The 72,089-nt window shown below is 39.9% G+C and overlaps 2 protein-coding genes and 1 non-coding gene across 4 annotated transcripts; all 3 read left to right on the forward strand.

The window, feature by feature from the left end:
* Nucleotides 1–11,331: 11,331 nt before the first annotated feature.
* On the forward strand, nt 11,332–20,341 carry LSM8 (LSM8 homolog, U6 small nuclear RNA associated). Of its 2 annotated transcripts, XM_059711642.1 has the most exons (4): nt 11,332–11,483; nt 12,522–12,562; nt 15,714–15,841; nt 20,069–20,341. In XM_059711642.1, exons 1-4 carry the CDS (start codon nt 11,453–11,455, stop codon nt 20,157–20,159), a joined length of 291 nt encoding a protein of 96 aa, XP_059567625.1. In that variant the 5' UTR covers nt 11,332–11,452; the 3' UTR covers nt 20,160–20,341. The 2 variants fall into 2 exon arrangements, with proteins under 2 accessions (XP_059567625.1, XP_059567624.1); XM_059711641.1 differs by lacking the exon at nt 11,332–11,483 and having other exon boundaries at nt 12,441–12,562.
* Nucleotides 15,317–15,520, forward strand: LOC132211587 (small nucleolar RNA SNORA73 family). The gene has a single exon (XR_009447495.1). It is a non-coding gene; the product is annotated as a small nucleolar RNA SNORA73 family (small nucleolar RNA).
* A 23,768-nt stretch (nt 20,342–44,109) lies between the features above and the next one.
* On the forward strand, nt 44,110–56,555 carry ANKRD7 (ankyrin repeat domain 7). The gene is made up of 7 exons (XM_059656052.1): nt 44,110–44,419; nt 50,336–50,450; nt 50,611–50,784; nt 51,875–51,981; nt 53,034–53,171; nt 55,260–55,360; nt 56,548–56,555. Exons 1-7 carry the CDS (start codon nt 44,193–44,195, stop codon nt 56,553–56,555), a joined length of 870 nt encoding a protein of 289 aa, XP_059512035.1. The 5' UTR covers nt 44,110–44,192.
* Nucleotides 56,556–72,089: the final 15,534 nt, after the last annotated feature.

Genomic DNA, 72,089 nt, shown 5'->3' on the forward strand with positions numbered 1-72,089 from the left:
TCCATTACTCACAAATGTTAATACCTCTCTGCCTAAGAGCAGATACATTTCTTTCAGATGACTGCTTTTCCCTGCACTGAATGCACTACACTTACTGTTTAATTTTTGGAGCTCCTTGAGGACATCTAAGATCACCTGCATATAGAAGGTAACATTTGGTTCCTATTACAATTCCACTGGCACATGCTGAAGGGCAGTGTCAACATTCCCCAAATGTCAGTCATACCTGTATCACTTTCACAATTTTTACTATATCTGAGGACAACTCTTTTGCTATTTATTTTTCTTCAAATAAATTCACTTCTTTACCAAAATTATTTTTCAAGGATACTTTATCTTACTACCATTAATTAGCAACCCACTCTATACTTGACATAGTAAAAATAACCAGTAAGAATAAAAATATCCTTAAATAATTCACTGGTTTCACTACTTCTGTACATTTCCATGCTACCATTTATTCCCACAGCTGCTAAAATATGATATATTGTTTTCTATCTTATGTAAGGTCTAATATAGCCCATGCAATCCCTGCCTGTTACTAAAGATTGCAGTGTTATAATATCAGCACTGTTCTGATTCATCAATCCCTGACATGAATACAAGTTCAACCTTTGAAAGAAACAAATAAAAAAAAAAACACGATAGAAAATATGAGTTGTTTATGTAGAATGTTCCTTAGGATAATATCTCTAAAATGAGACAAATTCTCTGTGGAAATAATCTAGCCTGTCTTTCATGAAATTCTATAAGATTCTGCTGGTGCACTTAAATGTCTGTCATTAAACCATTTATTGCTGCATAGGTGGTTAGTTTTAAAACATTTTCTGAGACATAAAAAAGTATAGCTTTTCTGGACCTACAACAAAATGTTTATTTTGCACAGCTCATTCTATTCAATATGTGTAGCCCCCTAAGATGTAGTAAGATGTTAAATAATTATTAAGGAAAGCAGAAGAGTGGCAAATTATGGGGTTTGTAGGCAAAGGTACAAAGAGTAGAATTTCAGAGGCTATTTGAAAATATACAGGGAAGCTGATCAGGGTACAGACAACATAGTAGGAAAAGCCTTAGAAAAGCTTCTCTGATCTTTCAATTAGCAGGGGTCCTGGGTAATGCTCTTTGTCCAAAGAGCTTGTGAGCATAAATCCCTAGAAAAGATTTGTAGGACATCTCACTAAAAAATAACAATTGTAAATACTGTATGTCTTTAAGTCTTTATTTCCAAACTTAGATATAAAAATCACATTTTGACCAATGAAATGCTAGAGCTTTACTAAGAACTCCTATAAAGTTTCTTTTTTCTTCTGTAGTGGCTTTAGAACTTCAGATTACAATATAAGAAGAATGTGAGGTCCATTAATGCCACCATGAGCAGATCTAGCATGAAAATGAGTCTAGCACCTGGAGGAGGACAGAGTTTCAAGAATCAAAATGGAGTTGGTGTCCCTATGTCATCATGGACATATGAATCAAGACTTCCCAATAGCTTAAAATCAAACAGTCTATGGGCAATTCAGTTACATGAATCTATATTTACCTCCACATTTTTTTCTTTCTTAATCCATTTTGATTCAGGTTTTCTGTTACTTGTAACCAAAAGCTTCCCAGTCATTATAGGGAGATAATCTGAAACATCAGAGAAGTATTGGGTTCAGGAGGTCTGAGTTCTGAATTAGTACTACCAGTGAGTGTTTGTATGATCTTAAGCAAGTTCTTTAACCAAATCCTTTAATGCTTTTAACCATGAGTAAAAGAAGAGCAGTAGTTCTAGATGCTTCCACCAATTCTACTCCTCTTCCCAGGCACACAAAAGTGATTACATTTTCTAGTCTCATGTGCAGTTTGGTTAGGGAATCATGACTCAGTTCTAGACACTGGGATATAGAGCAAAGTGATAAAACCTACAGAAGGTGTAGCCTTCTAAAATATCTTATATGATTCCCAAGTTTTCTCTTTCCTTTCTGCAGCGACTACAAGGGTAAATATTAAGGATGACAGAATCCTAGCCTAGATCCCTGAGTCTTTATTAGAAGGGCATCATCCAAAGGAGCTGCTCAATCCACATGAGACTCTAGGTCAGCGGTTCTCAACCTGTGGGTCGCGACCCCTTTGGCGGTCGAACGACCCTTTCACAGGGGTCGCCTAAGACCATCCTGCATATCAGATATTTACATTACAATTCATAACAGTAGCAACATTACAGTTATGAAGTAGCAACGAAAATAATTTTATGGTTGGATCACAACATGAGGAACTGTATTTAAAGGGCCAGAAGGTTGGGAACCACTGCTCTAGGTGAATAAGAAATAAATTTTGTTTAATGACAGAGATTTGGGAGTTTTTTAGAGCACTTAACTATACACTAAGATTTGTTTTTCATTTCAAAAACTAAGTATAAATTAGGATGGAGGTACTAAACTATGCGTAATTTCAATTTAAATTATCAGTCACATAATATTGAATCAAGGCCATTTTGTCAATGCAATTGACAAACATTTTCTTTAATGTTTGTCTTTTCTTTTTTTTCAGGATAACTTGTAATGGTTGTCAAAGTAACTGGGCATCAGAAAAATACTACTACATGAAGAACCATATTTCTTGACCATTATCAATTCTACAAATAAATGTTCATTGGTGAAGCAGAAAGCCAGACACTGTGATGATCAGAAACACATTGGAAAGTTGTCAAGTTTTATAGATAGATTATGCAAATTAGGTTGAAAACTAGAGAAAGGGAATTTTGAATGAATGAGGTAGATTAGAGTGTGATGGTTCAGGGTGAAGGAGTATTGGCATCCTGTCGATGGGCCTGAACCTGGTCCTCAGCAGGTGAAAAGCCACAGCAGAGCCTTGAGGAGAAAATATGGCATGATTAATAGGGACAGGCCAAGAGGTGAAATGACTGAGATAGCAAGAATATTTTCTAGGTCAAGGTTGAGCAAACCATTCCAATGACCTAGGCAAGAGGCAGCATTCGATTCATAACTGATTATTAAACCAATCTGGAAACTTTAGATCAGTCTTCTAAATTGGATTTAGTTTGTCTTTCCTAACCAGTCCCAGATGTTTGCCTATCACTCTACCTCTTAGACACAAATAATCTACTATGTAGTGCTAAAACTAGATCCTCCCAATTTCTTTTTTTCTCTCCAAGATCCTGCACCCATTAAAACTTGAGCTAAGTGTACATAACTTATTCCTGTGTCTCCCAACCCAAACCCACAGGGAGAAAGACCTCCCTACTTCTACTTATTTTAGAAGTGATGTAATTACAGTATAAACTCAAGAGCAGCTCTGGATATATATACTCTGTAAAAATAGTAAACTTCTTAAGAAAACTATCTTATTTATTTGATACTCTTTATAAATAGCTATTTCTATATTTTTTGGCATGTCAAACTTTCATTAAAGATTTCTGAATAAGTAAACAAATTAATTCCACCACAACAATTATATTTATAGATGGGTTTTCTGTGTGGGTGAGCGCGCGCGTGTGTGTGTGTGTGTGTGTGTGTGTTTCTTTGGAAGGGTTTACAAGGGAACACAGATTTAAGATAAAGTTTTGTCAGCTGCTAGAATTCAGGTCAAACTGGAAATTTCTTACACGTTTACAATCATCTATTTGCATGGCATAGAAGGAGAATATGAAGAGAATTGTTTTCTTTACCCATGTCTATGGTCTTGTATCTAAACTCAGTACAGGAGGCCAGCAACAGACAGAAGCAAGAATTGTTTTCACAATGATTCTCTGAGACCTGGGTATACATGTAGTCCTTCTTCAGAATCCAGTAACAAGCTCTGACACAGACACAAGGAGGAAGCCTCATCACTTAAGATCTGAACACAATATAGCTTTACCTAAGAGAATAGACTACTATTTCGGCAAACTTGGAAGCCTAAGGCTCTAGAAGTTTTGGGAGACAGCCTCCTGCTCTCTCATTTCCCCACTCTTCCAGAAATATGTATACTGTCACTGCAGGCATGAGTCATGGTGCTGGCAGAAAGGGTACCCTGAAGAGAATTCTCAATGCTGCATGAGCAATAATGAAATCTGGAACAGAAGTAGTGAAAAGAGTCTTGGTGAGTTATTGTGAGACATCCCAGATGGACTCCCAGAAGTGACTTGGAAGACTCTAAATGGGGGGTGGAAATCCTGCATGAGGCAGATTAGGCATGAATCAGAGAAATCTGAGTTGTTATTATATAAGTGCCTTTGGGCCTTCAAGCTATGACAGACACTAGGCAAACTTGAATTACATCTACACTAATAAAAGACAAAGATGCTAACTGACCGTACCTTTGCTATGCCCAAGCCACACCCATCAGCCAATCAGAGCAACTATATGCAAGTTGGAGCTGGAGCAAGCAGGAGGCTTGGTTGCCCTGGCGATGGAGTAAGCCAAGCTTCCTGCCTGCCCTGGCCAGCTGTGGCCTCTGCAAAAGGCAACACAATTTTAATTATAGAAGTTAAATAAAACCCAGATACCTGCTTCCAGCCAGCCTCCACTGGGAGCTTGGGTGGCTGGGGGCTGTGGCCAGCCTGGAAACAGCCCTCAGCCCCTCACCCAGGCTGGCCAGGCACCCCAGTGGGGACCCCCACCCTGAAGGGGCTGTGGCCAGCCTGCAAACAGCCATCAGTCCCTCACCCAGGCAGGCCAGGCACCCCAGCGGGAACCCCTACCCTGAAGGGGGTGTGGCCAGTCTGAAAACGGCCCTCAGCCCCTCACCCAGGCTGGTCAGGCACCCCAGCGGGACCCCCACCCTGGTCCAGGACACCCTTCAGGGCAAACCAGCTGGCCCCCACCCATGCACCAGGCCTCTATCCTATATAATAAAAGGGTAATATGCAAATTGATCCTAACAGCAGAAAGACTGGGAATCACTGGTCACTATGACACACACTGACCACCAGGGGGCAGACTCTCAATGCAGGAACTGCCCCCTGGTGGTCAGGGCGCTCTCACATGGGAGGAGCTCTGCTCAGCCACAAGCCAGGCTGACGGCTGCCAGTGCAGCGGTGGTGGTGGGAGCCTCTTCCGCCTCCTCAGCAGCGCTAAGGATGTCTGACTGCAGCTAGGCCTGCTCCCTGCTGGCAAGTGGACATCCCCCAAGAACTCCCGGGCTGCCAGAGGGATGTCTGACTGCCAGGTTAGGCCCAATCCCCCGAGGAGCGGGCCTAAGCCAGCAGGTGGTCATCCCCCGAGGGGTCCCATTCTGCGAGAGGGCACAAGCCAGGCGGAGGGACCCTCCCGAGTGCACAAATTTTTGTGCACCGAGCCTCTAGTATATAATAAAGAACAGTTCAACAATAAAGTGTCCAAACAAATGTTTCAGATAATATAAGGGTTTGTTAATGTCACAAAAAAATTCTTCTATACAGTGAATAATTCTCTATAGGTCTTTTCTTACCCCTGCTCATATAACAAAAGAACTGCCTTAATTACAAGTGAATGTCTTAACTGTACACTTTGTTGACATGAAGTAGAAAATATCTTCGACAAAATTGGAATTACCTTCTGACCTTCCTAACATTTTCTCACTTCAAATATACCCAAAACTTAAAGGACTAGAAATTGAATTATTCACTGAAGTGAACACTATCAGAGCTTTACCCAGATACTCTAAGATTGTCTTCATGGTTTCTGTGCACCTCTCCTGGTTTCATTAGTTTTTGCTTCATGAGGCCAGGATCTGCTACTCTTTTCCAGAATATTGCCACCCTTAGCATCCTTAGACTACTTGGGCATTGCCCTCCCTCACCGAGAGCTGGAAGTTTGCCTCTTCCACTCCAGGTAACCCTTCCTAAGGATTTGCAAGGTGGGGGTTATAGAAGCCCAAGTCCCTTGCCTCAGATGAGGACAAAACTGTGCAGCATCCAATCACACATTGCATTCCTCTGAAATCTGAGTTGTTATTATATAAGTGCCTGCGGGGTCAGCCTGGGTAAGTGCTAGTCTGCAAATGCAGCATGGACTCCCTCTCCCCTCCTGCTTCTCTCAATTCCTTACTGATTTCTCTTGGGAACACTTCTGTAATAAATCACTGACATATAAATAAATCCTTGCTTCAAGGTGTGCTTCTGGAGACTCTGTCTTAAGACTGTCTTCTAAATAGAAAGGTATATAAAGAAATCCCAGGACTCAGAAAGGGAATATGACAAAGAGTCTCACAAAAAGATGGATTAACCTATTACCATGCCAACATGATTTTAAGGAAGACTGTAAAAACATTTTGCTTGAGTATTTGACTGCTACTAATATTGGAAATGCCAACATGAGTGACTTATTCTGTAAGCTCTGGGCCCTTGCAGGTTCACCATATCCTGTTACTCCAGGAAAGAGGCATGTATAGCTCAAACCTTCATCTCTACCACCAAAATCACCCAGGATTTTGAATGCTACTAGATCACCGTGTTGTTGGGGAGGAAGGTGAGTTCAGATTTGTCAAATGTTAACCTGAAGAATCCACTATGTTTAGGGGGATGCATAGATTATTGGTGGCATCTACTTATGGCCAGACACAGGCTGGTCAGAATGCTTTCACTTTGGTTTGCTTTTGAAGCAGAACGCAAGCAGGGCAAACGATATACATGAGATTAGAATATAGACTAGTGGCTGCAATAACTAGGAGGCACACCCAGAGTTGGAGGATCTCATCCCCCCACAGGGAGGAATCAGCAGGTCAGAACAGCTCTGAATTGTGGGTTCACTCTTTGCAATTGATACTATTTCAGACTTAATGAGGGAGTCCCCATAGTTTACCCTAACACCACTAAATAAATTCTTGCTGTGCCACAGTCAGATAACTGAGTCATTTCTGAGCTTCATTTATTGCTATGTCACTGAGCCTCACTGAAGTTTTAGTGCAACAACCTGGCTATGTTCTACCATAGACAAGTATTTTGGGTTTTTTTTAGTGAACAACCCATTTAAACCAACTTCGGTGGTAGCAGTTATTGCTTACCTAGAGTTATTTAAAGGGGCCTGTATAGACCTATGGAGGGGAGCAAAAATCTTATATCCTCCTTTGCATCATATAAAAGATGACCTAGTGATATTAGATGATGACAAGAATTGGGGTTAGGCTACAGATACCCTCAAACTCAAGTAAGATGCAGATCCCTTTGAAAGGAAGTATTCATGCGATCTTTGTTTGAATCTCCTCTAAAAACAGACCCTGGGACAAGAATCCAAATGCAAGTAGTTTAGGGAAAATCAGTAAAGGAGTAGAGAAGTGTTACAAGGAAAGGAAGATAATCTATTAGAGGTGCACTATTGAGTCAGCTACTATGTTGAAACACTGGAGATATCCCACCTGAATTATTCTACCAAGTTGAAGAAGGGCTCGGATATTTATAAACCTACCTTGCCACTCACTGAAGACCGCTCCCTAAGAGTGCCAATTCCCCAGCACTTCTAGCCTGCCACAAATAGATAGGCAGGGTTCCAGAAAAAAAGCTCAAACAGAGATGGCACATATCAATAACGGAAAGTCACTGAAGCACAATGAAGTAGTTTTGAGACAATTGCAAAATGTGTATTCTTATGCACCTGTTTACCTAGAAACTGAGTTACGGGGACATACAATTGGCCCAAGTAAAGAGTAATGACAACTTTGCATTTGAAGCATACCCAGGATGTACAGGGAACTTCAAGGCTCATGGTAGATTGACTTTCCAACAGTTCTCAGAGAATGCATGGTAACATAAATACTTAAATGGGAAAAATGAAGTCAGCTAAAAATCCAGCACCTTTTTATAATAAAAACTCTCAGCAAAATGGGAATAGAGGGGTTATTCCCTCAACATAATATAGGCCACATATGACAAACCTACAACCAACATCACACTCAATGGGCAAAAACTAAAAGCATTTCCCTTATGATAGGGATGTCTGCTTTTGCCACTCTTATTCAAAATAGTACTGGAAATCCTAGCCACAGTGATCAGAAAGAAGAAAACATAAAAGGCATCCAAAGTGGAAAGGAGGAAATAAAACTGTCATTATTTGCAGATGACATGATATTGCACATGTACAGAAAACCCTAAAAACTGCTAGATTTAATAAATAAATTTGGCAAAGTAGCAGGATACAAAATTAATACCCAGAAATCAATGGCATTTTTATACACCAATAAATAACCCTCAGAAAGAGAAAATAAAAAAACAATCTCACCACTCCAACAACAACAAAAATAAGATACCTGGGAATAAACTTAACCAAGGATGTAAAAGACCTGTATTTGGAAAGCTTTTAAGACATTGAAAAAGGAAATAGAGGAATACATAAAAAAAGTGGAAGCATATACCTTGTTCATCGATTGAAAGATTTAACATCATTAAAATGTCCATCCTACCAAGAGCAATCTACAGATTCAATACAATCCCTATTAAACCACCAATGCATATTTCACGGATCTAGAACAAATATTCCAAAATATATAAAGAAAAACAAAAACAACAACAAAAAACCAAATAACCTCAGCAATCTTGAGCAAGAAGAACAAAGTTGGAGGCATCACAATACCATATATCAAAGCCATTGTAATTAAAACAGCCTGGTACTGGCACAAGAATAGGACAGAACAGAGACATCAGAAATTGACCCATGCCATCATGCTCAATTAATATTTGACAAAGGCAGTAAGGGCACACAATGGAGTAAATGGTGTTGGGAAAATTGGACAGGTACATGAAAAAAAATGAAACTAGACCACCAACTTACACCATACACAAGAATACACTCAAAATGGATAAAAGGCTTAAATGTAAATCATGAAACCATAAAAATGCTAGAAGAAAAAATGGGCAGTAAAATCTCAGACATCTCACGTGGCAGTATTTTCACCAATACATCCCTTAGAACAGGAGAAACAAAGGAAAAAATAAACAATTAGGACTACGTCAAACTAAAAAGCTTCTGCATGGCAAAAGAAACCATCAACAAAATGAAAAGGGAAACTAATATTTTCCAATGATACATCTGATAAGGGATTAATGTCCAAAATGTTTAAAGAACTCATACATCTTAACATCAGGAAGGCAAACAATCCAATTATAAAATGGCCAAAGGACCTGAATAGACACTTCTCCAAAAAGGACATACAGATGACCAACAGACACATGAAAATATGCTCAATGTCACTAATCATCAGAAAGTTGCAAATTAAAACTACAATGAGGTATCACCTCTCCTCTACCAGAATGGCTACCATCAATAAATCAACAAGTGCTGGTGAGGATGTGGAGAAAAGGGAACCCTGCTGGTGGGAATGCTCACTGGCACAGCCACTGTGGAAAACAGTTTGGAGGTTCCTCAAAAAGAGGAACCATTTGACCTAGCAATCCCACTTCCGGGAATATACCCTAAGAATCTTGAAACACCAATCAGAAAGAATATATGCACCCCTAAGCTAATAGCAGCCCAATTTACAATAGCTAAGATCTGGAAACAGCATAAGTGCCCGTCAGTAGCTGAGTGGATAAAAAAATTCTGTGGTACATTTACACAATGGGATACTATGCAGCTGTGGCAGCATGGATGGAACTGGAGACTATTATGCTAACCGAAATATGCCAGTTAGAGAAAGACAAATATCACATGACCTCACCTATAAGCGGAAACTAAAGAACAGAATAAACTGACGAAAAAAATAAGTGCAGAGGTATGGATGCCTGGACAGAATTACAGATTTCACTTAGGGAGGGGCGGGGGGTAGAGATTAACCAAAGAACATATATGCATAATCCATGGACACAGATAATAGCAAGGGGAAGGCCAGGGGTGGGGAGAGCGTTAGGTGAGTGGGGGGGCATAATAGGATAAAATGGGAGACATCTGTAATACTGTAATACTGTCAACAATAAGGTAAACATTTTTTTGAAAAGAAAAAATGAAGTCAGCTGATGGGTTTGATAATGGGTATGGGTTTTGCCATAACTGATGTGTTAAATCTGTGGCTCCAAGATTTTACTGAAAATATACTTAAAGCACAAAAACAACTATGTGGCAGAAATTACATTCGTTGTAATTAGTAAAATCATGATACAAAATTTTAGAATTTTAAAGTAGGCTGGTATAAAGAGGGTTTAGTTAAAATTATTTTTAGTTTAAAAAATCTAGAAGCTAAATGAGCAAAAATAAAAATATTTTAAGATCACTGTAGCTCAGTAATGCTGCACTACCAGAACATTCCTAAGTCAAAATTCTTGGTTGCCAGCCTGAAGCCAGAGACAAACTTGAGCTGCTCTACGCAGAAAAGGAATTTATTAAAGGATGTTGAGTAGCCCACATAATTGTGAGGGAGGCCGGAGGACAAGATGCAGAAGTTAACACAGCCAGCCACACAGCATGTCCCAGGCACAGAGGGAAGCTGGGCCCCTGCGGACACCGGTGTCAAACAACAGAGGGAAGGAAGCTCGCAGGCTCCACGGCTGCTGGCTGGCCAGCCCCTGTGCCTGCAGCACCAGCGGCACCGATGGCCTGGCTCCCTTAGGAGCCTGCTCTCGCTGCAACTGCCCTAGCAGAGCGCCTGTCTTATTACATGTACTGTAAGTGTTCCTGGTTATAGGTGGTTTCGAACAGATCAGAGTACGCTTTAGTATATGAAATATTAAGCATTTGGGAGTGACCTGCAGACAATTTTGTGGGAACGCTGTGATGAAAACAGATGCTTCACTCTTCAGAAGAAAACTGCTGACACTGCAAGAGTTATTTCAACCCACAATTCTTCTTCAGTCAAGGAATCACAAGCCTAACTGAAATCAGAGATTTTGTAAAAAATAAAATAAAATAAAATTAAAAAAAGCCATAGCTCCTAAGGGAGTCTCACACACCTTTTCCAATCTGGCTTCAATTTCTTAAAATAAGTGAATAAAAAACGCCGCCAAGTTGGAGCACTTTTAGAGGTATTTGCAGAATACGCGAACCTGCTTTTTGTCGGTGTGTTTATCTCAGTCCCAGGCCATCCAGCTTCCAAAAGACTGTCGGCCCCTGTGGGGGAAGGCGGGACTCCAGCCCCCGGCGCCTACATTTCACAGAACAGCACTCATCTCATTCCGTTTTCCCTGTCTTCCCTCAACACTTTCCCCTAGTACCTTCTACCCACGCCTTTCCCTCCGCTGGGAAGCTCTTCGCTCTCCCACTTTCACGCTCTGACCCCATCTTCCCCCTCCGACCCCGATGAGCCGTGCCACCCGCGAGCCTCCGCGGCGCGCGGCTTCTGAGAACACCCCCCGGAAAATCGGCGGAAAACTACTGCGCACGCGCACGGAACTCGCGCCGCTTGGCCTCACGGGTACGACGGGCTGGTTTCTCCGTCTCTGATTCGCGGAGGCCACGGTATGGGAACTCTCGCGGTATTTGCTGTGGGCGGCTAGTGGCTGCGGGGGCTGCTGCAGCTCTTTTTGTCGCCCGCGCCTCTGCGCTGCCCGGAGTGTCGGCCGAGCACCATGACTTCCGCTCTGGAGAACTACATCAACCGTATCCTCTGGCGGCCGCCGCCGGCGCCGGTTGAGCCGCGGTGAGGGAGGCCCACGCTCGACCGGAGAGGGCCTGGGTCGAGGCGGCGGGCGGTTGGGACTTCCGGCCACTGCGTGACCCGGGTTCGGGGGGTGAAGGATCGGGACCCACCAATCCCGCGCCCGCGGCTCTTATGGGCCCAACGCGCCGTTTCATTTTAACCTTTAAAGCATGTGATTATTCTGAACTTTTCGCTGTCTGTGGAAGTCATCGATTTATTCATCCTTCCTACTTCCCTAGGGCCTGGGCCGTGAAGTTTGGGAATGAAAGGAACCGTCGTCCTACCGATGACGATATTGTTGTAAACCCATGCGCTGCACTTGTTCTATTCGTGGGCTTTGCTCAGTGTGCGGCCCCTTTACCACCGGAAGTCTCAACCTCTTTGTGGATATTAGGGAAGTGTCTCAGGGGACACAGAATTCAGAAAGCCCCCGGGAGGTCGCCTAGCGCGCTGTGCATGTTGACAGTCTTAACGTCTCGGGGCAGAAAGGCTACCTTGTGGGGGGAAGTGAAATACTCAAGACGTGATGCTGTAAAGCACCTTTATTCCTGTGATTGCAGCTTTTCTTCTCAATTCCAGAAGCCACGTCCTGGAAGACAGTGCCTTCTTACGCTAGCAATCGCTCGGCATTAATTGAGCCCGAATCCATGTTGGTTTTAGAGATGAGAGCACAGGTCTAGGAGGGGGCGTGCCTTGCTCCGAGTCCAGGTCCCAGATGGAAAGAGGACCGCACATCCCGGCTGCTCTGGGACAGACGGGTTATGCTTGGTCGCATACGGACGCTGATTTTCTTTTTCTGCCTCTACCTTTTCTAATGGCCACAAGGAGTTGAAGGAGTTAGAAACTTAACGTTTTTATGTTGTGCAGGTAGTGTGTGTTGAATAGCTGTCTCTCAATTCTGTCACCTTTTCCCCCAGCGATGCAAACCACTTCCTTACCAGGTTCTAAGGTTTCAGGTCGCATTCCCTGCGAAGTGCTTTCCTTGACTCAGGTACCAGGAACTGTTGCTGTGATTACTTCGGATGGGAGGATGATAGTGGTGAGTATTGGGCATATTCATGCATTCTCTGCTTTCTTGGAGGCTTACTGGTTGCAAGGTTTTCTGTCGAAGCCCTGGCCTGTGCTGCCGAGGCGCTGTGGTGTTACTCTGTTCCTGCATTACGGTTTTCCTGTGACTTGGCTCTGCCTCAGAGGTTACCCTGATCACATACAGAAAAGGATTTTTCTTTTTCTATTTTTTTTCCTTTTCTAATTGTGTAATTATCACCAGGAAGTGGAGGAGTTAGAAACTTAAGTTTTTATGTTGTGAATGTAGTATTCTTTTTCTCTATTAACAAATTTGGATATAAGTTAAAGGCTTCTAGAAGCTAAGGTGAATAATAGATTCTGCCCTCAAAGAGCATCTAGTCTAGTATGCAGATATCTGTATTTCATATTTATCTGTTCCAGTTTTTTTAAATATATTTTATTGATTTTTTACAGAGAGGAAGGGAGAGGGATAGAGAGTTAGAAACATCGATGAGAGGGAAACACTGACCAGCTGCCTCCTGCACACCCCCTACTGGGGATGTGCCCGCAACCAAGGTACATGCCTTTGACCAGAATCGAACCTGGGACCCTTCAGTCCGCAGGCTGACGCTCTATCCACTGAGCCAAACCGGTTAGGGCTCTGTTCCTGTTTTTATTTCCTTTTCCATTCAGTGCTCTGATATTCACTACATGAATCATATTTTTTTGAAAGTTTGTGTATGCTCCTTAGAATCTTTTTTTATGATTAACATACTACATATATGGAACATTTAAGGTGTGTATGGTGTTAATATTCTTTGACTATTCTAAGGTTGTATGACCTCTCTCTTCTGTAGGACACATTATGATGACTGACCCTAAATTTATTTAATCTCATGTGTCTGTTTATCACAGTATCCCCTTTAATTCCAGAAAAATTTGGGATTCTCTCCTTGACCTCTTCCTTGATCTGAGGAATTTATTCTATAATTTTTGGCTATTTAATTATTTCTTCACTTATAATTCATACAGCTGTTTGCTTTCAAAAAAGTTTTAAGGCTACTAAACTTTCTATATTCTAACCATATCTAATTTATATAATTTAATCTCTCATTTTTCCATTCTGCAATTCTGCTTTTGTTTCTTGTTTTCTATTTAATTCTTGTGATTTTTCTCAGTACGTTCTTAGAAGATTACCAGAGTGTTAGATTTTGCCATTTATTAAATTATATTATCATTTAATCTTCAGGACAATTGGGTGAGAAGAATTACCCTTGTATTCTAGGTTAGGCACCAAGTTCAGAAAAAGTGAGTCACTTTCCCAGAGTCACCTGTAATCAAGTGGCAGATCCAATCGGGGCTTTATTTCCTTCTTAATCAAGAGAACAATCATGTTTGCTTTTAGGTAACCTCACCTTATATTTTGTCAAGGACAGTTTGAAATATTTTAATCTCAACACTTCAAGAAGCCTTCTGCTATTAACACATGCTTGCAAATAGTTGTTTTGTTTTGCAAAAACATCAAGTTTAAATTTTTCTATTGTTAAAAGGATATGTAGTGAATTGGGAAATTATTTTAATTTTATGAAAGAAGGGAAGCTATTTAAAAACAGCATTTTGAGTACTAAAGTTCAGCCGTTCTGCATTTCTTTGATGCATGGTACACTTGATAGAACAGTTATGTGTAAAATGAAGCCAAAATGCTAGGTATGTGTGTGATAACTTTGCTAATTATTTTACTATAGACAGTACTCCATATTTTGTTTTCTCTTTATTTCATTCTGATTTTATATATCTTGGTTTTCAAAACATGAAACAATAGGGAGCTTCAGAGATTTAAACAACCAAACAAATATAAGTTAATGTTTCTTCAAAAAATTGAATAGCCTCAAGTTGTTGTGCTGTGCTATGCCCATATCTTTCCTTATTCAAAATCAGAAGTCTTTCATTAAAACTTTATCTGTATATTTTCTTCAAGGTCTGGTTCTAATTATTGCAGTTATGTTTGTATCTACTTATTGTGTTAATAGGAGGATTGAATAACTATATGCATGTGAGGCCCCTAGAACAGTTCCTGACAAATAGTAAAGTACTCATTTATTGTGTTAACTGTTAAGAACAGTTATACATCTTATGAAGTTTATACATCTTTATGGGACTTATCTGAATCTCTTAAGAATGTGAATTATATTTGCTTGTTCATAGTAGTATAGTAGTTCACTTGTCTGTCTTTGAAGCTATCCTTTCATGGTTCACATCCTAGCTCTGCTACTTTCTACCTGAGAAACCTTGAGAGATTACTTAATCTCCCTGTGCCTCAGTTTTTCTTCTCTGAAGTGGGAATAAATATATGTACTTAAAGGAAAAGATTAGTTGAGATAATATGTACAGTGTGTTTGGCACAAGTCTAGTAGTAGTATGTTGCATGAAGTGATACTGCTACATTGCAATAGCTGGTATATATGGTTCCATACATATATACACACACAAGGGTGGCAAAAGTAGGTTTACACTCATGAGGATGCAAAACAGTTTATTCTTGTGTGATGTATTTTTCCATACAAGCAACTGTAAACCTACTTTTGCCCAGCCTTGTATAATTTTCCCTTAAATTTCACTTGTTTTAGTTTGTGTCTTTAGAATGTTAGCTCCTGGATGGGCTTTTTTGCTACTTTCTTGGAAATACACTGGTACATTGGTGTCCTTTGTAAGTCTAAACAACTCTGCACACTAATGAAATGTGTGGTGTAGTTTCTTTTACCCCTTAAAAAAAGCAAGAGGTATCCCAACGTGGACACCCCGGGAGGCCACTCTCCCCGGGCTCTGTCCAGGTGGCGTCGGGGAGCAGAGGGCTCTGCCCCGTGATGTACAGTCCCTTTCCACAATGTTGGAGAGAAAGCCGGGCCTTGAGTCTGCGCCTGCATATTCCTACAACTTCTCAGAGTCCTGTGGATGATGACTGAGGAGACAAACCATGCAGGAAACATCTAGTAAAAAAAAAAGTAAAAAAAAAAAAAAAGCAAGAGGTAAGTTTTGTGCCAGAATATTGTTAACTATAAAGAGGAATTACATTTTACAGTGGACTTTTATATTTCTATAGGAGGACCCAGCAACTACAATTATTGTCTGGCTAAATTTACACATTCAGGTAAACCTGAATACTTGAACTTTTCTTTTTTCAGGGAACACTGAAAGGTTTTGACCAGACCATTAATTTGATTTTGGATGAAAGCCATGAACGAGTGTTCAGCTCTTCACAGGGAGTGGAACAAGTGGTACTAGGCTTGTACATCGTAAGAGGTGACAACGTGTAAGTGAAATGTGTCTTCTTTAAGGCAGGTTAAATATACTATAGGTGTACTGCCCTGCTATGTGGAGAGGAGGTTTTTATCTACTGAGATTTGTCCATATTTTTAATAGTTAAGTGGTCTGGATAGGGTTCAGAAAGGGCCTCGACTTACACTGAATAATTCATTAGGGAGGCTTAGAATGTTCTTCCAAAATTCCTCTTAGTTTCAGAGGAATATAAATATACTAGTACTCCTAGGGTACCAAAGCTAAGGTTTGAAAATTTCTTTGAAATATTTTGCATGAACAATTTTAAATGATTCCTGTTATATAAATAGAGCTGAATTTATAAACAAGTATATATTATTTAAAAAAAAATTTTTAGTATAATTGGCACGCTAAGTATGTGCTTTGTTAATGCTGTGGTCTCAGTTAATTTGTGACACACTGATAGGGCAGTTTAAGAAGATATATTGTAGTGGTGGCAGTTTAAGAAAAGTCTGCAACAATGTAGAACAAAGCTGTTCAGTAGACCTTTTGGGGTGGGAGTGGTGAAAATGCTGTATATCTGCATTAAGGTAGGTACCACTAAGGTAGGTACTAGCCGTGTATGGCTGCTGAGTACTTGGAAAGTGGCTGGTGTGGCTGAATAACTGAATTTAAATTTTATTTAAATATAATTCAATACATGTGGCTAGTAGCTACTGTATTAGCGCATTATAGCAGCTAAAAGATTGTTGAATCAGTTTTCTAGTGAGTACTGTATAGATTTAAAACATGGCTGGAATGCAGCAAAAGATATATTAGCATCTCACATTATTTGCGGGGACAAGTAGGACATAGAAGATGTAAGAATACTGTTCATTTGAATTATTTTAAGAAAATCATCTTTGGATGGATAAATTACTGGATTTTTAATCTAAATCAGGGGGTTATAAATTTTAGAGATGACTATTATAAGTTATAAAGTGAGCTATAAAAAATAAGAAGGCTAAGGAAAGGGGGCCCGGGTCCCCTGACCAGAACACACTGATTTTTTATATTGCGGCTCTGCATAAAAATTGATTTTAAGAATCTTTCTCCTACATTAAAAATATTTTTGAACTGCAATTTAAAAAAATGTAGATCTTTGCTGTAGACGCAGTGGTGCTGAAACCAGCTTATACTGGCTTTTGAAAGCAGATTGTTGTGTTTTCAGTGTTGTAAGCTGGTTGATAATGTCTTGTTGGTAGCTTGATATCGGGTATAGCGGGAGTATTTGCACTATGGATGTCAGTAAATACTGTAAACCAGCCTCCCATTTTTTTCTTTGGAAAGCTGGTTTTAAAACATTTACCAGCACCCCACTGTCTTCCATAAGGATTTTAAATCATGCTAAATTTTTAAGGGTACAGTTGAGATCTTTGATTTGTTTTATTTTGAGAAAACAATATATTTCCCCAGAGTTTAGTACTTTTCATAATTAGAGAACTGAAGTTTAAAGCAAAATTGGGCAAATTCTGTATTGAAAGTATCTATACTAATAAAAGGGTAATATGCTAATTACACCAGATGTCTTCCGGACATTATTCTGGACATCCTTCCTGATGAAGCCGGGGCTAGAGGGAAGCCAGCCTGGGTTCAGGGTGCCTGCAGGTGGCCCAAGGGAAGGCAGCCCAGGTCCCAGGTGCCTGCGGGCAGTCAGAGGAGGGAAGCAGCCCGGGTCCTGGGTGCCAGATGGAAGCTGGTGCCAACAGCGGGGGGAAGGAAGGCCTACTCTTGCATGAATTTTTGTGCATTGGGCCTCTAGTTCATTTATAAAGAATTTATTCTCATTAAAACCAAACAAATTTAAACAATTTATTTTTAGTGGGATAATGTTTCACACATGTCTCTTGGTCTAGATGTAACAATAACTATATCCAGCTAGAAAGCTATGGCTTTGTTACTTAGCACAGCATTAATGAAATTATGTTTGTGTTTAATCATGGGAAAACTTACTGGCTGTAAATAGCCAATCACATAAAAATAACTTTGTTAGGTACCTAAGTACTTGTTCCTATTATTTTTGTATATAAAAAAACTACTTTTTGTTCTTGAATTTAAATCAAGCAAACTGAGAAATCATGACAATCCTATCTAATAATAGACAAACATGGTAATTGACTGTACCTTCGCTATGCTTCCCATTGGCTAATCAGGGTTATATGCAAATTAACTGCCAACAAAGATGGCGGTTAACCCCCAACAAAGGTGGCAGTTAATTTGCATACATAGGCGCAATGCTGGGAGGTGAAAGGGGAAGGACGGAAGAAGCCGCCTGCCGCTGACAGTGATCAGAAACCCAGGCGGCAGGCAAGAGCTGGGTGGATCACTGCCCCCTGGCTGGTGTTCGGAGAAGTACCTGTATTTTTAATAATTTCTTGACATGGTAAAAGAATTTTACATTACGATCCAAGGGTGGTGGGGTGAGGAGAAGGAGCAGCAGAACAATCCAACAAACAAAAAGGGAAACAGAAATGCATGGTGGAAGGGATTTGAAGGGTGGGTAGGGGCATTGCCCAACTAAACTGCAATTGGTTTGTTACTGAGTACTATTCATGGGAAGACAGCATCCTGACTCCTTCTCTATACAGCATATTGGGAGTAAAAATGATGCATCCAGGTGGAAATATGACTAGGCATTGGAAGACAGACAGGGAAAGAAGAAGTCAGAAATAGACACTGAGAGAGTCGCTGGCTGGCTGCAAATACTGACTCTCCAGTAGTGATAGAATAAAAAAGTGGGGGATATCTCTGGAAGATTCAAGAGATAGGGGGCATCTTTTCTATGGTTTTGACTTGCCCAGCAGATTTCCACATACACACGTGTACACGCCTGTGTTTGCATGCACACACATATACACATAACTGACTGCCCTCCCTGGAAGCACAGAAGAAGAAGAAGCCGCCCACCTTTGGTCCAGGCGCCAGCGCCTGCGGCTGGCTGCAGCCCCGGAGACAGACAAGCCACTCGCCCGAGGTCTCAGGCTGCAGCCACCCGGAGAAGCTGCCAGCCCTGTGGTCCAGGGCGCCAGCGCCTATGGCCAGGGAAATATGTTCCCTCTTCTTCTGCAGTCATTACTTTAATATTCCCCTTCTGAATTTCTCTCCTGTGCTGCAACCCAACTCCACTTTTCATCGGAAGGATACGGAACAGAGAGAGCAGTGTTAAAAGCTTACATTTTTAAGCTGATAAGGTTGGTACTTAAACATATAAATGGAAAACTAGAGTCCTCCTTAAGGTCAAAAAGGCTACAAAGGACAGGGACAGCGCATGGCCTATTATATCCAGCAATCCATATGGGGCCTGAAAACTTTGCTATGATGACAATTAGTGAAGATGTGAATCAACTAAAATAGTTGACAGGGGCAATTCTTCCATCTTTGAAAATATCTACATCAAATCTGTTTAAATATTAGATTTTCATCTGCATAATATAACACATTCTGACACCACCACCACCAGTGTAGTCAGTGTTGTGCCGATAAATGTTTAATAACTGAGGGACTCCCACCCCCCTCCCCCAGTGCACAAATTTTTGTGCACTGGGCTACTAGTTACTAATAAATATTATACACCCCTATGGATTTAGTTCATTGACATTACTGGTAGGTCGCTGAAGGAGGAATGCACAAGGCCAAAATGTTGAGGGATTATGAATTATTCGTTTATCAACACATCAAGTGGCTGAGCCCGGATGGTTCCAGCCCGCAGTGACAGGAGTCAGCGGCTTTTAAAGGACTTTTGGCGGGCTTTTCCTGGGCGGAGACTTCTTTATGCAGACCAGGAGGGGAGATAATGGAATGTAGTAGCAGCAAGTGAAATGTGGTTTCAGCAAAGGGAATGTCCATAGTGAAAAGGCCTGAAAAGCCAGTTCCCGGGGAGAAGGGTATTGATTCAATTGCTCTATCAAATCTAACAGTTACTTAAGTAAAAAATGCTTTATTTTCTTATTTAGTAGTGATTTTGTGGTTCTCCCCTCTCCTCAGACCTGCCTAATACAGTTCCTAGAGTTGAAATCATATGATTGAATCACACTACATGAAATATGTCCTTTAATATTAGTTCCTGTAATAACATTGCCTTCCAATGATTTCTTTTTGAGTTTTGTTACTTCATGGAAAGTTTGGTTTTCAAATTAAGTAGTTCTTTTTACTTTGATCCTCTCAGTTTTATTCAGAAATAAGATTGTATTAACTGACTTTTTTTCTCCTCAACTAATTGCAGTGCAGTCATTGGAGAAATTGATGAAGAAACAGATTCGGCGCTGGATTTGGGGAATATTCGAGCAGAACCTCTGAACTCAGTAGCACACTGAGGAAAAATACATACATTGGACAGCTGTAAATCTTTGTACAGAAACTGATTATTCTGAGGAGGATGTGTGGAATTTTTATAAATGTGTAATTGTGCAATTTTGACTGTATTGATTAATTGTGATATGATATGTAAATTATATTTTTACATTTTGTTGAATAAAGATTTTTTTTGTCTAAATCATAGGTTTGGTAGCTTGGTTTTATTTTTCCATTAAATAGTGTGAAAATGTAATGATTATTTTGAGAATTTTTAGAAAAATTTTTTTGTGTTTTAATCTTTATGGAAAACTAGTTGAAAAGAGAAATGTGTGTGCTGTATAACTCAAGCATAAAATACCACCAATAACAGTGCAGGATACACGTCACAGGAAGGTAAGTCTTGCTTTCCCCACCCCCCTCATTTATTGCACTGCTCTGGGGGCTGTTCCCTCACACTTTAGAAGTGTGGGTAAAATGTGTTTGGTTGAGAAAAGGAAAAATGCTTATAACAAAGTTGTATATTATCTGAAAAAATTAATGCCATATAGTATTGAAAGCTATCTTGGTTCTTAATTTTAAGAATTATGGAATTATTAGTATTAGAGGAGATTTTGTTTATAAATGTGAGTAAATAAACCTTAAATTTGTGTTGAAATAGTGCTTACTATTATTGTCAACAACTTTCTATGACACTGGTTCCATAAACCTGATTTCAAAAAAAGTACTGTAAACCTGATTTCTAGAGCATTTCAGGCCTATCATTGGTTGGTTATTTGAGTTAAGTAATGCCCCTCATCTACAAATAGGCTGTTTTCTAAAACTCCTTGTACAATTGGTTGATTACATATTTTAAAGAATCCATAGAAACAATATTATAAGTAGTATTTAGACATCCAGGCTAGTCCACAAAGATTATCAAACCGTGTTTAGGCCAAAAAAAAAAAAAAAAAAAACCGGAAAAATATTTATATTCTTAACAATTAAAATTAAAATTCTTAATAAAAGTGTTAAAAATAGCTATTGGCAAGCCTTTTTTGTAAAGATGCAGGTAGTAAATACTTCAAACCCTTCAGGGCCCATATGGTCTATGTGTTCTAGCTTCTCATGAAAACAACCATAGATAATAAATAATGAATGGGTGTGGCAGAGCTCCAATAAAACTTAATTTACAGTTAACTGGCAGGCTGGATCCTTGGCTTAAACAATACAAGCTCAAGAAGGATGATATATAATTATGAGTTCTGGGGTCTATTTTTTCAATTTAGGTTATAATTTTTTAAAAATATATTTTATTGATTTTTTTACAGAGAGGGAGAGGGATAGAGAGTTAAAAACATCAGTGAGAGAGAAACATTGATCAGCTGCCTCCTGCACACCTCCCACTGGGGATGTGCCCGCAACCAAAGTACATGCCCTTGACCGGAATCAAACCTGGGACCTTTCAGTCCACAGGCCGACGCTCTACCCCTGAGCCAAACCAGTTAAAGTTAGGTCATAATTTTTTTTTTAATATATTTTTTATTGATTAAGATATTACATATGTGTCCTTGTCCCCACGTTACCCTCTACCCCCCCAACCCCCCCGCTCATGCCCCCCCCCCCCCGTTGTCCATGTCCATTGGTTAGGCCTATATGCTTGCATATAAGTCCTTTGGTTGATCTTTCCCCTTACCCCTACCTTCCCTCCAAGGCCCGACAGTCCAATCAATGCCTCTCCGTCTCTGGATCAGCCCTTGTTCATCAGTTTATGTTGTTCATTATATTCCACAAATGAGTGAGATCCTGTGGTATTTATCCGCTCTCCAGTTCCATCCATGCTGTGGCAAATGGTAAGAGTTCCTTTTTCTTCTTCCTCTTCTTAAAGAATACCTTTCAGCATTTCATATAGTGCTGTTTTGGTGGTGATGAACTCCTTTAGCTTTTTCTTATCCGTGAAGCTCTTTATCTGACCTTCTATTCTGAATGATAGCTTTGCTGGATAAAGTAATCTTGGTTGCAGGTTCTTGCTATTCATCACTTTGAATATTTCTTGCCACTCTCTTCTGGCCTGCATGGTTTCTGTTGAGAAATCAGCTGACAGTCGTATGGGTACTCCCTTGTAGGTAACTGACTGTCTTTCTCTTGCTGCTTTTAAGATTCTCTCTGTATCTTTTGCTCTTGGCATTTTAATTATGATGTGTCTTGGTGTGGTCCTCTTTGGATTCCTTTTGTTTGGGGTTCTCTGCACTTCCTTGACTTGTAAGTCCATTTCTTTCACCAGGTAGGGGAAGTTTTCTGTCATTATTTCTTCAAAAAGGTTTTCAATATCTTGCCCTCTCTCTCCTTCTGGTACCCCTATAATTCTGATGTTGGTACGCTTGAAGTTGTCCCAGAGGTTCCTTACACTATCTTCATATTTTTGGAATCTCTTTTCTTTTTTCTTTTTCGGTTGGGTATATTTTGTTTCTTTGTATTTCAAATCTTTGACTTGATTCTTAGGATCCTCTTGTCTGCTGTTGGATCTCTGTAAATTATTCTTTATTTCAGTCAGTGTATGTTTAATTTCTAGTTGGTCCTTTTTCATGTCCTCCATGGTCTCACTATACTTATTGAGGGATTCATTAAATTTATCGGCGGTTTCCATAAAATTCTTGAAAAACCTTATAAACGTGGCCTTGAACTCTATATCCAGTCGTTTGCTTTCCTCCATTTCTGCCATTTGTGACCTGTTTGTCTCCGCATTTTGGCTGCTTCCCTGTGTTGATAGAGTGGCCCTGCGCGCCAGGTGTCCTGTAGGGCCCAGTGGCTCAGCCTCCCCAGTTACCTGAGGTGGACACTCTTGGTGCACTCTTGGTGCCTTGGTTGTTGTAGGATCACTGGGAGGAATTGACCTCCAGGCCAATTGGCTGTGAGAATCAGCTGTGTCTACGGTGGGAGAACTTCTGTACTGAAGACACCCTTCTGGGGCAAGACTTGCTTCAGTGGGGCTTTGGTGCTCACTGAGTCTGCTCCCTGAGTGTGTCCCCAATGGATCTGAGGAGTTGCAATCTGGATGGTCCCCCTCTGACCACTGGGTGCAGTGGCTCCTGGATCTAAGGAGGTGCTAGTTCAGCCTCTGCCTGAGGCCACACAGCAGGAGCCACGAAGAGGCTCAGCTGTGAAGCAATGCAAGCCGCTGCGGGGCCTTGGGCCTTCTCTTGGAAGTTCCAGGTCTGCCTGGCTCGGCTGCAGTTAGGTACATTCACATGCAAAAGCCTCTGCCGCAGCCTGGCTGGGGCGGGGTCTCAGGGAATCAAAGCAGCTATGGCTGATTCTCCGCCCAGCCAAAGGAGTCCCGCGTCTCAGTGACCCTATAATTACTGCAAGCACCTCTGAGGGAAAGCCGCCCTCAAGTTCGCCCGCTGCCCGACCGTCCAGCTTCTCCCCATATGAGTCCTGGGTCCCCAGAGACTTCCCGGAACCGGAGTTCAGAGCAATCGGGAACTTGTAATTCAAAAAGACAGCCGCGTCCTCAGGTGCCACCCACTTCCCGCATGCGTGCGCGAGCCGCCGTACCTCTGCACTTCACCTCCGCAGCTCCTCTGGCTCTCAGTGTGCTTTTCTTTCCTTCTAGTTGTAGAATTTACACTCAGCCAGCCTTCCTGTTGTTCTGGATGATGTCCGCTCTGTCCTTTGCGGTATTTTTAATTGTTGTGGGAGGCGGCAATTTCCCGGTGTTTATCTATGCCACCATCTTAGTTTCTCCCATAATTTTTAATAAAACTTTTTCAGATGTAGTTTTTTGGTTCACAAAACATTTTTCAGAAGAAAATAGCTTCACTGTTTAACAAAGACAAAACTTGTTAAGGAGATAACTGTTGAGCGTTTTTTTTCATTGGTCATCAAATACCATCTCCCAGAATAATTTGGTTGATGTTCTGATGTTCAGGGCTTCTCTGGAACCATTAAAAGAAGATCAGCTAGTTTTGGCCATCCATAAATATTTGGGTGTTGTAGTGTTAGGTTTCATGATCAATTTAGTAATAAAGTAAAAATGTAAAATGGGCAAAGCAAAACCGGCAAGTTTAATTAGGGACTATTATATTAAACGAGGCCCGGGGCATGCCGGGCCTACACCCTCTCGCAATCTGGGACCCCTCAGGGGATGTCAGGCTGCCAGTTTAGGCCCGATCCCAAACTGGCAGTCAGACATCCCTCTCATAATCTGGGTCCGCTGGCTCCTAACTGCTCGCCTGCTTCCCTGGGTGATCACCCCTAGCCACTCTGCCTGCCTGCCTGATTGCCCCTAACCGCCTCTGCCTTGGCCCCCACTGCCACAGCTTTGTTCGGAAGGACTTCTGGAATGACGTCCGGAAGGTCATTCAGTTGTCCGGTCTCATTAGCATATTATGCTTTTATTATTATAGATAAGATTTTAAATTGGTAAACTAATTCCAATTATCAAGTAAAAGAACAAAGGCAGCTCAATTGACAAGAGAAATGTAATCTAACTATAAATGAAGTCCAAAGTCAGATGTTTTCCCAACATATGTGATATAACACAAATACACATAAACCAATAGACAAACCAGAGTCCCCCCCCCCCTCACAGTAATGAGTTGCCAATATGATGTATCATTTTGAAGTAAAAAATGACATACAAAGATGTATTTTCTTGGTTGATGTCAGAAAAGTCATTCTCAAAGTGTGAGTTGGTTGTCTTTATTGATTTGTAGAGGAAATAAATGAAAATGTGCATGCAGTTCTTTACTCCTGGGTGCACATGGTAGGTTTTTATGCTCAACCAACTCAAGTTGATATCTTTTGCAAAAGCACTGTAAGGGAAACATAACTATAAATGGTATCATTAATATGCAGTGGTAAATTTTTTATATTCTTTAATGAGACTTTTATTCTGACAGTTTCTTATAAAGGAGGCTCAAATCATTTTTAACCTATAATTACTACTTCCGTGCTTTGTGACTCAGGTACTATCTAAACCCAACTTAATGAATCAAATTTTTCTTGGCATGGTATTCTCACTAAAACATTTTGCAAATGGCAACTAACTTCAAAAAGGACTTGATTTGTTTCTTTTTAACTGAAAAGATACTATCTAAAATAATAATTTAAAACATTGCTTTCATGTTAAAACAGTTTGATAAATGGCCTTACATGCTAACAGTTTTGGCTTAAATAGTACAAATCTTGATGCCAGAGAATAAGATATTATAGATACACTTTCATTAATATTTGCTTTAAGCATCTCCTTTAACATCTTAACAAAATTTGAATTTTTAACCTCATGAGATATAAGAACTTTTAAGTATTTAATGCAAATATAGACTATGTCAACATTTTTTCTCAGACATGTAACACAAAAGATTCCCCACGTAGACAAGAAAGGAAACAATCCATAATGGGATCCAAAACTGCTTGTGTAGTAGCCAAAGTTACAAAGCAGTCAGTCTTTAACTGGCAATATAATGCATTCTGGGCTGTCTCCTTCAAAATTAGTACATAGTATTGAATGCATGCCATGTGCCAGCTGTGATGTTAAGTGCTTAGAACAGTGACTATTTTACATACGGCAAAATTGAGGCTCAATAGGGTTAGGCGCCTTACAAGAGGTCACTTGTAATAGGACTCAGGTCTTTGTACTCCTTACTGCCTTATCTGCACAAAGTATAATCTCAAAATTTCTCTCAAGTACCTATCAAATAGTAAAAAAGAAATACTTAAACGATCAAGGCTATTCCCAAAGCTTCATATACAGGGTGGGGCAAAAGTAGGTTTATAGTTCATGTGGAAAATAATGTTAATAAATAATAATACAAAAATAAATTGTTTCACATACAACTGTAAACCCAATTTTGCCCCAGTATTCATTGTGGACCACCTTTATTATAATTACCTGAAATACTTTAAATATTCTTGGCCCTACTCTCATTATTGTGGTTCAGTAGATATGTAGGCACAGGTGGTCTCTGTGAACAGATGCTGCCTCCTAGTGATCACTGCCTAGTTTTCTATGTGTCCATAATGTTAAAACAAAACAACAAAAAAGCCCGCAAAGGAGATTTTTGAAATTTTGTCAGGGACATTTGTCAAGCCATTAATGCATGTTAGGTACTATGCTTGAAGCTATAGGTATATCAGGGAACAATATTAACAAGCTCTTGTTCTTGTGAAGCTTGTATCTGTCTATAGTTCCTTGGCCAAATCATCTTGACTCAAAGATATACTGTTCAAGGTCATGAGTTAGTTCATTAAATTCTCTCAGTACTCTGGGATATAACTTAAGGGTCATGGATTCATTATAGTAACTGAAAACTGTGTTTTTGAGTTTAATATAATTTGTATTGAACTTTGCCTGCCTTTTTTTCTGTTTTAAGATTACAAAGTCTATCTAGGCTGCAAAACAAGAAAGATAAAGGCAAAATGGGACTTCACCAACAGTTCTCTATCATTAGCCAACAGTATACATCGTTTGGTGAATGAATGAGTTGAGAACTATTCTCTAAGACATCTTTCCTTAGGTTTAGCATTTAAAAATTTTAAAACATTCAATTTTTAAATTTTTAGTAAAGTACCCATTACTTCCATACGTTTTGTACATATTTCTCTTTTAAGCATCCTTTAATTTTATAGATATGTTGCTTGCCTGAGGTGGCACAGATCAAGTATTGTTAAACTAGGATCAAAATCCCACCCTAGTGTTTTTTAAACTATATGATATGGTTTCTTCTCTCTTATCATCTTATACTGTACACATTTTTAAAAGTTTTATTTTCCCCATATACTACCTTTACAAATGCCACATGATAGAAATGGCACAATATTGTTATTACATTTGAAATACATTAAGAGGAAAATAATCTAGGATTGGAGGGGTGGGAGAGATCCCTGGAGGATATGACACATTTTGTCATGTATGTAAAACTAGGGTGTCTATGTGTGTGGGGCTACGGCAGGAAAATAGTTTCTGTTTGCTGTCTGAAAATATGCACAAAGTATCGTATGTTTCATCTAATTTGCCTCATGCCAGGTAAATCATAGGTTATAATGATTTGCACTTCACAAGAAGGGAATTCATAAGCATGTGTTGCCAGAGTTTTACAATCTGGCTTATACAGCATTTTAGAATAAATGGTATGAAAGAGGTCAGAATGACAACTTAAAGTTTTTAATGAAACTTATTTATCTTTAAAATTACAATTTACTTTATTTTCTAAATGATTTATTGTTTTGATAAATATTGACAAGTGTTTAATGTATTTATCAATTGTCTCTGTGACCTATGGTGAATGTACACATTTCTCCAAAATTTCGCTATTTTTAATTAAGTTAATAAATGAAAAAAACATTGCTCTTTTTTATTTATCTTTATTTTCAAGACCATTACAAATGTCCCCTCCTTGTTCCCCCATCACCCCATCCACCCAGTTACCGCTCCACCCCAGGCCTTCCTGCAATATTACTAGTATCTGTGACCATGGGCCATGCATATCCTATATACTGGTAATAAAGCGCTAATATACTAATTAGACCGAACAGCAAAATGACTGTCCAGGGCTGCGAGGGCTGAGCCCCTTGCATGAATTTCGTGCATCAGGCCTCTAGTATGTATATAAGTTCTGTGGTTAATCTCCTCCCGTACCCCTTCACCCTTTCCTCTGAGGTTCCTCAGTGGGTTCCATGCTTCCATGCTTCTGGATCTATTTAGCTCATCACTTTATTTTGTTCATTAGATTCTACATATAAGTGAGATAATAGGATACTTGTCTTTCTCTGACTGGCTTATTTTACTTACCACAATAATCTCCAGGTCCCTCCATGCTGTCTCAAAGAGTAAGAGATCCTTATTTTTTTACAACTACGTAGTATTCAAATGTGTAAATGTACCACATCTACTGATGGACACTTGGGCTGTTTCTGGATCTTAGCTATTATAAATGATGCTGCTATGAACATAGGGGGGCATACATTCTTTCTGACTGGTATTTTGGGATTCTTTTTGGATATATTCCTAGAAGTGAGATCATTGGGTCATATGGAAGTTCCATTTTTAATTTTTTTGAGGAAACTCCATACTCTTTTCCATAGTGGCTGCACCAGTCTGCATTCCCACCAGTATACTAACGTTTCTTTTTCTCCACATCCTCGCCAGTACTTGTCATTTGTTGATTTGTTGATGGTAGCCATTCTAGCAGGTGCGAGGTGATATCTCATGGTAGTCTTAATTTCCATCTCTCTGATGATTAGTGACATTGAGCATTTTTTCATGTCTCTTGGACATCTGTATGTTCACTTGGAAGAAGAGTCTATTCAAGTATGTTGTCCATTCTTTTTATTGACCTCCCCCCGCACCCACCTTTTTGTGGAGTTGTATGAGTTTGTTATATAATTTGGAGATAGCCCTCTATCAGGTGTATTATTGGCAAGGAGGTTCTTCCATACAGTGGGTTCCCTCATTAAATTATGATGCTGGTTTTTTTTAAGCTGTTCAGAAGCTTTTAGTTTGTTGTAGTCCCATTTGTTTATTTTTTCCTTTGTTTCTCTTACACTAGGAGATGTATCAGTGAAAATTCTGCTACATGAAATATCTGAGATTTTATTATCTATGTTTTCTTCTAGGAGTTTTACAGATTCATGACTTACATGTAAGTCTTTTATCCATTTTGATTTTATTCTTGTGTATGGTGTAAGTTGATGATCTAGTTTTGCAGGCTTTTTTTTTTTTTTTTTTTTTTGCATATACCTGTCCGATTTTCCCAACACTATTTATTGAAGAGACTGTCTTTACTCCATTGTATGCTGCTGCCTCCAGTGTCAAATATTAATTGAACATAATGGCTTGGGTTGAATTCTGGGTTCTCTGTTCTGTTCCATTGATCTATATGCCTTTTCTGGTGCCAGCACCAGGCTGTTTTGATTACTCTTTGTAGTATAATTTGATATACAGTATTATGATCCTTCCACCTTGGTTCTTTGTTCTCAAGATTGCTGAGGCTCTTTGGGGTCTTTTTGGTTCCATATAAATTTTTGGAGTATTTGTTTTAGATCTCTGAAATATGCCATTGGTATTTTAATAGCGATTACATTGAATCTATATATTGCTTTGGGTAGTATGGACATTTTAATGATGCTAATTCTTCCAATTCCTGAATACAGTACTTGTTTCCATCTTCCTTAATTTCTTTTTCAATGTCCTGTAGTTTTCGGAGTAAAAGTCTTTTATATCCTTGGCTAAGTTTATTTCTAGGTGTTTCATTGATTTGTTGTTGCAATCTTAAATTGAATTTGTTGTTTATTTTGTCTTTCTGAGAGTTCATTATTGGTGCATAAAAATGGCATGGATTTTTGGCTGTTCATTTTGTATCTGTATTGTGCTATTTTGCCTAATTCATTTATTAAATCTAGCAGGTTTTTGGTGGAGTCTTTAAGGTTTTCTATGTACAGAATCATGCCATCTGAAAATAATGACAGTTTGACATCTCTCTTTCCTATTTGGATGTCTTTTATTTTTTTCTTCTTGTCTGATCACTGTGGCTTAGACTTAGAGTATTCAATTGAATAAAGGTGGTAAACATGGACATCCCTTTCTTGTTCCTGTTCTTAGATAAATGCTTTTAGTTTTTCCTCATTGAGTATGATGTTGGCTATAGATTTGTCATATATGGTCTTTATCATGTTGAGATATTCACCCTCTATTCCCACTTTACTGGTAGGTATTATAAAAAATGGTTGCTGGATTTTGATGAATGCTTTTTCTGAGTCTAATGAAATGATCATGTGATTTTTATCCTTTATTTTGTTTATATGATGTATCACATTTATTGAATTGCATATATTGTACCAACCTTGTATACCTGGAATAAGTTCTACTTGGTCATGGTGTATGATCTTTTTGCCATATTGGTGGATATGATTTGGTAATATTTTTTGAGGATTTTAGCATCTATGTTCAACATGGATACTGGCCTGTAATTTTTTTCTTTGTAGTGTCTTTATCTGGTTTTGGAATCAGGATAATGCTGGCTCATAAAAAGAGCTTGGAAGTCTTCCCACCTCTTGAATTTTTTAAACTAGTTTGAGGATAGGTGTTAGTTCTGTTTTGAAGCTATTGGGAGCAGGACTTTGTTTGCTGGGAGTTTTTTGATTACTGCTTCAGTCTTATTCGTTGTTATTGGCCTATTCAGGTTTTCTGATTCACCACGGTTGAGTTTTGGAAGATTTATGTTTCTAGGAATTTGTCCATTTCATCTAGGTAGCCCAATTTGTTGGCATATAGTTGTTAATAGTAATTTCTTACTATCCCTTTTGTTCTTGTGGTGTCAGTTGTTACTTCACACTTTTATTTCTGATTTTATTTATTTGGGTCCTCTTTCTTTGTTTCTTGATGAGTCTGGCTAAAGGTTCATCAATCTTGTTTATCTTTTTAAAGAAACAGCTCTTGGTTTCAGTGGTCAAAAGTATCCCTGGTGGAGAATGCTGCCAGCCTTGCCCATATAGGAGTCTAATCACTTCCTTTTGGTTCCAGACAATAGTCCCTGAGGGTCTCACACTTGGAATATCCTGCTCTGAGCTGTTCTCCACTCCCCCACCGAACTGCACCCAGTGGGGGAATCTGGCCTTCACAGAGCTGATCCAAACTGAGAGGAATATTCACCAGCACCGCCAGGAATTCAAAGTGGCTCCTCTCTTCTGGGCTTCCAGTCTAGTCGGGAAAGTGTCCCACGCAGTGTGCATGAGGCCAATAGGAAGAGACGGCATTAAACCAGGATACCATTCTGGAATTTATGGCTTTAGAGTTCTTGGTGAGGTCCACTAACATTGTTTTCCAACACCCATCTCAGCTCATTAGTGCTCCATGCTCTCCCTTAAGATATACTTGTCCTGAGTCATCTTGGCTCCTCCATATGTGAGATGCTGGCAATGCTAATGTCTCAGACCTACCTGTGTACCTCATGGCCTTAAAATACCGTAAGGTACACAGGAGTTACAGAATTTACTAGGCGACCGAAAAATACACAGGAGTACCGGAGATACAGGAAAAACCCATTTATTTAAGATTTACTAGTACCGTGACTCAGGGCAGCCTATTTATAAATCCTGAGTAAATCAATATGGAGGAAGCTTTCTCTTTATACCCTTTTGTTTCTTTGTCCCCCAAATATGAATCATAATTCCGGAACTTTCGTGGGCTTTGCAAAAAAAAAGCCCTGTGTGTTGGGATGGGGGCTGTGAGACAACACCTAAAGCCTGGCCTGGTACCAGTGCTGATAACCTCCTCTGGGAGTTGTGTATTGTTCATGGTTTATGGCTTCTGTAAAATGGGAGTATTTAGGTAAACAGGCCTTGCAAAACCAGATAATTAAGGAAGGGGCAGTGACTACCAGGGGTGGGCAAACCTTTTGACTAGAGGGCCACAATAGGTTCTTAAACTGGACCGGAGGGCCGGAACAAAAGCATGGATGGAATGTTTGTGTGAACTAATATAAATTCAAAGTAAACATCATTACATAAAAGGGTACGGTCTTTTTTTTTTTTTAGTTTTATTCATTTCAAACGGGCCGGATCCCGTAGTTTGCCCACGGCTGGACTAGACTATAGGCTAACAGGAATGTGCATTAGGGATACAGAGTCAGGCTGCTAGCATACCCTCCCCCCACCAAATGTCTTATTTTCCTCATCAACGTGGCCAAGCAACATTAAAATCTCTTTAATGTTGGGCGGGAGCAATTTAAACACCCATCCCTTACTCAAGTATTCAATGACTTTCTTCATGCAACTGCCTGTATAGGAAAGAAGCATACCATAGTGCTACAGTTGTGTTACACAATCCCCAGGGAACACACAAGCTCATAAAATATAGAATAAAGGAGTTTAGTTTGGGAGGAAATGTATGGAGTCCTATCTCAGTGAAATGGCACCTGGAGTTCTAGTTATTTTTATCAATATGATTATTTCTGCATTTCATAATTTCAGTATATAAAAGAATTTGTTCATTCTATAGTACTACCTAAAACAATGTTTATAACTAAATGCACTGCATCAAAAAAACACTGATAATGTGTCAAAAGCAGAAGATGATTAAAACCCTTTGATGCTGTGGACTGTAAATGCGGCAGCCTTGTCCTCAAACTGCTACTACATTCTTGAAAATGCATTTTCCTACAGACCCACAGTGCCTTATCACAGATTCCAAAATAAACAATAATTCACCCAGTACCTAGTCTACAATCGAATTTCCCCAATTCTCTCAAAAATGCCTTTTTACAATTGGTCATAAGAAAAGACATGATTTCTCTGTATCCTAGTTTTTGGTATTAAGATAATTTTTTGTACTTTCCTAGAGTTGTTTGCTTGTGTTGATCCCCCTATTTCCCTGGGCAGTAACACTGAGGTGCCCTTTGCTGGGGCTGGAGATCTGAACTCAGGAAGAAGTAGCTGGCCCTTCTCTCCCTTCCCACTCCCCTGGCCGCCATTCTTACAGTGGGGGCTGCTCCTTCTGGTGCTGCACCAACTACCCCGGAATAGTCCTGTCCTTTTTGCTCTAGACCAGTGGTTTTCAACCTTCTGGCCCTTTAAATACAGTTCCTCATGTTGTGACCCAACCATAAAATTATTTTCGTTGCTACTTCATAACTGTAATGTTGCTACTGTTATGAATCATCATGTAAATATCTGATATGCAGGATGGTCTTAGGCGACCCCTGTGAAAGGGTCGTTCGGCCGCCAAAGGAGTCACGACCCACAGGTTGAGAACCGCTGCTCTAGACACATCACATCCCTGCTGTCATTAGCTATTCTTTATTATTATTATTATTATTATTATTATTATTATTATTGGTTTTTTTAGAGAGAGAGGGAGGGAGGGAAAGAGAGAGGGAAAGAGATGTCAATTTATTATTCCACTTATTTATGCTTTCATTGGTGGATTGCTTATTTTTTATATATGTTCTCACTGGATATAAAACCATGGCATGTGGGAAGGATGCTCTAGCTGAGCTACCCGGCCAGAGCTGTCCTTTGCTATTCTTTGTATTGGGGGAAAACTTTAAGTCTTTCTGAGCTTTGCTTCTTTGACGCTTTTTACAAAATCTGTTCTACTCCTCTTCACTTAGTCATCTTTGCTTCTGTCTTTTGTGCCTGCAAATTCTGAAGTCCTCAGAAGCACCCAGGGTGCTGGGGTGTTTCAGATGCTTCCTTCTTGCAGTCCTGTGGTGATTTCAGTTCTCATCAGTTGGGTGTTAAGGAGGAGGATGTGCAACTTGGACCATGAGAGGCATCTCTGCCCTTCTGTAGGGAACAGACAATGCTGGCAGCGTGGGCAGCTCTTCCAGACCCTGAGCCTGCTGAGCTACTCCAGGTGGGAGAGAGGCCCTAGTGACAAAGTTGCTAATTTCCACATCTCTTCCCAAGATGCCCAGCAGTGCTTCTGATTCTTGTTGATAAAGACATTTAACACTGTCTATTGATAAGTAGATGCTCTGGGAAGATTCTTAGGGGATATAAATAATTGATACTGTGAATGTAGTCATTTATAAACTATAAACTGAGAATATCAGGATATAAATAATTGATACTGTTAATGTAATCATTTATAAACTATAACTGAGAATATCACTGTAAAGTAAAAATGAAAATATTCTAGGACTTTAAATAGTTTAAACAGCAGGAAAGGTTCTTAGGTGGTCCAAAATTAGTGACTTATCTCAATCAAGTTGGCTAGAGTCAGTTATAGTTTCAATTATACCTTTCCTCCCTTCTCGCTACCACACTTTACTGTTTTTTTGTAATTTCCCACTCCCAACTCCAGGTGTGAAATCCAGCATTGTTCCTGTTTTCATCTTCAGTACAATTTTTTGAAAGTCAGCACTACCAAGTAGTACTACTGTGTATGAATCATTGAGATGAGAGATGGTGCCGGGGTCCAACCCCAGCGGGTCCAGGGGTCCCCAAAGGCGTGGACGGAGTCAGCGAAGAAGGAAGGACACAGAGATAGCGTTCAGTTGATCAGCAGCCTAGCCAGGATCTACAGCCAGGATCTCCAGCCAAGTTCTGGTCTGGATCTCCAGAGAGGTTCTGCTTAGGATCTCCAGCCAGGTTCTGTACAGGTTCTCCAGCCAGGTTCAGTCACCAGGTTCTAGTCAGGTTCTCTTGCCATGTTCTATAGTCAGGTTCAGTCCAGGATCTTTTGCCATGTTCTCTCCAGTGAAGTTCTTCTGTCTCCAGGCTCCGTGTAGGTTCTGTCTTCTGAATTCTCTTCTAAGCTCTGTCTCCTGAGTTCTGTGTTCTGAGTTCTGTCTTGTTACAACTGTATTTATACCAGTTGATTCAATCCTATCAATCTCTATTACAAAGGTTAGGGCGTTTCTTATCTCCATTCCAGGGAGTAAAGATTATGTAGTTTAAGCATGCTTGTTCATAGTTAAAGTGATTAATTACCCGCCTGGCACTTAGTTGAGGGGTTTTATTCCCTCCCTAACTTCAGGGGAAAATCCCTACCTGGGGATTCAACCTTTCTCGGAGAGGTGACCTTGGTTAAAACACAGCGCCAAGAAGGTGAGCAAACATATTAAGAACAGTATGCCATATATGCCAGGTCCCTTGAAACAGCAAGGATGGACCGGCTCCCGGCAAGATGGGAGATGGGAATACAAAAAATTTAAAAATATAGTCTTTTCCCTCCAGAAGCTAACAGTAATTTGGGGGAAACTCATTACAGACCCCTCCCCCTAAATAAAATAGATATACTAAAGATACTGTATATTCTAAGAGATCAAGGAAAAGACATGGTGTGAGGGTGAATTAGCTTTTATTTATCCCACCTTTTAATAGATTGGGGTTTTATTTAATGTTTACATCCTTTAAGTCAAAAAAAAAAAGGAAAAGTCTGTGAAGATATGTAAGGGTTTTTTGATATTTTGAATGAAAGGCTAATATTTGATGCTATAACAATTATTAGGAGACATTTCAAAGTTGACAATCCTGTTAAGGTTCGAAGATAGAGGTGTGAATATTCTCAAATGGAAGACATTTTACAGGAAGAAAAACTATGTCCAAGAGTCTGAAACTAGAGAAGGCGGAGAAGGGCAGAGTGTATGGTAGGATGTCTATCTAGGTGGGGCCTCCGAGCCACTTTCTCATCCTGGTTCTACGCTTAGCTTTGTGTATAACCTTGAGAAAGGTTACACACTCAGCTGCCTCCTCAGCTCAAACTGAGGTTAGAACACTGACCTTCCTTCCTCGTTTGTTAGATGCATGTGTAATCCCCCTAAAAGCATCAGCACCCAGGCATAGTACCGCGGGGCAGATGCCATAAATGTGCATCGAATGAAGGGCATGTTTTGGTTTGTCCTTACAGGTGCAGACTACCCAAAGCACCCTGAGAGCATGGGGTTTCCTTAGGGCTTCCACAGGGATCATCCTGTTTAGTCTGGCGGCAATCCCACAGAGAGGTAAAGTGGTGTTAGAGCTCAGAGTGAGAGACCAAGGGCTCCCTGTGGCTGTTCTCAATCTAGATTTCACCCCTTTTCCTGTACACTTCACTGCTTCCTGGGTAACCGGCATACACTGAGAAGGCAAACCACCTTAGTTACAGTGGATTGTTCAAGCCTGTTAATGATGCCATAATCACACACCAGCAACAGGACTATTATAGGAGTGGCAATAAGCGATGCTGTGAGAGAATAACAGTCCATCTACATAGCCAGTGTTCTGTATTTGCCAAAGAAAACCATTCTCTTTGTGTTGTATTTTATAAGGTGCAAGATATTTCATATCATTTATTTCACTTACTATTGTTTACAACCCAGTTAGGTAGTAGGGCAGACACTACCATTTTATAATGAAGAAACTGAGCTTCTAAGAGATCATATGGGCAGCTCACGGCCAACCAGAGATCATTCCTTGGAGGGCCAGGATAACCGTTCTTCTTTAAGAGTAATCCCCGCAATGAAAAACTGACAACAAAATAATGGCAATCAATTGCGGTGTCCCAGTCAGTAGAAATATTGCAAAAAAGAAAAAAAAAGGAAAGACAGACAGAAAGAAATGAAATTATAGATAATAAAATGTGTGGTGTGTGTGTGTGTGTGTGTGTGTGTGTGTGTGTGTATGGAATTAGTTCTTTCCTATGAATTGTGTGACTAAGATAGGGTTGCCAGATAAAATACAATATGCTTATTCAGATTTGAGGGTTTTTTAAATGACTGATTTTAGTGAGAGGAAAGGAGACAGAGAAACATCAATTTGTTGTTCCAATTATTTATGCATCCATTGATTGATTCTTGTATGTGCCCTGATCAGGAATTGAACCCACAACCTTAGGGGTTTATCAGGATGATGCTCTAACCAACTGAGCAACCCAGCCAGAGACTTAGATCTGAATTACAGATGTAGTTTTTTAGTGTGAGCATATCCCAAATATTGCATGGTATATCCTGCAATCATTGCATACACCATAATTTGAAGCCAAAATAATCTTGATTTGCAAAAGCCATGCATTTGAGAAGAGAATGGGGATTTTCCTAAAACCCCCAAATCTTTATGTTTCACTAGAAAAGCAAAGCTTGGTGGACCCAAGGCTTAAGCCAGTAACACGAACCTGCTGCTATTTCACCTGACCTGTGGCTAGGAAGGGGAATGAGATATGGTTCATTCCCTCCTAGATCAGATAAATCTCTTTTCAATGAGCACTGCAGACACAAGGTGACCGCCTTTTCAGAATGACCCATGCAGATTCATGAGCGCTGAATATGCAGCCTGTCCAATAGTTTTCAACGACAGGATGTCATTCACAGTTCATTTTCTGGTGTAACAAACTGTCAGCAAGAGCTAGGAAAAAAAAATTTTTCGTTTTTCTTTGCAGCAAAAGGCTAGTCAAGTGAAGCAGTGGGAGTGGAGAAGGAACAAAGAAATCTGTAACTGGCTGTGATCAATTAGTTGTAAGGCACCACTGCACTCGGACCAGCCAAAGCTAGAGGTACTGATGCAACTTATATAAATCCCTAAAGTTCCATTCTTTTTCAACTCATGGTGATTATTTACTGCAGGGGTATTTTTCAGTGTATGAACCTACACATCATATATAAACCATATATTTTAAAAGTGAAAACATTAAACATAGGAACTTAGTGAAGAAAAGAGCCTTTTCCTCCCCAATGGAATCAAAGGAGAGCCAGGCAGACTTCCTAGAGCATTCTGGGGGATTTGCATGCAAAATAAGCCCAGACACTTCGCCAGAATCCCGACGGTTCTGAACGTGTGAGAGGTCACATGATCAGCCTCAAATCTCAGAGGGGTGGGCGTGTTCCTAGGAAGGATGCGGACAGAGCTGGTCCTGAGCCACCCCTGCAGGTAGAGGAGGATTCCCTGTCTAAACCGAAAGGGAGGCGAGGGAAATGTGTCCCCAGAAACTAAAATAAGAACTACATAGTCAGCAGTAAGTTTTAAAAACGAGTCCACGGAGAAGAGGCGCACAGCAACCGCAGAGAAGTGCCGGGCCAGCGGCTCGCCTGGTTTGTCCCCAGAGCGGCTCCGGCTCAGAGCGCACATGCCGGGCACTGTCCAGTGGCTTTGCTGAGGGCGGGAGCAGTGCCAGATGGGCCTTTTCATTTTCAGGGTCAGTAGAGGTACCAACGACTTGACCCCTGGAGTGAGTCATTTTGAACACTCCTCCGGAGGACAAAATTATTTTCAGTAATGTTCATGTAATAATCAGTAATAATCACTGTTTCCTCCATTCAACCTTTAGTTTTAAAACAAGGACCTAAAAAGTTAAAGAGGAAGAAATGTCCTTTGGAAAGATGCTTTCAAATTTAGTAAAATATTTCAGGTACATAATATATTTCATGTATGTAAAATATTTCATTTCCCAAATACAAATATTACACCATGAAGTTCCCTCTGTTCGTTCCCATATTAAATAGTGTGTTTTAAATTTTTAATGAAACACATTAAATTTAAAAAACAATTTATACCTCCTTATTTTAAAGTTAAAGTTTAAAGCTCATTTACGTTTTAATTTAAACAAAAATTCCAAGTGGTGACATACAATGATAGAAATGAAGTAACTCAAGTTCTCATTCTTGTCTGAACAATCACTGTCTTATGGTCTTTTTATTTTCTTTTTCTTAATAGACTTATATTTAGGACCATTTTAGGTTCATAGCAAAACTGAGCAGAATATGGAGGTTTCCAAGGTACCTGCACCCTGTTGCCATCTATGCACAACCTCCCACACAATGAATATCCTGAGTCAGAGTGGGACATTTGTTACAATCCACACATTGACACATCACTTGTCACCTAGGACAGCAGCAGCGACCTTAGAGCCTGTGAGGGAGAGAAGTGGCAGGAGCTGTGAGAGGCTCTGCCTCCGGTCAGCTAGGGCACACTGCCTGCAGCAGGCATGTCCTGAGCCCAGCACATGCACAGGGCACTGGTCCAAATGAATGAAACAGCCACTGCCCTTGAAGGGCTTACATCCATTGGGGAAGAAACAGTGACCTGCTCCCCTAAAAAGAAAAAGTACTATAGCAGTCACAACTGAGGTCAGTAAAGATGTGCCCATCTGATTCTAAAGATTTAACAAAATGTCTTTTTTAATCCCCATGGCTACTCTTGTGATAGCTGCCTGAAGTAGTCCCATTGCTCAGTGTAACTGGGAAGAAGAAAAAAAAAAAGGTTCAATAAGTAATTTACACAAATCATCCAGCTAGTTAACGGGGACTTGAACTTGAGCCTGTAGAGCTGCAAGCCCTGTGCTATCCTCACAACGGAGGAGAGGCATCAGAGGGAGAAGTTTAAGGACACCTGGGGAAGTGATGCCCAAGATGACAAAGGGATGAGCAGCCAGTGCCTGAGCTGGGGGAGGCGAGTCCCTGGGAGGGCTTGAAGCAATATGCCCTGCCCTGGCGCTATCTCACCGAGCCTCTGGCCTGGCCCTGAGGTGTTGTCTTTAACCCGAAACACTCCCAGGAAACTGGCCCAGAGTATGGAAGTTCCCTAGGGCCTGGGTCCAATCTAGCTTCGCTGTCCCACTGTTCCTTGCTATATCCCAATAGGACCCCCAATCCAGCTGAGGTGATTCCCTTGACAGAGCCCAACTGGGACACAAAGGGTGGGGACTTAGCCTCCCTAGAACAAAAGGTGCATATTGGAAGGCTTAACAAAGGGGCGCCTAAACAAAAGAGCCTGAATATGATACAGGCCGTTCAACGGAAACCAAATAAAGCCCCTCCTGTATTTTTAGAAAGGATCTACCAGGCCTAACAGAAACACACTGATGCTGACCCACTGGAAAATGTTCAGATGATGAACATGACTTTTATTGGGCAAAGTTCCTTGGATATCAGATGGAAGCCCCAACGTTTAGATGGGGCATTGGGAATGAGTCCCTCCCAGCTGTCGCACATAGGCTTTATTGATTTATTATTTTATTTTATTTACATTTTATTTTTAAATTTTATTGGGGTGACATTACTCTACACAAACATATAGGTTTCATGTGTGGGTTACTAATTTACAAAATCTATATGTAGGACCATGTGCCCACCATCCAAAGTCAAATCTCCTGTCACCTCATATTAGGACCCCTTTCTTTCCCCACCCCCCTCTCTCTGGCAACCATCACACTGCTGTTTGTGTTCATAAGTTTCAGTTTATATTCCACATATGAGTTAAATCTTATAGTTCTTAGCTTTTTCTGTTTGACTTACTTCACTTTGCATAATGTTCTCAAGGTCCATTCATGTTGTTGTAAATGATGCCATTTCATCTGTATGGCCATGTAGTGCTCCATTGTGTATATATAGCACGTCTTCTTTATCCAGCCGCCTATCATAGGGCACTTCAGCTGTTTCCAACTCTTGGCCACCGTGAATAATGCTGCAATGTACTTAGGGGTGCATATATCTTTGCGTATAAATGATTTCGAGTTTTTTGGGTATATACCCAGGAGTGGGATTGTTGGGTTGCATGGTAGCTCTATTTTTAATTTTTTGAGGAATCGCCAGACTGCTTTCCATAGTGGTTGTAGCAGTCTACATTCCCATCAGCAGTAAATGAGTGTTCCCTTTTTCCACAACTTCTCCAACACTTGTTGTTGCTTGTCTTGTTGATGATGGCCACTCTAATTGATGTAAGGTGGTATCTCATTGTAGTTTTAATTTGCATTTTCCCTGATTGCCAGTGAGGTTGAACATCTTTTCATATATCTATTGGCTGTTTGTATGTCTTCTTGGGAGAGGTGTATTTTCAGGTCCTCTGCCCACTTTTTGATTGGATTATTTATTTGTTTGGTGTTGAGTTTTATGAGTCCTTTATATATTTTGGAAATTAAACCTTTGTCAGAGCTGCTGTTTGCAAATATCATCTCCCATCTGGTTGGCTGCCTCTTTGTTTTGTGGACACAGGCTTTAAAGTTTACCATGCCCAAGAAGCAAGAACATTAAAGCAGGCCACTGTTTGTGTGTGTTTTCTTTATAGTTAAGTGTAACTTTTTTAATATATATATTTTTTACTGTTGATAATATTATAGATGTCTTCCATTTTCCCCTCCTTTACCCACTTCCTCCCAGTCCATACCAGCCCCCTCCCCCCGTCTTCCCCACCCTATTGCCCGTGTCCATGGGCTATGCATATAAGTATATAAGTTCTTTGGTTTATCTCTCTTCCCCCCTCTCTCCAATCCCCACATCGAGGTATGTCAGTCTACTCCATGCCTCCATGTTTCAGGTCTTTCTTATTTTGTTGGTCAATTCATTGTATTCATTAGATTCCACAAATAAGTGAGATCATGTGATATTTGTCTTTCTCAGTTTGGCTTATTTCACTTAGCATAATATTCTCCAGGTACATCCATGCTGTCCCAAAGGGTAAGATATCCTTCCTTTTTACAGCTGTGTAAATGTCTCACAGCTTTTTTATTCACTCATCTACTGATGGGTACCTGGGCTGTTTTCAAATCTTAGCTATTGTAAATAATTCTGCTATGAACATAGCGGTGCATGTATTTTTTCTGATTGGTATTTCTGGGTTTTAAGGATATATTCCCAGAAGTGGGATCACCTCTGGGCCAAACAGAAGTTCCATTTTTAATTATTTTGAGGAAAATCCATACTGTTTTCCATAGTAGTTGTGCCAGTCTGCATTCCCACCAGCAATGAACTAGTGTTCCCTTTTCTCAAGAGGAAGGAACACTTCCAAGCTCTTTTTATGAGACCAGCATTATTCTAATTCCAAAACCATATAAAGACACTACAAAGAAAGGAAGTTATAGGACAATATTCCCGATAAACCCAGATGCTAAAATCCTCAACAAAAACTAGCAAATTGGATCCAGCAATATATTAAAAAGATTATACACCATGACCAAGTGGGATTTATTCCAGGGATGCAAGGCTGGTACAATATTCACAAATCAATAAACCTGATACCTCACATAGACAAATGGAAAGACAAAAATCACAAGATCATATCAACAGACGCAGAAAAGCATGCAACAAAATGCAACACCCATTTTTTATAAAAGTGGGAATAGAGGGATCATATATCAACATAATAAAGGCCATATATGACAAACCTACAGCCAACATAATACTCAATGGGCAAACACTAAAACCATTTCCCCTAAGAACAGAAAGAAGACAGGGGTATCCACTTTCACCACTCTTATTCAACATGGCACTGGAAGTCCTAGCTATAGCAATCAGACAAGAAGAAGAAATAAAAGGCATCCAAATTAGAAAGAAGGCAGTAAAACTCTCATTATTCACAGATGACATGATATTGTACATAGAAAACCCTAAAGACTTCATAAAAAACTACTATATTTAATAAATGAATTTGGCAGTGTAGCAGGATACAAAATTAACACCCAGAAATCAATGGCATTTTTATATACCAATAATAAACTCTCAGAAAGAGAAATTAAAAAAAAATCCAATTTACCATTACAACACAAAATTAATAAACTTAACCAAGTAGATAAAAGACCTGTACTCAGAAAACTACAGGACATTGGAAAGAGAGATAGAGGAAGCTATAAAAAAATGGGAGAATATACCGTGTTCATGTGTATTGGTAGAATCAACATCATTACAATGTCCATCCTACCCAAAGCAATCCACAGATTCAATGCAATACCAATGGCACAATTCACAGATGTAGAACAAATACTTAAAAAAATGTATACAGAACCAAAAAAGACCCCAGATAGCCACAGCAATCTTGAGAAAAAAGAACAAAGTTGGAGGAATCACAATATCAAGTATCAAGGTATACTACAAACTCATGTAATCAAAACAGCCTGGTACTGGCATAAGAATAGGCATATAGACAATGAACAGAACAGAGACCCTAGAATTCAACCCAAGCTCAATTATACTCGATTAATATTTGACAAAGGAGGCAAAAACATTCAATGTAGTTGAGACAGTCTCTTCAATAAATGGTGTTGGGAAAATTGGACTGATAATTGCAAAAAAAAAAAAAAAAGAAAGAAACTAGATCATCAACTTACACCATACATAAAAATGAACTCAAAATGGATAAAAGACTTAAACATAAAATGGGAAACCATAAAAATCTTAGAAGCATCCATAGGCAGCAAAGTATCAGATAAATGTCGTAGCACTATCCTTACCAATACGGCTCCTAGGACAATGGAAACTAAGGAGAAAATAAATAAATGGGATTATATCAAAATAAAAAGCTTCTGCACTGCAAAAGAAACCATCAACAAAATGAAAAGGGAGTCCACTCTATGGGAGAACATATTTGGCAATGATACATCTGATATAGTTCTAATGTCCAAAATATATAAGGAACTCATACAACTTAACAAAAGGAAGATAAACAATCCAATTAAAAAATGGGCAAAATACCTAAATAGACACTTTTAGAAAGTGGACATACAAAAGGCCAAGAGACATATGAAAAAATGCTCAAAGTCACTGGTCATCAGAGAGATGCAAATTAAAATGATAATGAGGTATCACCTCACACCTGTCAGAATGGCTAACATCAACAAATCAGCAAATGACAAGTGCTGGTGAGGATGAGGAGAAAAGCAAACCCCAGTGTACTACTGATGGAAATGCAGACTGGTGCAGCCATTATGGAAAAACAGTTTATGGAGTTTCCTCAAAAAATTAAATATGGAGCTCACATTTGACCTAGTGATCCCACTTATAGGAATATATTCTAAGAGATCTGAAACACTAATCAGAAACAATGTATGCACCATTTTGTTCATAGCAGTGCAATCTATAATAGCTAAGATCAGTAAATAGCCCAAGTGTCCATCAGTAAATGAGTGGATTGAAAAAGCTGTGGGTACACTTACACCATGGAATACCATGCAGCAGTAAAACAGAAGGATCTCTTACCCTTTGAGGCAGCATGGAGGGACCTGGAGCGTATTGTGCTAAGTGAAATAAGCCAGTCAGAGAAAGACAAGTATCACATGAGCTCACTCATATGTGAAATCTAACGAACAAAATACACTGATGAACAAAATAGATCCAGAGACACAGAAGCACAGAACAGACTGAGGAATCTCAGAGAGAAGGCAGGGGTGGGTGGGAAGAGATCAACCAAAGAACGTGTATGCATATATACATAACCCACGGACACAGGCAGTAAGGAGGTGAAGGCTTGGGGTGGGGGTTGGGAGTGGGCTAGAAAGGGTCAATGGAGGAAAAGAGGAGACATATGTAATATTTTTCAACAATAAAGATTTAATTTTAAAAAAATGTCACTAAGGCTCTTAATCCAATAGGAAGACTGAGTGAGTGTGACAGTCACCGAGAATCAGGTCTGGGCGCGCCTAAGACTGGGTCCCAACCCCAGCTGCTCTAGGAGCTGAGCATTGTGAGGCACCTGCCCTGCCCTCTTCTGGTCTCTGGCCCACTTCCGGTCTTTGGCACACTTCCGGTAGGTCTCTGGCCCACTTCCGGTCTCTGGCCATTCTGTCTCCTCCGGGGCTGGTGCGAAACCCGGGCCAGGCGGAGGGCCATGCCGGGCGGTTGGAAGCCGCAGGGGCGCCCTAGTCTGACGGGAGGACGGTCTCCTCCGTGGCCATGAAGAAGCTGTTCAGCTTCTGGAGAAGGAGCGATGGGCCCCACAGCGCCTCCTCAGGGCAGCTCTTCCGGCCCTGGGTGGCTCCCCGGGTGCAGCCTGGCTACAGCCTTCGCGATAGGGATTTAAAGACTCTACATAAAGCTGCTGCCCTCGGGGATCTGGACAAGGTGAAGGAGTACCTGCTGCTCGGGAAGCATGATGTGAACGCTCCGGACAGAAAGTGCAGGTGACCGGCGTGGTGGAAGGCAGCGGGGATGGGAAGCCGCGGCCACAGAGGCCCCGGGTCCTCTAACCGGAAGCGGGCGTGTCTGGGCCACCTGGGTGGTCGTCCCTCTTGGCAGGTCCTCGTCGAGGGGTCTGGTAGCCCCTGGCAGGGGGTTACATTCCCAGCTTTCATCGCTTTACTTTTTAAAATGCTTACCTGGATATACGAAGGCGTTCGTGTCCTCTCCGATTCTCTCCTCTCCGCCCATTGCCTGAACCTCCACCGGTTACTCCGTTTCCCATTCCCCCTGTCCCCCCCCCACCCCTTTCCTATGGGTCCTATTGTCCCCAGCCACCCCCGCTTTGCCGTATTTCTAATGTCATGATAAAGAAAAGAGTAGAGATGACTTCCCAGATCAGTGATTATTAAGATGGAGACTTTGAAACAGCGAAACAATGAACTCTTTAATGTGGATCTTTTATGAAATTTTTTTTTTCCAATTGCAGAGCTATCTTCCAAAATCCCATCGAGACCACTTACTGCAAAACAAAATGAATTTTATAGATTAAGAGATGAAGAAGTTATGTGTTTGGCATTCATAACAGAAAATATATCCCATCTGTGCCTATATTAATGTCTTTTGGGGAGTTTTTAAGTTATAGGGCATGAAAGGCGTCATCTTTCATCATAATTGGGTAACTGGAAACTATGGCGAGAAAGATGGTTTGTGTCATCTTGCTGATAGTTTGACCTCCTCTTTAACAAGAACAGAGTTACCTAATTTATCTTTCATTCTATAACACTCCATTGAATTACTTTACAGGGTCATGGAGAACCTCAACATGACTTCATTCAGCGGTCAGTTCTCAGTCTTACCTGGCTGGCATCTCGGACAAGTATCTCACTTGCCCTATCAGTGGTAGTTGAAATATTGTCTTGTCTTTCAGGACATTTCTCCTACTTCTGTGGACACTTTCCAGACTCCTTTGCTGATTTCTCCTCATCCTCCTGACTAGTAAAAATTTGAGGGCTCAGACCTTGAATTGATAATTGATATTCTCATCCATATTCATTCTCATTCTCTCTCTCTCTCTCTCTCTCTCTCTCTCTCTCTCTCTCTCTCTCTCTCTCTCTCTCCTTGTAACTCTAATCCAGCCATGGGCAAACTACGGCCCGCCATTTGAAATGAATAAAACTTAAAAAAAAAAAAGACTGTACCCTTTTATGTAATGATGTTTACTTTGAATTTATATTAGTTCACACAAACACTCCATCCATGCTTTTGTTCCGGCCCTCCGGTCCAGTTTAAGAACCCATTGTGGCCCTCGAGTCAAAAAGTTTGCCCACCCCTGCCTAATCTCTATCTCTCTTGTCTCTCTCAATCTTCACTTGCCTGGTGAAGAGAGATTGGTTTTAAATATTCATGTTCCAATCCTTCCAACTTTTTATCTCCAGGGAGATCTTTCACCTAACACTCTCTCTCTCTCTCTCTCTCTCTCTCTCTCTCTCTCTCTCTCTCTCCTACTTGGATGTCTAGTAGGCTGTAGTATGCTCCTCAATGTTCAATAAGGAGCACTTGGAAGGATGGGGGTGGGAACTGGAGGGAAGAGAAGCCCTGATTTAAAGCTATCAATATGATGTCAACTGACTAATGATTCCTGAATATTTACCAGTTGGCTCATGAGATCAGGCATCTCAAACATACCCAAACTGGACTCCTGTTTTTCCTCTTCAGATCTGCTCTTCTCTTTCTATAAATGTCAAGTCCTTTGGTTCAGTCTGAAAGGTGAAGGCTCAATTTTAAACTAATACTTTTAGTCACACTACTGAAACCTAGAATAGATCTAAAGTGCCCAGTCTAGAGTTGAAAATAATAATCTAGTGTGAAGTAGCTTCGTTGGTTTCTTTGTCACCCTGTATTCTAAGTTATCAAGAACCCAAGAAAATCAGTTAATAAAAAGTATTCTTATGATAACCCCTAATTAAAGACTGCAGTTATGATCTGGCCTTGCACTCTGTCTAGAGCAGCGGTTCTCAACCTGTGGGTCGCCAACCTGTGGGTCGCGACCCCTTTGGGGGTTGAATGACCTTTCACAGGGGTCACCTAAGACCATCGGAAAACACATATATAATTACATATTGTTTTTGTGATTAATCACTATGCTTTAATTATGTTCAATTTGTAACAATGAAAATACATCCTGCCTATCAGATATTTACATTACGATTCATTAACAGTAGTGAAATTACAGTTATGAAGTAGCAACAAAAATAATTTTATGGTTGGGGGTCACCACAACATGAGGAATTGTATTAAAGGGTCGTGGCATTAGGAAGGTTGAGAACCACTGGTCTAGAGGAACAAAACTTTTCATTTCAGCTTCCATAGTCCCATCTACACTTGACATCTATCTAATTCATGCCTTTTGTTAAACTTGAATGAGAGATTTCTAAAATCTTATAATTTTCCACCTGTCCACAATCTATGCTGACAATTCTTTCACTGATGTTTGAGAGAGTGAGAGGCTGGGAGAAAACCACACTTGAATGAAACAAAATGATACCAGCTAGCCTGAAACTTTAGAAATGAGCACTAGGCCTCACAGGAATTTAGATTTTTTGTAAGTAGGTATTATGGGTTAAAAAGTGACAAAACAGCCGAGACCGGTTTGGCTCAGTGGCTAGAGCGTCGGCCTGCGGACTGGAGGGTCCCAGGTTCGATTCTGGTCAGGGGCATGTGCCTGGGTTGCAGGCACATCCCCAGCGGGAGATGTGCAGGAGGCAGCTGATTGATGTTTCTCATCGATGTTTCTGACTCTCTATCTCTCTCCCTTCCTCTCTGTAAAATATCAATAAAAAATATATTTTTAAAAAAGTGACAAAGCAAACTAATGTCTTAGACTGAAAATAAAACACATTGATAAAAGTTAAGGATTTTTGAGAAATGTAATAATATTCTTGGTTTTAAAGTGTCTTTCTAAGATATATATATCCATTTTGCATTCAACTGTTTTAAAAAATAGAAGGGTTTTTGTTTGTGACATTTGGTGAAAAAACATTCTTATTGGCTTCAAAGCATTTACTTTGTATGTGTAAACATTCGTGAATGCCCATAACAAATGCCCATTTGTTAGTTCTGGAATTTAAAATTAGTTAAATCTAAAACTTAAAATGAAACATAGGCAAATGTTAAATCTGTATGTTTTCAAGACATTCTGTCTTTTTAAACCCTAGTGGATAATTTCATAGGATTCCAAATATTCCAAGAAAGAATCTTTAAATACTATCTTAAAGGTTTAAGTGATAAAAACTTTGTAATGTTTCATGCCTGATCAAGAGAGATTAGTCTAGTTTTCACAGTTTTCTTTTTTGTGAAAGGCCAAAGGACTATATTGCTCAATACTTCTTTAGAAAGCTGAGGCTTTTATAGCCATTTTATTTTATTGAATTTAAGGCTGTTCCTTGGGGTATATGGATGGGCTTAGAGTTTAATTGTCACACACTTATTTCTAAGGCTTAGTGAGGTTTAGACTTCAATTAGAAGAGTGAAACTTATCCAGCAGGCATGCAGCAGCCACTTTGGGAAGACCTACTGAAAGTGCCCAAAGGGCATTGACTTGCTCTTGGAGTAGGATATTGTGGGAACCACATCAGAGACACCTCATAGACAAGGCCAATTAAAGCACAAAGGCCTTGTTGTCAATATACCGAATGTCCAAGGCCACTCTGTCTCTAGGCTAAGATACCATAAGCAGGTGCAAGGACACAAGCACAGTAATTCCACGGTATACTGCTCATGCATGCCCTTCTGTAGCCAAAATATGATTGATGTAACTATTGGCAGGAAGCCTTTTTTGTCTCTGGAATAATATACAAGTTACTGACCAGCTAGTGTGTTGGAGTGTGAAGGAGTATGCTGGAGTGTGTGCTACACAGAGATGTAAGGCTACAGAGACCAGCCAGTGTGCTGGGCAGGAGAGACAGAAGCTGCTGAGCCAGACTGGAGAAGCTGCTGAGGCAGAGAGCTCAGATACCGCTATGATGTGATTTTTAGAGGCAGCATGCAACTGTTCAGATAATAGCTATAGGTACAGAGATTAATGCTGTTATGTAGGAAAGATATGTATTTACCAGGTGGTGTACGGCTGCCTGTATGAACTTTCCTGTGAAGGACTGTGTTGCCTGATGGCTATATGACCACTGGCTTCTGCAATAAAGACTCATTCGTATACACCCATAGCTCCTCATGGCTTCTTCATCTACTAGTAAGACCTGATGTCCAAGAAGGTCCAGCCCTAGACAGAGAGGCTTGGACCCAACAGTTAGTGTAGTGAGTAGGGTGTGAGAAGGAACCTACTCTGGCATAGTCGAATGGAATTTGGAAGAATATACGGACTCAGAGCACCAGAGCTCTGGCTGGACTCTGGCTGCATCTGACACTCAGAGCATAAGTACTGAGAAGTGCTCTTGCTATCTCTGAGATATATATATCTACACTAATAAAAGACAAAGATGCTAATTGACCATACCTTCGCTACGCCCAAGCCATGCCCACCAGCCAGTCAGAGTGACTATATGCTAATTAACCCAACCAAGATGGCGGCCAGCAGCCACGGAGCTGGAGCAAGCAGGAGGCTTGGTTGCCCTGGCGATGGAGGAAGCCAAGCTTCCCACCTGCCCTGGCTGGCTGTGGCCTCCACTCAAGGCAACAAAGTTTCAATTATAGAAGATAAATAAATCCCAGATACCTGCTTCCAGCCAGCCTCCACTGGGAGCTTGGATGGCTGGGGGCTGTGGCCAGCCTGCAAATAGCCATCAGCCCCTCACCCAGGCTGGCCACACCCCCATGGGGTGAGGGTCCCCGCTAGGGGGCTTGGTCAGCCTGCAAACAGCTATCAGCCCCTCACCCAGGCTGGCCAGGCACTCCAGAGGGGACCTCTACCCTGAAGGGGCTGTGGCCAGCCTGAAAACGGCCCTCAGCCCCTCACCCAGGCTGGTCAGGCACCCCAGCAGGACCTGCACCCTGATCTGGGACACCCTTCAGGGAAAACCAGCCGGCCCCCACCCATGCACCTGGCCTCTATCCTATATAGTAAGAGGGTAATATGCAAACTGACCCTAACAGCAGAAAGACTGGGAATGACTGGTCACTATGACACACACTGATCACCAGGGGGCAGACGCTCAATGCAGGACCTGCCCCCTTTTGGTCAGTGTGCACCCACAAGGGGAGCTCTGCTCAGCCACAAGCCAGGCTGATGGCTGCCAGTACAGCGGTGATGTTGGGAGCGCTAAGGATGTCCGACTGCAGCTAGGCCTGCTCCCCACTGGCAAGTGGACATCCCCCGAGGGCTCCCGGGGTGCCAGAGGGATGTCTGACTGCCAGCTTATTTCCAATCCCCCAGGGAGAGGGCCTAAGCCAGCAGGTGGTCATCCCCCGAGGGGTTCCATTCTGCGAGAGGGCATAGGCTGGGCTGAGGGACCCTCCCGAGTGCACAAATTTTTGTGCACTGGTGCTCTAGTATATATATATTAATGAAAAAAGAGAACTGGGGTTGGGGTTGGAAGGAGAGGTGGATCTAAATATTGAGTAAAAGACACCTAGGTTCCTTGGGACTAAATTCTTGGAATATGTATAATAATGGATGAAGGAGACAATAGAATGTTTGCTAGGATTTGCCAAGCTACTACCGAAAGTTATTTTAGGTGGGCTTAAAGCTGTTTGGCCCTTTGGGTTGTGTGTTTGGGTTGAGGGCTGGGCATGCTTCTTACTACACAAGGAATAATTCAGTAAAAAGCAATTATAATTAATGTAAATTTTGTTTAAATATAAATCAGTACATTAAGCAAATATCTTTATATATGATCTGGCATGAATAGAGTATCTTCTCAAACTAAGCCTTATTTCTAACTTTGTGTCTTGTTATATTGATATAGGACACCTTTGCACCTGGCCTGTGCTTTTGGATGTTCAAATGTTGTGTCTTTCTTAATTGAGAAACAATGCAAAATAAACGTCTTCGATAGTGAAAACAAATCTCCATTGATTAAGGTGTGCTAATTTTTCCTTTTCAATTGGAATGTGTTTGAGCTCTTTTCCTAATTAACTTTTGTTGAATTTCATATTTTAAAACAGAATATTAAACATTTGATTAATATAGCATATCCTGAGTGGCAAATTGGTTACTCATCTATTTTTGTTGTATTGACAGGCCGTACAGTGTAAAAACGAGACTTGTGCTGCTATGCTTCTAGACCAAGGTGCAGACCCAAATATAATGGATTTAGATGGCAATACTGCTCTTCATTATGCTGTCTATGGCCAAAGTGTCGCATTAGTAAAACAACTGCTTGAATACAAAGTTAATCTTGAAGCACAAAATAAGGTAGTCTTCTATTAAAAACACACATTATATTTTAGAAGGCAATGGAAGAGGTATTCATTGCAGATAATTTATATCTGTTGAAACACGTGTTATATAAAGTATGAATTTTCCAAAATGAAATTGGGGAGGAGAATGAGATTATTAAACACTGGTGTGGTTTTCCTTTTTAAAAAGTCTTTCTCCATTTTATTTCAAATTATAATCCTGACCTCTAAAGCAACATCACATTTAACAGTGATAACTGCCGAAACCGGTTTGGCTCAGTGGATAGAGCGTCGGCCTGCAGACTGAAAGGTCCCGGGTTCGATTCCGGTCAAGGGCATGTACCTGGGTTGCGGGCACATCCCCAGTGGGAGATGTGCAGGAGGCAGCTGATTGGTGTTTCTCTCTCATCAATGTTTCTAACTCTCTATCTCTCTCCCTTCCTCTCTGTAAAAAAATCAATAAAATATTTAAAAAAAAACAAAAAACAGTGATAACTGTTCAAAGGCCTATATCAAATGAGAACTATTTTATTTTCTTATAAATGAATATTGATTAGGAATCATAAAGCCTATATTTTTTCTATTTACATCCTTATAAATAATGGTCAGAATAGGGTTGAATTAGAAAATCACTTACAATACTAAAAGTAATCCAGATCTCCTATTGAGACATTATGGAAAACTGATGAGTATTTTTTTAAGCTTCTTAGCACCTTAGTTCACTGATATTTTGTTTACATGACACACTTGTAGTGCCAGCTTGGAAGTTTAAATGAATCCCTATGAAAATTCAATTGTTAACATTATAAAATGTGAATGTATGATTTGCAATGCTAGGTACTCATCACCTAAATAATCTAGGCTCCTCTTACCCACAATTTGCATTAAGACTAAAGTTGAAACTTTAAGTTTGTATTTTAACTGGCCCAACTCTAATTTATTTTCTTGGTCTTTAAAATCATATTTTGTTATGTATCAAAACCTTTTAAAAATTAAAGTGTATATCAGATGTTTCTTAATAGCACACTTATCTTTTAAATTGAATTTGGATCTAAAAGGCATGTTAATGTACAATATTTTAAATACTCTGAAATAATTTTTTTCAGGACGGATGCACTCCACTTTTACTTGCTGTTACTGAAAACAATGCAGAAATAGTGAAATTTCTTCTGAAGAGAGGAGCAGATGCGAATGCTTCAGATCAGAATCAAAGGTATAATTTGATATGCTAAATAAGAGCATATACCTACAGCAACCTAATGGGATGATAAATATATATTTGTGGGCGTGTATGTGTATATACATATATATGTGGATATATAAAATGTATATTATTGATGATGTGGTTGTTTTTGGAAAAAGATCTGGCCATATGATTTTGAGCCAATAACCTAGATTCCCAAGACCTGTCTTCCTGTAAAATCAAACATTTGGACAAAATTGGTAGCTTATTATTATTATAACTAGAGGTCCAGTGCACGAATTCATGCACCACTGGGGGTCCCTCGGCCTGGCCTGGGGGATTGGGCTGAAACAGGCTCTCTGACATCCCCTGAAAGGTCCTGGATTGTGAGAGGGCACAGGCCAGGCTGAGGAACCCACCGGTGCACGATCGGTGCGAGGGAGGGATGGGGGAGGTTGGTCAGCTGGGGAGGGACTGTGGCAGGGCTCCAGGGCATGTCTAGCCCATCTCGTTCAGTCCTGATCGGCTGGACCCAGCAGTAAGGTAACCTACCAGTCAGAGCGTCCACCCCCGGGTGGTCAGTGCACGTCATAGCGAGCAGTTGAGCAGCTTTAGCATATCATTAGCATATTACACTTTGGTTGAAGGGATGACTGGACGACCAGACACTTAGCATATTAGGCTTTTATTATAAAGGATAATTTTTTATAACATTAGAATTTTATACAGAAACTCAATCTCTACCTCCTAGATGTTGTAGTTAAATGAGGGTAGGGAACCCAGAGCTTCAGACACACTCCTCCATAACATTTTGAGACATCTTGAAAACCCTAGGGTTTTGGGAAGGAGGCATTGAAACCACTGAGCTAGCTGCTTCCTAGGGGCTCTTTATATTCAGACTCCCAATAAGACCTGGGATTGGCACAGGTTTTTGAGCAGATCTGCTCCACTTTTTACATTCTTGCCCTGATTCTTTTCCTGATCGAGAGTCTACACTTGAACAGTAAATTTAAAGATTAACTTTTTTAAAAAGTACAAGACACGTTTAATCCATAAATAGACATTTATATCTCTTGTTCCAGAACAGCCCTTATGATTGCTCTAAGTGATGAACCAACAAATTTGGTCAGTCTTCTTCTTCAGAAAGAAGTGGACCTATCTTGCCAAGATATTTATGGATTCACAGCTGAGGAATATGCTTCTTTTAATGGTTTTACTATGTAAGTGATACTGCATATCTTTTAACACTTGTATGGAATTTGATCATTAGAAGAGAAACATGAGCCCCCAGATACAATGCTGGAATAGGCTCTGCAGTGTGGGTGACCACATTATGAACTCTGGTCCCATGGATCCAAAGATCCTTGCTTTCACCTGTTTGTAGGGTCAATAAATATAAGAACTACAGGTAGGCGGAATGTACAAATTAACTCATAGTGTCATGGGAATTTAAAGAATGCCAAGACAGGGAATTCCAACAACTAGTGACATAGCCATTAATAAAAATCTGGGCAATAGGGTTGGGCAAAATATAATTAATTCACACAAGTTCCGTTAATTGTGTTTACACATTAGCAATGCAATAAGTATATTCTCATGAGCCCAAAAGATAAAACTTTTCATGTATAATCATATATTTCTGATTTTAATAGTAGGTGAGAAAATAAAATGCATTATTCAGAAAACTTTATTTTTGTCCCTCTTTTGGAATGGGAACTAAGCTTTCTGTAATTGTGACTGTTGTTGCTTGAATAGCTATTACCTTTCTACCATATTTAGCACATACATGGCCATTGCTTATTAGTACCATTTGTTCACTCTTTCTTGGTACATAGGTTCTATGGTTCCTTAAGAGTGGAAGCATAAGAAATCTTTCTCATATATATATTTTTGTTTTATTTCATTTTTATTGTTGTTAATTGCTCATCTGAAGATATTTTTTCCATTGATTTTTAGAGTGGAAGGGAGGGAGAGAGAGGCAGTGAGTGAGAGAGAGAGAGAGAGAGAGAGAGAGAGAGAGAGAGACAGACAGAGAGAAACATCAAGGTGAAAGATACACATCGATTTGTTGCCTCCTACACACACTCTTACCCGGGCCAGGAATCAAACCCGCAACCCAATACATGCCTTTGACAGGGAATCGAACCTGAAACCCTTTGGTGTGTGGCCAATGCTCTAACTATTGAGCAACACTGGCCAGGGCTCTCATATAGTTTTTTTTTTTTTTAAATATAAGTGAAACTGTGTAAAAATGAGGAAATTATGTTTAGATATTTATGTTACAGTTAGCTTTAATCCATACGTTGCTTCATTTCTTTCACTGAAATTCTGAAACCGTATACCTAATTATTACATAAAACTTAAATAACAATATTTGTGATGAATTGAAATTGACATGTATCTATTAAAACAATTTTTGCTGTTTATTTTCAAAAATAAATATAATTATTTAGGTCTTTAAAAATCAGGGTGCTTTTTTATTTTGGTGGATATATCTCATATTGGCATGGAGAAAAGGTTTATTCTTTACTGGGTATGGCTCAGTCCCTGTTAATTGTGTTCATGTGTTGATTTACTATTAAGCCCAAATGTTATGAGCTAAATTGTGTAACTGCCCCCCACTTCCATCAAATTCATGTGTTAAAGCCCTAATTCCCAGTAACTCAAAATTTGTATGCATATATTTGAAGAAAGGGCTTTTAAAGAGATAATAAGTTGAAATGACTGTGCATTAAGTTGGGCCCTAATCCAATCTGACTGGTTTCTTTATAAGAAGGGGAGAGTATGACATACAGAGAGACATCAGAGATGCTCATGCACATAGGGACAAGCTAGTGAAGAGGCAACAAGAGGGCAGTAATCTACTAGCCAAGGAGAGAAACTTGGAACAGATCCTTCCCTTATGGCTCTTAGAGAAAACCCATCCTGCTGACACCCTGATCTTGGACTTTCAGCCTCCAGAATTATGAAAAAATAAATTTCTGTGATTTGAGTCACCCAGTATGGTATTTTGTCATGACCTCCCTAGCAAATAATATACCAAATATAACCTAAAGCTACTTTTTCTACATTGCTAATGGCTTATTTGTGACAGCAGGAAAAAAAGAAGTGCCAGAGAATGGGAGTACATGAAATAAAAATGGTAACTGTTAATGCAGTTGACTTGAGAGGTTGCTTGAGGTCAGCGCCAGTGTGTGACATCCTTGGCAAGGCATTAGCTAATGTCTAAGGTCTTAATTTGGTAATTATGTATTCAATTGACTATTTATGAATTCTGATATTCATATATATTTTCTCTTTATGAATAGATATCATCATCTGATTGCTAATTATGGAAAGAAGAAAGTTAAAAAGATATCTTATAAAGGTACAACCTTGGACACTACATTTGATACAGAGCTGGAGGAAGGTAAGATAAAAACAGAAGTAATTTTTCTTGTTGGTTATTTGTTTGTCTTTTAGGAAGAAAGACAGCTTTCTCAAGTAATATTTTATTTGAAATTGAAATTTTCTTCTATTTTGAAATGCTAAATATTTTTAAGAACTGTTTTTAAGAATATGTGTGACTAAAATATTTTAGCATTGTATTGACTGAAAATGTAATATAAAGATATACTGAGTGATTAAGATAATTTTTGCATTGCATAGAGATTTTAATAGATATTAGTAAATTTTTTATTTTAAAACACCTCAGTTAAGTATTTTGATGATAGATAATATAATCTATACTTAATCACTACATAAAATTTAAAATTAAGTAACACTATTTGTGATGAATTGAAAATGCCATGCCTCTATTAAAATAATTTTTGGTGTTTATTTTCAAAAATAAATATAGTTATTTAGGTCTGTAAAAATCAGCTTTTTTGGGTTAATATGTCTTATTGGCACTTTCTTATTGTTGAATGAAATAACAATTTGTACAGATATTCTCTGTATTCACCAGCAACCACACTCCTACTCTACCCTTTTCCTATGGTATAAAAAAGAAAATAAGGTGGGGGCAGAAAGGGAGTCTGATGGTAACAGATCATATAAATGCCACACATTCCAAACACTCACCATGCCCTGAGTCTGTAGTCATGATCCGTAGAACAATGCTTGGCCTTATTGACTTGAGGTGAGTAAATTGAAGAGAATTTCCCTGAATTCTTCTTTTATAACTTAATGTCACATACCTTTTCAACAAAGTTTGTTTTCTGGACTCTTGATCTAAATCCTTATATAATTGTCTCCTACTATCTTATTTTCTTTTTTTAAATGTCCATACAGTTATAAGAAGTAAAGAGTTTCTGTGGTTTGCACTTTAAAACCACCCGCAGCTTAACACATATTTCAAGTTTCTAGTCAAATGTTAAGTCTTTGCGAGTTTTAAAGTGTAATTGAAATATTAGGTAAAGAAAATTACCAAAAGACACTGCAAAAAATGGCGAAGTTAGAAACTTGTATTTCTGTCAGATTCAAAGGGGATAAAATGCATAGGACCAATGATAAATTATAACTGTGTTGTAACCAAGGCATTGAATTTAAGAAATGTACTTAGAAGTAAAATATTTGAACATAAATGAAAACATTACAAATTTACTTGTTTCCTAGATGTGTAACCTCATTTCTGCAAATCCATTGCTGCTGCCTTGAATTAGAAAAATCTATATCGAAAGAGCAGTTAAGTGAACTATCACAGCATTTTCACTGACTACTTATTTGAAGAAAAATTTGTTAAATTGAGAACAGTTTTCACCATAGAAGATGTGAAGAAATTTCAAAAGACAAAATGTCTATCTCATTAACTATATCAGCTGAAAAGATACAATTGTGTTCAGTATGTAGGCAGAGAAAAACTTTTTAGTCAAAATACTAAATGAAATATTAATAAAAGTAAACTTTGCAATTTATTGTGTTAGGCATGCATTAGAACATTTAAATAAAGTAAAATGTTAACATGTTGACTATAAATAGAGAAGTTAGAAATAATCCTGTGTAATTGGAAATTCTCTTTTATTTACAAGTACTTTCATTGATAAAGCCTTTTGGATTTTTAAAAAATACTACATTAATACATATTCAGAATATTTGGACTGAAAAGAAAAAAATGCATTACCATAGTCTTATCATTCGAACAAAACATTTGTTCAGTTTTTGTAGTCTTTTTAAACTTTGTGTAGCTTTTTTTCCCCTCAAAGGGAATTTACAGTTTTGCATTTTTCTTTTAAAAAACACCACACATAGTATTCAGTTTCACTGTGCTCCTTGCCATACCTTAACCACGTTCAATGTGGTCTGGCTTTAAGACTTTTCCCTGGAAGACTTCCTTTAGCTGTCTCCTGGGACAGCTTCCTTGCCTCATTGGACCTCAGTGCAACCTTTTCTGGTTGCCCTGCCATTTTATCACTAATGTACTAGAGGCCCGATGCACAAAGATTCATGAAAGAATGGGCCTTCCTTACCCTGGCTGCCAGCACTGCCTTCGCTCCAGCCGGAGCTGCCTTTCTGCCCAGAGGCCCGGAGCGGCGGGGGCAGTGCAGAACGCCATTGCAACTACACAAGTGCCCTGCCTGCCCCTGTCTGCTCAACGCCTGCATATGCAAATTAACCCAAACATCTTTGTTGGGTTAATTTGCATTCTCACTCCTGATTGGATGGTGGGCATCATAAAGGTACAGTCAATTTGCATCTTTCTCTTTTATTAGTGTAGACTAGAGGCCCGATGCACACAATTTGTGAAAGGGGCTCAGCCCTCGTAGCCGTGGCGGCTTGCCTTGGCCCTCGCAGCCCCGGCTTCATCCGGAAGGTTGTTTGGCTCTCCAGTTGAAGCATATCACACTTTGATTATTATAGATTCCTCTCCTCCTGGCCTTGTAGATTCCAAGTTCCACAAGAGCTTGAATTTTTTTGTTCACAGTTAAATTCTCATCACTGATAAAATGCTTGGTGTGTAGTAGTTAATTCCATTTGTCAAATACATAATAATAACTGACACCTGTCAGGCACTGCTCCAAGTGCTTGACATATGTAATCTTCACATAGTATGGTTGAGGTAATTACTATTCATATCCTCATTTTATGATGAATATATGAGGTACATCAAGGTATAGTAGCTTGCCCCAGGTTATTGAATTAGGAAGCTGAGAGCTGGGATATAAACCCATGCATTTTGGATTTAAACCTGCTCAGTCTCACTCCAGGATTTGCGCATTAATCAATATATTACACCATTTCACTTATAAACATATGAATATATCATCCTTGTAAACTCTATGTTTTAATGCCTCACAGGAAACATTTTAGTATTATTTGCAACTTATTTAAACCACTGGTTCATTTAAATATATGCTTGCTGTGAAAGAGCTAAAGCAGAGGAAGAAAACCTAACGATTCTTGACATCAAGTCAGCACACATTTAATTTCCACTGTGGTTTAGATCAATGGTTCTCCTTTTGTCCCCCATGAAATATTTGGCAATGTCTGGAGAGATTCTGGTTGTCAGGACTGAGGAGGAATACTGCAAAAACAGTCCACATGCACAGGGCAGCCCCCCTATAACAAGTACTTATCTGCTCCAAATGTCAACAGTGCCCAGGTTTAGAAACACTGATCTAGAATCTATAATATGTACTGGGGAGCAAAGATGAAAAAGATATCTTAAGTCTTCTACCCTCAATGAGTACACAAATGTTTAGTATTTCTCAACAATGTAAGTTAATCAGGGTCAGACAATGTGTTCTCTACCTTTACCACAAGCTTAGAGGAAAAGGGTAATAAAATTACCTAGAGCAGGTTAGGGAGAGTCAGGGGTGATTTCAAATGAAAGAGACTTTGTTAGATGGGTTAGAACAGTGGTTCTCAACCTTCTGGCCCTTTAAATACAGTTCCTCATGTTGTGACCCAACTATAAAATTATTTTCGTTGCTACTTCATAACTGTAATGTTGCTACTGTTATGAATCATAATGTAAATCTCTGATATGCAGGATGGTCTTAGGTGACCCCTGTGAAAGGGTTGTTCGACTGCTAAAGGGGTCGCGACCCACCCACCGGTTGAGAACCGCTGGGTTAGAAGAACAAGTGAGATTTTGATGGGTCTTCCACTCAGAACTTACCCATCATGGTAAAAGCTAATTCATAAGAGAGGCAAAGGAAAACACCCAAGAATCAGAGGAGGGAAGGATCATTTGTGGTACCTTCACCAAGGTTAATCCTGGTGGAGAAGAAGAGATTTGAATCAGGTCCTAAAGGCTGGGTAGAATTTTGACATGGGACATCTAATAAAAAATAGATGGGATAGAGAAAGAACATTGTATATTTATAATTGAAATTATGCTGACTACCTATTTGGTAAACATGCGTACTCTAGTACAGTATATTATATAGTGCTGGCGTAGCGCAACAATATTTGATGAGTTATTTGTGTTCATTGTTGTGGATTCTTCCAAGTATTTACAATCTTAGAAAATTGTCAAATTGAGAATTATTTCCCACATCTTTGCCAGCACTTGTCTTTTGTTGATTTGTTGATGATAGCCATTCTGACAGGTGTGAGGTGATACCTCATTGTCATTTTGAGTTGCATCTCTCTGATGATTAGTGCCTGTGAGCATTTTTTCATGTTCCTTTGTCTTCTGTATGTCCACTTTGGAGAAGTGTCTATTTAGGTCCCTTTCCCATTTTTTAATTGTTTTGTCTTCCTTTTGTTAAATTGTTAGAGTTCTTTATATATTTTGAAAATTAACCCCTTATCAGATGTATCATTGGCACATATGTTCTCCCATTCAGTGGGCTGTCTTTGTTGATGGTTTCTTTTACTGTGCAGAAGCTTTTTTTATTTTGAGGTAGTCCCATTTGTTTATTTTCTCTTTTGTTTCCCTTGCCCTAACAGTGGTCAACAAACTGCGGCTCGGCAAACTGCAGCTCGCGAGCCACAAAATACTGGCTCTTTCACAAAATACCGACTTCTGCACATGGGCCACAAAGTTTCAATTGCACTGTATGTGCACGCCTCCACGTGGTATTTTGTGGAAGAGCCACACTTAAGGGGCCAAAAAGCCGCATGTAGCTCGCGAGCCATGGTTTGCCAACCACAGCCCTAGGAGATGTATCCGCAAACATATTGCTACCAGAGATATCTGAGATTTTGGTGCCTGTGGTTTCTTCTAATATTTCTATGGTTTCACAACTTACATTTAAGTCTTTTATCCATTTTGAGTTTATTCTTGTGTATGGTGTAAGTTGGTGGTCTAGTTTCATTTTTTTGCATGTACCTGTCCAATTTTCCCAACAACACTTATCGAAGAGACTGTCTGGACTCCATTGTATGATCTTGCCTCCCTTGTCAAATATTAATTGAGCGTAATGGCTTGGGTCGATTTCTGGGTTCTCTGTTTTGTTCCCTTGATCTGTATAACTGTTCTTGTGCCAATACCAGGTGGTTTTGACTATGGTGGCTTTGTTGGATAAGTTGGTGTCTGGTATTGTGATCCTTCTAACTTTATTCTTTCTCAAGATTGCTGTGGCTACTCAGGTCTTTTTTGGTTCCATAGACATTTTTGGAGTATTTTTTTCTGGATCTGTGAAATATGTCATTGGTATTTTAATAGGGATTACACTGAATTTAGAGATTGTTTTGGGTAGTATGGACATTTTAATGATGTTAATTCTACCAATCCGTGACCATGGTATATTCTTCCACTTGTTTATATTTCCTGTATTTCCTCTTTCAATGTCCTGTTGTTTTCTGAGAATAGGCCTTTTAGCTATTTGGTTAAGTTGATTAATTTTTTTTGTTGCAAGGTAAAATGAATTCTTTTTTTCATTTCTCTTTCTAAGAGTTCATTATTGGTGTATACAAATACTATCAATTTCTGGGTGTTAATTTTGTATTCTAATATATTCTCAGATTCATTTATTAAATATGATAGGTTTTTGATGGATTTGTTATGGTTTTCTATGTACAATATCATGTTGTCTGTGAATAATGAGAGTTTTACTGCCTTCTTTCTAATTTGAATGCCTTTTATTTCTTCTTGTTTGACCACTGTGGCTAACTAAGCCTACCAGTACTATCCTATCTAATAATAGACAATCATGGTAATGGACCATACCTTCGCTACGCCTCCCATAGGCTAATCAGCACGATATGAAAATTAACCCAGCCAAGATGGCGGCCGGTAGCCACGCAGCTGAAGCGAGCAGGAGGCTTGCTTGCTCCGGTGATGGAGGAAGCCTAGGTTCCCCGCCTGCCGCGGCCTGGCTCTGAGCTCCAAAAGCAACAAAGTTTGAATTTTAGAAGCGAAACAAACTCCAGATACCTGCTTTCAGCAGGCCGTGGCCTCAGAGCTGGAGCGAGTAGGAGCCGGCTCTCAGCTCCAGTGACGGCAACAAAGTTTCAATTATAGAAGGTAAATAAATCCCAGAATAATAAAAAAAAAAAGAAAGAAAAGGAGAGGCTGGGAGCTTCAGTCACCAGCCAGCCTGAAAACGGCCCTCAGCCCCTCACCCAGACTGGCCAGGCACCCCAGTGGGGACCCCCACCCTAAAGGGGGTGTGGCCGGCCTGAAAACAGCCATAAGCCCCTCACCCAGGCTGGCCAGGCACCCCAATGTGGACCCCCACCCTGAAGGGGGTGTGACCAGCTGCAAACAGCCATCAGCCCCTCACCCAAGCTGGCCAGACACCCAGGCGGGACCCCCACCCTGATCTGGGACACCCTTCAGGGCAAACTAGCTGGCCCCAACCCGTGCACGAGGCCTCTATCCTATATAGTAAAAGGGTAATATGCAAACTGACCCTAACAGCAGAAAGACTGGGAATGACTGGTCACTATGACACACACTGACCACCAGGGGGCAGATGCTCAATGCAGGAGCTTCCCTCTGGTGGTCAGTGCTCTCCCACATGGGGGAGCTCTGCTCAGCCACAAGCCAGGCTGATGGCTGCCAGTACATTGGTGGTGGTGGGAGCCTCTCCTGCCTCCTCAGCAGCGCTAAGGATGTCCGACTGCAGCTTAGGTCTGCTCCCCGCTGGCAAGTGGACATCCCCCAAAGGCTTCCGGGCTGCCAGAGGGATGTCTGATTGCCAGCTTAGGCCCAGTCCCCCCAGGGAGCAGGCCTAAGCCAGCAGGTGGTCATCCCCTTAGGGGTCCCAGACTGCGAGAGGGCACAGGCCGGGCTGAGGGACCCCCCCTCCCGCCCCCTAAGTGCACAAATTTTTGTGCAGTGGGTCTCGAGTGTTAAATAAGAGTGGTAAAAGTGGACACCCCTGTCTGGTTCCTGTTCTTAGGGGAAATGATTTTAGTTTTTGCTTATTGAATATGATGTTGGCTGGAGGTTTGTCATATATGGCTTTTATTATGTTGAGGTATGGCCCCTGTATTCTCACTCTGCTGAGAGGTTTTATCAAAAAAGGTGTTGGATTTTGTCAAATGCTTTTTGTGTCTATTGATATGATTGTGTGATATTTGTCTTTTAATTTGTTTATGTGATGTATCATGTGTATTGATTTGTGAATATTGTACTACCTTGCATTCCTGGAATAAATTCTACTTGGTCATGGTATATGATCTTTTGTACACTGCTGATGGGAATGCAGATTGGTGCAGCCACTATGGAAAATATTTTGGAATTTCCTCAACAAATTAAATATGACACTGCCATTTGATCGTGATCCCATTTCTAAGAATATAGACTAAAAAACCTGCAACACATTCAGAAAGAATATATACACTCCTGTATTCATACCAGATCTGGAAACAGCCCAAGTGCCCATAAGTAGAGGTGTGGATAAAAAAAGCTGTGGTACATATACACAATGGAATACTATGCAGCAGTAAAAAGAAAGGATCTCTCACCCTTTGAGACAGCATGGAGGGACCTGGAGCATATTATGCTAAGTGAAATAAGCCAGTTAGAATAAGGCAAGTATCACATGAGCTCACTCATATGTAGAATCTAATGAAGAAAATAAACTGATGAACCAAATAGATTAATTTCATAGAAACATGGAATAGACTGTTGAATCTCAGAGGGAAGGGGATGGGAGTGTTGGAAGAGATTAATCAAAGAACTTGCATGCATATATGCATAACCCATGGACACAGACAGTAGTAATGTGAAGGTGTGGAGTGGGGGGTGGGAGCGGGCTAGATGGCCAATGGGGGGAAATGGAGACATATGTAATACTTTCAACAATAAAGATTTTAAAGAAGTAAAAAAATAAAATGTATTTTTAAAACTTATGTTCATCTTTTAAAAAGTCAATTATTTTTTAAAAAATATATATTTTATTGATTTTTTACAGAGAGGAGGGGAGAGGAATAGAGAGTTAGAAACATCAATGAGAGAGAAACATTGATCAGCTGCCTCTTGCACTCCCCCTACTGGGGATGTGCCCGCAACCAAGGTACATGCCCTTGACTGGAATCAAACCTGGGACCCTTGAGTCCGCAGGCTGATGCTCTATCCGCTGAGCCAAACCAGTCAGGGCTACAAAGTCAATTATTTTTAGTGTGCCTGCTCATCCTATATGATAGAGAGGCACTATGCAAATTGACCATCATGCCCTTGCACAAGATGGCCACCCCCATGTGGTCACAGATGGCTGCCACAAGATGGCCGGCAGGGGAGGACAGTTGTGGGCGATCAGACCAACAGGGGAGGGCAGTTGGGGAGGACCAGGCCTTCCGGGGGGGCGGTAGTTGGGGGGGACCAGGCTGGCAAGGGAGGGCAGTTGGGGATGATTGGGCCAGCAGGGGAGCAGCTAGGTGTTGATCAGGCTGGCAAGCAGAAGTGGTTAGGGGCAATCAGGCAGGCAGGCGAGCAGTTGGGAGCCAGCAGTCCTGGATTGTGAGAGGGATGTCCAACTGCTTGTTTAGGCCTGATCCCTGTGGGACATCCCCTGAGGGGTCCCAGATTGGAGAGGGTGCAGGCTGGGCTGAGGGATACCCTGCAACCCCCAGTGCACGAATTTTGTGCACCGGGATTCTAGTATCTAAACTAAAGCACATTTACTCTTCCTTTAATAAGTTTAACAACAAAAACAACTAGTTAATGTACATCTGACCCTATGTGAATATTTAAACTTCCTCTAAGCATTCATATAATCAGACTTTTTTTCTCACCCATGTGGACAGCTTAGAGCAGCAGTTCTCAACCTGTGTGTCGCGACCCCTTTGGCGGTCGAGCGACCGTTTCACAGGGGTCGCCTAAGACCACCCTGCATATCAGATATTTACATTATGATTCATAACAGTAGCAGCATTACAGTTATGAAGTAGCAACGAAAATAGTTTTATGGTTGGGTCACAACATGAGGAATTGTATTTAAAGGGCCAGAAGGTTGAGAACCACTGGCTTAGAGGAATACCCTTTATAATTGAAGTCTTTAAATTTCACCTCCATTCCCTCCCTTCTAATCCCAACCGCACTAGGGTTATTGTATAAAGTTGTGCATATTTAGGCCACTGTTTTGGAGGGAGCAAGTGGGACTGAGTGAACTATATGCCCTGACACCAGTCTGTGCAAAGGAAGAGAGAGCACATGTTTCTACTCTTCAAGGGTATTTTTATGGGTTAGTGGTGGTCCTGTCTCAACTCTATCACAAACTCTTCTGAATGTGTTCTCTTTATGCAGCCTCTGCTGGCCAATCTCCTGAATGCCAGTGCTGCATTGTTATCTTCCAGAAACCACAGACCATGCCTTTGCTTGGGTTACTAATCCAGTTTATTTTAACTTTATTTCCATGTAAAACAAATCCTTCCCAATTTGATGGGGTTTGCCATCTTCTGGTATTTTTCTGTTGTTTAAATGTAGTCTTCCATTGTTGAAGAGTCACTTTGTATGCCCACTGATTGCACTCAAAAAGCCACCCTCTCCTCCACCCCACCCCCTTGCACCTCACACACTCCTTTGTTCTTACTTTCCTTAATGATACCTTTTTAAATTATAATCATGAAACACAAAGTATAGGAACTTGGGTATGAATCTTAACCTTTCTGAAATTGTTTTCTCATCTGGAAAACTTGTGAAAGTAAAAATTATTCAGCACAGTATGTAATAAATAGATATTAGTTTACTTTTACTTCATGTTAAAGAAATAAAACTGCAACCCATTATTTTTTCCTTCTTATGTTTTTCTTACTCCCTTGGGCTTACTATTTCAGTTCTATGCAGATTTTAATGCAAAACTCACCATAAGCTTGGCTATCACCAAATTTCACATGACACCTGGCATATCATTATTTTCCTAGCTTTACTGAGATACTATGTTATTATAGCAGATTGGAATATTGTTCAGCAAATATTCACTCACCTCTCTCTGACCCTTTCCCCTTTCCTGCTGACTAGGCTTGCCCATGTGACTTCCATGGGTAGAAGTGACAGGTGGCCTTTTTCTAGCAGAACCCATTACCCTCTTGCACTCTTACATCCTCCTTGAGAACAGCATGCTTCACAGCTACTTCTTCAGCCTGGGCCCCACCATAACATAGTGCAAATCTGAACTCAGGCCTGGTTAATTAATACCAGGAACTGAGCTTGGCCTGTCAGAGCCATAGCCAGTACTCATGAGTAAGAAATACTTGTTTATTGTTTAAGCCTCTGAGACTTTGGGATTGTTTACTGTCCCAGGAAAAAGCTAATTAATATAAAAATCATGGTCCTGGCCATTTCATTCATACAGTTTCCAGAACAAGTACTCTGTCTTATTCCTGGAATCTACAACCTTCGCCTCCCATAACTGTCCCATAGCAGCTCATTGGTACCCCTCATTGGTCTTTTATTGTGCAGAATTGCTTTTCTCTTGTCAGTGAACTTGCAGTGTCAGCTCCATTGTGTATTATCTCACTTCCAATGTGCTTACCCAAATACATTCTCAAGAAATCAGGCCTTTCTCCACAATTATTTTACCAGCTGCAAGGAAAAAGTTTTCTTTATATGTTATATTAGAAGGATGCTTTTATCCTGTAATTCACTTCTGAGTGAATCTTACTCAAACTTGAGTAATCACATTCTTGCTTTAAAGAAAATACCTGATGTTCCTTTCCTAAGGACTTGTATCAGTTTCTTATTGTTGCTGTAACAAATGACCACAAACACAGTGACTTAAAACAACACATTTTCACTTTAGAGTTCTGATGTTCAGGAATCCAAAATGGGTCTCACAGGGCTAAAATCAAGATGTCAGTAAAATGTGTTTCTTTTTGGAGCTCCAAGGAAGAATGTTTTCTTCCCTTTTTTAGCTTCTGGATGTTGCCCACATTCCTTGGCTTCTGACTCCCAGAAATTGAGTTACTCTGACCTCTGCTTTTATCCTCACATCTCTTTCTCTGACTCTCCTTTGCACATATAAGGACCCTTGTATTTTCACTGATCCACCTAGAAAATTCAAGATAATCTTCTCTTTTGAGATTCTTATTGGAATCATTTTTCCCCTCATAAATAGGTACTTTTAGATGGGAAGCTATAGCTCATTAGAGTTTTGATATGCGTTTCCTTGATGCTTAGTGATGTCAAGCACCTCTTTTTATTTTAAAGTGTTTTTGTTGAGTTTAGAAAGAATGGAAGGGAGAGGGAGAGAAAGAGAGAAACATCAATCGGATGACTCCTGCACATGCCTTTCCAGGGATCAAGCCCACGACCTAGGCATGTGCCCTGTCTGGGAATTGAACAGCTGACCTTTTGGTGCAAGGGATGACAAACCAGCTGAGCCACACCGGCCAGGGTTCAAGCCTTTTTATATACCTGTTGGTCATTTGTATGTCTTAGAACTGTCTATTCAGTTCCTTTGCCCATTTTTTAAACTGGGTTGTTATTTCTTTTGGCTTTTGAGTTGTATGATATATATATATATATATATATATATATATATATATATATATATATATATATATATGATATTGGCCCCTTATCAGATATATGATTTGCAAATATATTGTCCTATTTCATAGGTTTTCTTTGCATTTTGTTGATTGTTTCTTTTGCTATGCAGAAACTTTTTTGTTTGATGTAGTCCCACTTGTTTATTGATTTACCTGAATACTTGAAATATCAAGTCTACTGACCTATTGTCATTTTATTGCATATGTCATTTTTGTTGCTTATAACATAGATAATTTTAATTCCGTTTAACAGATTTTAAGTTGGTGATTTCTTGTAATAATCAACTATCCCAATCATGTATTTATTCTTCACTGACTGTAATGTTATTTGAATATGTCTTCTTCATTTGATCATAGTTACTACTTACAAGTGATTACAGTGTTTTCTTTTTTTTAAATATATTTTATTGATTTTTTACAGAGAGGAAGGGAGAGGGATAGAGAGAGTCAGAAACATTGATGAGAGCGAAACATCGATCAGCTGCCTCCTGCACATTCCCCACTGTGGATGTGCCCGCAACCAAGGTACATGCCCTTGATCGGAATCCAACCTGGGACCCTTGAGTTCACAGGCCGACTCTCTATCCACTGAGCCAAACTGGTCAGGGCTACAGTGTTTTCTTAATCTAGAGCATTCTACTCACAGAACTAATAATGGTACATTTTCATTTTATTTATTTCTATTTCAATGATGAATAATTTTGAACCTTTTCTTTAGTGCCTATAGCTAAGATACATTTCTTCTACATAAGCTTTCTTCTATTGATTTACTTTTGCTTAGCTTCTGATTCATAAATAATTATAAGGTAATAGGAATTTGGAAGAATTTTGTTCTAGATAGGAATTTAAGGCATTTGTGAGATATTTTATTTGGAATATGCTTCATTTGTTAAACAAAATAAAGAAACTCCTGCCTTTTTACAAAAAACAAAAACAAAAACAAAAAGACAATCCGTAGTTTTATGAAATCTTTTTTTGTCAGTCTCCTCATGTAATTGTTTGCCATCCAGTGGACAATCTAAGTACTGCTCCACTTTGTAAAACAGGATTCTATGTAGGATATGTAGAGATGGAAACTGATCCAAGATTTTCTGGGGCAATGTGTGTTTTCCATTAGTGTGTATCAGTTCAGATTATATAGGATAAAAATGCTTAATCTTTCCTTTCTTCTTGTCTTTATAGGCTGATATTATAGATATGTACCCTAATCATAGATAAAACATATTGTTCTTATTATAGACTTTAATATTCAGAATTTGAGGATGAAAATCAAAATTTTTAAAAAATATATTTTATTGATTTTTTTACAGAGAGGAAGGGAGAAGGATAGAGAGTTAGAAACATCGATCAGCTGCCTCCTGCACACCCCCCACTGGGGATGTGCTTGAAACCAAGGTACATGCCCTTGACCGGAATCGAACCTGGGACTCTTCAGTCCCCAGGCTGATGCTCTATCCAGTGAGCCAAACCGGTTAGGGCAAAAATCAAATTTATCTAAAAGTAAGCAATAGTTGTTTAAAGAAGTCAGACCTAGTTAGGGAGGTGGTGAAACGATAGAATAGTTATGAAGTGCCGGGAACTAATTCCAGCATGTCATAATTTCAAGAGTTTCATCAAAAGGTTGATGAGACTTGGGGACTCAACAGGGTTGAGTCACACATGTAGTCACCATCTGGGAATGGCTAAAGGCATTTCCCCAAACCTGAAAAGGGATTATTGCTGGCTGCCAGACAGCTAAAAGGCATCTTAATCTACATGTTATTGCCTCCTGTTGGCCAAACACCTGAAGAGCTGTAGGCTAATTCCCCCAAACTGATGATGCTTCTGTACCCTTTGAAGTGTATTATCTCCACCTTGCCTTAGGACAAATTGTGTTAATAAAAACAAGGGTCCTAGACAAGGAGGGAGTCTTCAGTTCCTTTAGCTGAAGGTCCTCTGACCCCCAATGTCTTTCAAAATTATATCTCCTCTCTGGACTCTTTATTAGTCTCTGGATTCCTATGTCATCTATGCACAGCCTTCTCCAGATTCCTGAACCCTTCTTAATGCTGGGGCAAGAACCCGGGCAATGAGGAGAAAAGGGGCCTAATGAGAGAAAGATGAGAGAAGGGAAGAGGAGAGAAGGAACATGGAGAGAAAAGGTGGGTGGGATCAATCCAGAGATAGGGAATACCTGAATAGGCAGAAAAAAGAAATAGCAGGGGAAAAAGAGGAAGGATCTTGGGCAAAGAGGCAGCTAGACAAAGTTGAAATGAGAAAGGGCATTACATTTATGTTTAATAGAAAAGAAAGATGGGGTTAAAAATGAGTTGAGAAATGGAAATGGTGTTTTATTTTGAAATGGGTATCAGCTATTTAGAAGCACCATCTCTTTGATTTTGGTCTGGAAGATTTGAAGAAAGTGACCCATAGATCTCACTTCCCGATTTCTATGATCAATGTATGGACCTAGATTACACATGCTTGTGTGTCAACTGATTTTCTCCTTTTACATTTTTCATATTTAGAGTTCTCATAACACAGGGAAATAGTGAGTGGAGCTGTGCTTCTTTTACTATGAACTATTATTTCACTTGAGATTTTGTTGGAGTATTCAACCAGCAGGGATGTATAAGTGGAATCTAGGACACCTGATTACCTTGAGCAATGAAGGTAATTGAGAGTGCTGGACAATAATGTTAATCGATGTACACTTAAGATGTCTGTTATTCACAGAGAGAAGTCAGGTGTTCCAGACAACAAATACTTATTGAGTTCTCATTATATGCCCAATAAGATTTTTCAGTTAACTAGACAAGAAAATCTCTTGTCTTTCTTCTTTAAGAAATTATGTTTTAGCCTATATGTATGTCCATGCCTTGTGTGATAGGCAGAATTATAAGATGACCCACAGTGATCCATGCCCTGAGTGTGGATGGAACCTGTGAGTATTATGAGATACCATTTCTATGATTATGTTATCTTAAATGACAAAAGGAAGATTATCTGTTTGGTTCTTATCTGATCACATTACCTAGAAAGTCAGAAGCAGTCAGATATGTAAGTGGTTTGAAGACAGGAGAATTCCCCTGCTGGCTTTGAAGGAAACCATGTAGCAAGAAAATGGCCTTTAGGAGCTGAGTCATTCCCTAACAAAGAGCAAGAAAAAAAAAGAGAAAGTAAGGAAGAAAGAAAGAGGAGACCTTAGTCTTGCAGACACAAACCACTGAATTCTCCCCACTCTTTTATGAGCTTGTAAGAGACCCCTGAGGACCAGCTGAGAATACAGCTTGTAGATATCTCAATTTGAATCCCAGAGTAGAAAGGATATAGAAACATATTATTGTAAGGTTCTTATGCTAAAATGTGAAATGATATAATATAATTGGAAGATATGTTGTGATAACGTGTATGTGTTAAGTCCAAGAGCAACCGAAAAATTAAAAATGAAATAGATTGTATCAAAAGTCAATAGTAGAAATAAAATGGAACCTAATCATAAAAAAAAAAACCACACATATGCAATTGTTCCAAAAGAAGGTAGGAAAAAAAAGCTAAAAAAGTGGGGATAAATAGAAAACAAATAATGTATGGTTGATTTAAATTCAAACATATCAATAATTCATTAAAGGTAAATAATCTAAATACTTTAATTAAAAGTCAGAGAATGTCTATATCAGATAAAATAGCAAGATTCAATTCTATATTGTCTATAAGACACCCACTTTAAAACAAGTATAAAAGGTTATTAAAAATAAAACAAGAAATGATATGCCAGCCCAGCTAGTGTGGCCCAGGGATTGAGCTTTGACCTATAAACCAGGAGGTCACGGTTAGATCCCAGTCAGAGCACATGCCCGGGTTGAGGGCTCAATCCCCAGTGGGGGGCATGCAGGAGGCAGCTGATCAATGCTTCTTACTCATCATTGATGTTTCTATCTCTCCTTCCTTCTCTGAAATATATATATGTATATCCTATATAATAAAAGGCTAATATGCAAATCAACCGAATGGCAGAATGGCTGGTTGCTATGATGCACACTGACCACTAGGGGGCAGACACTCAATGCAGGAGCTGCCCCCTGCTGGTCGGTGTGCTCCCACAGGGGGAGGGCCGCTCAGCCAGAAGCCAGGCTCACAGCTGGTGAGTGCAGTGGTGGTGGCGGGAGCCTCTCCCGCCTCTGCTCACGTGCTAAGGATTTCCGACAGACGGCTTAGGTTTGCTTCCCTAAGGCAGGGAGTGGGCCTAAGCCATCAGTCGGACATTCCCCGAGGGATCCTGGACTACAAGAGGGTGCAGGCCGGGCTGAGGGATCCCCCTGAGTGCAAGAATTTCGTGTACTGGGCCTCCAGTATATGTATGATATGCCATATAAACACTAATAAAAATGAGCTCTATTAATATGAGATGAGGTAGATTCAGAACAAGAAATATTACTGAGGAAAAAGAAGGACATTGCATAATGACATAGGGTTCATTTAATGAAGAAGACACCTTACCCCAAATGTGTATATATATAGTAACAGAGCTTCAAAATACCCTAGGTAAAACTTATACAACTAAAAGGAGAGACAAATCTACAAGTATAGTTTCAAATTTCAACATTCTTTATTCAGTAATTTATAAAACAAATAGGCAAAAATTTCAGCAAGGGTATAGAAACACTATTACCCATTTTGACATAATTGACATTTATAGAACATTCCAACTGCAATAGCAGGATGCATATTTTTCTTCCAAGTGCACTCAGAACATTTATCCAGATAAACTGTATTCTGGGACATAATGTAAATCTCAACAAATTCACAAAGATTAAAATATTGAAAGCATATTCTTTGACATTAAAATATATCTGAAAATCCCTTCATATTTAGAAATTAAAAACATACTTTAACTAACCCTATGTCAAAGAAATTACAAGGTAAATTAGGAAATATATGGAATTAAAAGGACATGAAATGAGAACTTATCAAAGGTTTTGGGATACTTCTAAAGCAGCTTTAGCAGGATAGCTAAAATAGTGCTTTGAAGGAAAGTTATGCTATCCTTGCTTACATTAAAAGAAGAATTATCTCAAATAAATAATTTAAGATTCCACTTTAACAAACTAGGGGAAAAAAGCACAAAGAAAATATAAGAAATGAAGACCAGAAGTCAATAAAAGAGCAACAAAAATCAGTGAAACTAAAATTACTAAACTTATAGCCAGAATGATTAAGAAAATAGAATATGCAAATTATAAATATCAGAATTAATAAGGAGCCAAAATTATAGATTATACAGATCTCAA

This window comes from Myotis daubentonii, chromosome 10 (assembly GCF_963259705.1).
Source record: "Myotis daubentonii chromosome 10, mMyoDau2.1, whole genome shotgun sequence".
Taxonomy (NCBI): domain Eukaryota; kingdom Metazoa; phylum Chordata; class Mammalia; order Chiroptera; family Vespertilionidae; genus Myotis; species Myotis daubentonii.

Excerpts from the sequence above, each read along its gene's own strand:
- ANKRD7 (XM_059656052.1), top strand. The coding sequence starts at position 44,193 with ATGAAGAAGCTGTTCAGCTTCTGGAGAAGGAGCGATGGGCCCCACAGC. Across the intron at positions 44,420-50,335 it reads GCTCCGGACAGAAAGTGCAG|GACACCTTTGCACCTGGCCT; the intron begins GTGACCGGCGTG and ends ATATTGATATAG. Across the intron at positions 53,172-55,259 it reads TCTTTTAATGGTTTTACTAT|ATATCATCATCTGATTGCTA; the intron begins GTAAGTGATACT and ends CTTTATGAATAG.
- LSM8 (XM_059711641.1), top strand. The coding sequence starts at position 12,443 with ATGCAAACCACTTCCTTACCAGGTTCTAAGGTTTCAGGTCGCATTCCC. Across the intron at positions 12,563-15,713 it reads CGGATGGGAGGATGATAGTG|GGAACACTGAAAGGTTTTGA; the intron begins GTGAGTATTGGG and ends TTCTTTTTTCAG. Across the intron at positions 15,842-20,068 it reads ATCGTAAGAGGTGACAACGT|TGCAGTCATTGGAGAAATTG; the intron begins GTAAGTGAAATG and ends AACTAATTGCAG.